The sequence below is a fragment of the Eupeodes corollae genome, chromosome 1 (assembly GCF_945859685.1).
Source record: "Eupeodes corollae chromosome 1, idEupCoro1.1, whole genome shotgun sequence".
Classification (NCBI taxonomy): Eukaryota; Metazoa; Arthropoda; class Insecta; order Diptera; family Syrphidae; genus Eupeodes; species Eupeodes corollae.
This window is the reverse complement of record NC_079147.1, coordinates 45,934,638-46,006,726: the sequence shown is the minus strand read 5'-3', so window position 1 is coordinate 46,006,726 and position 72,089 is coordinate 45,934,638. Positions and strand designations below refer to the sequence as shown.

The window sequence follows — 72,089 nt, the reverse complement described above, 5'->3', positions numbered from 1 at the left end:
AACCTGATGAGATTTAAAAATTATGCTGGAGATTCATTTGCAGGATCTGGTAAAACCAGATTGAAAAAAGGATTGTTTTTAAATTTCTAAATCAAGTAAGTCGAAACTCAGTAAAATGTGATTAATTCCAAGTTATTCGTTTTAAATCTTAATGTTAGCTTTTCAGATTTGATAGTCTTATGACAGTTCTGTCTGATGTAAACGGAGCTGAATTCACTTCTACATCAGAAATAGAGATATAATTATTTTCATCTAATCGATCTTATAGGTAAACCGTCTATATAAACGTCGACTCCCCTAAAATATTCTTCAGTAAAATCTTACAAATCTGAGTCCATCATCATTTTTGTAAACGTAAAATAAATATTAGACTAGCAGACTAGAAGTAAAGGTCATTATATTGTATGATCTATCATAGTATTTTTAAACAAAAGCATGTATGATATCTAAAATTTTAGTTAAATGTTAAAAGGATAACTCTTTATTTTTAACTTTTTATCCTGAAATAAAGTTCAAAATCCGGCTAATTGCAAAAATCTTCACCGATTTGGCAATGATGCACAGAGCCATACACACAGTTTGTTTCAAGCTTCATTTATAGAAGAGAGTACACATCATAGCTGTCTGTGTACATTGGGCTCTTACCACAATGATAGACACCAAAATGTACTCTTGTAATTATTATATGGAGCCATAGTGCATTCAGGCAGAAAATTAAATAATTGAATTACATTGCATTCCAACAGCAGCAGATGCAGCTGATTGCCTGATTTCCGATGTTTGGAATTTTCCATTCCGCATTCATCTGAATGCACCCAAAAATCTACCAATTTACATGCCGGCTGCTGGCTGGGTTGTTGGGGTTGCTCGGCTACACAATCCGACTGCCGCGCGCCACCGATGCCGTTGTCCTTGAATCTTCTTCTTCTTCAATCCAATTCCAATCGAAAAACCAAACCACCTAACCACCCACACATTCGATTGCATTGTGTGGTATCCAATATAAAATCATACAATAACTGTACAATTTACATATGTTCATTTTACCTAAAGACTATGAATATACAAAGCTTTGTACCTATAGCTACATGTAGAGAGATAAATTACGTAGATTTTATTTTATATTTCATTTCATCGTGTTCAATCTACTAAAAACAAAAACAATATTAAATCCACTAATTATTATGGATGTTTTCATTGCATGACAGATTTGATGGGGCGTGACGTTGCATATCAAGCCCGGGTTTGTAATTACTTATCATCGGGCAGTTGATTGTGAAGGTGGACCTGGGCGGTTTACAAGCCGTCTGCATATTGTAATTTTCCAGCCACCTTAATACAACTTATAGTATAGAGGTAATAATAAAGGTCTATAGCTTCGTTTATAGGAGATGTCATGAGACTCTCTAGGTGATGACTGGTGTGAGTTAATTTAAAGCCTATTATAGCTACTTGTATTATAGGAAAACTATACTGTAAACGAATTGCATTGTCATGGCTTTAAATTTGGAGATTGTTAAATGCTTTTGTGTGGAGTCTTTTGGAGTCTCACGACTTTTGATTAGGTACTATTTTAATTTAAATCTAATTTCATTATTGAATGACTACTTTTTACTGTCACGTTGCGTTAGATGGAATTCTTAAGGAGAAGGGTTGTTATTTTTATTGGAAAATTGTAATTGTTTTAAAATAAGTTAAAATAAGTTGCAATAAGTTCAGAAATACTATATACTAAATTACAAACATTTTCATCTGGGACGAATAGTTTTCGGTATCAGTTTTTAACCTTCTATCTACTGTTTTTGAAAGTGTTTCAGTATAATTTCATGCATTTATGTCATTATGAGAAACGCTCAATACTAGGCAATAATAAAAGGTCCAAAAGCAGGAAGCAACTAATAATATGCCATAAATGATTGTTCTCAAAAATGAATATATCAAATATCTAGTTATAAGGAGTCCGGGCGGATATGCTCCAACTAGCTGTAAATGGGACATGTAATCGTGGTGAAAAGCGTTAAACACTCTCCAGCTTCGTAACATCCTCCACACAAAAAATCATGTCATAATGTCTCTCCGTTGCGAAGTGAAGGACGGACAAACAAACAAACAAACAAACAAACTGACTTTCCCATTTATAATATTAGTATAAAGATAATTCTATTTTTATTTGTTGTTAACTATTTAATGTTTCGATGTTCTCTGTTTTTCGTCTTGATCGTTTTAATGCTAGAAAGAAACTCGGGGGTGGTGTATTAATCGCAGTGCGTCGCTCTATTATTGCATCAGCTCTCGATTTAAATGTGGTGTTAGACGAAAATTGCACTAATATTGATCAATTATTATGCGTGAGAGTGTCATTTGCTGGGTTAAAAGTTCTCATTCTACTCAGTTATATACCCCCCGGAAGTGCTTCTGCTGTCTACAAACAATATCTTGATAATATTGATAGGATTGCCAACTTGCCAGAAAATGAAAATGATTATATTTGTGTACTTGGTGATTTCATTTTACCCAACTTAAAGTGGACCATGGTTGATGAGAATAAATTAATGCCAGTTTTAATAAACTCTGAAATTGAACTCATGATGTGCGATTCTCTGTTTTCTTTAAATTTAAATCAAATAAATAATGTTTTCAATTCAATAAATAGGCTCTTAGACTTAGTTTTTGCTTCTGATGATATAAACATTAATATTGCTGAAACCCTTCCATTACTCAATAATTCTGTTCATCATACTGCAATAAATGTTTATATATCTACTTATAATTATGATATTTTAAGTAAATTTAATAACTCACAGTCGTATTATCGTAAATTTAATATAAATAATTTGAATTTAACTAAATCTCATCTTAGTAATATAAATTGGTTATCTGAGTTCAAAAATTTTAATTTATCTGAAAATTTTGGTAAATTAAAAAATATTATTAACGAAGCTTTGAATAATGTTGTGCCTTTAATTCGAAAAAAGTCAAACTTTAGTCCTAAATGGTATAATAGCAGGCTTAAGAAGTTAAAGAATGCAAAGAATTCTGTGCATAAACGTTTTAAGCAGTCAAATTCTATGGTTGACTAATACTTTTTTGTCGTCTTAGGAAAGAGTTTGTTTTCTTGTCTAAATTTTTGCATTGCAATTACGTACAATTAATGGGATCGAACTTGAAATCAAATCCAAAACAATTTTGGAATTATATCAACACAAAGCGCAGAAGTGTTGGATTTCCATCAACGATGCATTTCCATCAGAAATCGTCTTCAGACCCTAAAGAAATTGTAAATATGTTTGCTGACCACTTCGAATCTATTTATAATTCAACCAGTGCAGTTATGTTAGATAAATATTATTTTGAATCGCTTCCTTCGATATTTGATTCCTATAATTTCAAAATCAATAATGTTGGTGTACTTAAGTTGTTAAATGGACTTAAGCCTATAAAACAGCCCGACAAATTGGGATTTTTCCCCATTGTTTTAAGGCATTGTGCTGACGTTCTCTCTGTACCATTAACAGAATTGTTTAATCAGTCCCTATCAACGGGTACATTTCTTGATGAGTGGAAAATCTCGATTATAAATCCCATTTTTAAATCAGGGAAGAAAAATAATATTGGCAATTATAGACCTATAACTAACTATCTATAATCCCAGAGATATTGGATGTCTGGTTAAGGAAATTTTTGTCAATTTGGAAAGGACGTTCTACTATATCAAATTTGGTTGAATTTACAAATTTTTCGATAAATGCTTTGGAGAAAAATAAACAAATTCATGTAGTTTACACATATTTTTGTAAAGCATTTAGCAGAGTAAACTTAAAAATTCTTTTGAAGAAACTTGAGTGCTGTGGAATTTCTGAATCTTTGCTTGGTTGGTTTAAACCTTACTTGTATGGTCGTAAGCAAATGGTAGTTGTAGATGACATTTGTTCTTAGGAAATAATTGTTACCTCTGGTGTTCCTGAAGGGAGTCATTTGGGACCCCCTATGTTCCTACTCCTTGTGAATGATATGCCTGCCATTTTAAAATTTTGCAGATGTCTCATCTTTCCTGATGACATTAAGTTTTTTGCAATTATTTCTAATTCTGCTGATCGTTTGCTTATGGAAAATGATCTCAATAAATTTGTAGAGTGGTGCAAACTAAACGACTTAAAATTAAATCTTCAAAAATGCACTTGTATATCTTATAACCGTTGTTTATATCATATCGTTCCATTGTACTCACTAGACAATGTTATGTTAAAAATTATTCATGAATTTAACGATCTTGGTGTAATATTTGATGAAAAACTTACGTTTCAACTTCACAAGAATTCTATAATTTCAAAAGCAAATTCTTTGTTGGGATTCATGAAAAGAAATTCTTTAGAATTTACTGATCCATATACTTTAAAATCTCTCTATTCTAATATTGTTAGACCTTCTTTGGAATATGCGTGCGTTGTGTGGAATCCAACAACTCAATCTGAAATAACTAAGATTGAAAGAGTACAGAAAAACTTCTTGCGTTTTGCTTTGAGAAATTTTTTTGGAAATGTTGATATTGTTCACTTTTCTTATCGTTCAAACTGTCTTTTATTAGGAATGCAATCTCTTAAATCGCGTAGAGAAATGTATAGTATAATGTTTGTTCGGGATGTTTTGTGTAACTACATTGATTGCTCTAGCTTGCTTTTTAATATTAATATTTATGCTCCTTCAAGATCATTAAGATTGAGGCCCTTATTATTCGAAGTTTCACATAGAACTTATTATGGCTTGCGTGAACCTTTAAGTCATAGCTGTAAATTATTTAATAATGCTTACTATGTTCTAGATATAAGTTTGATAGATAGATAGATAGATTTTTTTATTTTCGTATTTGAATTACATTTGATAGGCTATCGCACAGTTTACATATACAGAGATTTGATATAAGATAGATACATTACATCTTTCTACTGAATCAGTATTTAAATTATTAAAATTAAGAATTGTATGATGATATAAATATTTGAAGGAAAGTACAAAAAAAACCTTCAATATGAAAAAAAAGTGTTCAGGTACAGTGTGTCTTAACATAGTTTTTTAAATTATACATATTTAAATGGGTTAGTATTTTGGGTTAGTATCAAAATTCATAAATAATATATAAATATACTTATGTTTATATTTTAGTATGAGTTAGTGACTTTATAATTGTAAATGTATTAATAAATAAATAAACAATTTGATTACTAAGCAATAAATTAAATAAATAAATAAATTAAATAAATAAATAAATAAATAAATAAATAAATAAATAAATAAATAAATAATAATAATAAAAAAAAAATTAAATAAATAAATATAATAATAAATAAATTAGTTATTTAATAAATAATTTAGTAAATACAAAACAAACAATCAAACTAATAGTTATTTAACTATTACTGCACAAAGAAATTGATGAATAAATAAACAAACTTATAAATAAATAAATATACATAATAAGTTAATTAATTGATTGTAATACATTAAAAACAGTTAGACAAATAATTGTGTAACTCACATAGAGGTAAATATATAATAAATAAACATTAAATCAATTAAGTAAATTATAAAGCATAATTTAATATCACAATGTGTTTAAGTAAATACATAAATAACATAATTTAAATATCTAGAAGAATCGAAACATAACAATAAGTAAAATAACAAGTTTTAACAGAAAATTATATTAGTTGGCAGAAAAGTGGTTAGGATATAAGTTGGTTGATCAATGGATTATCCGAAAAATCACATTTTAATACAAATGAATTATTCAGCTTTTCAATTCTATCACAAATTTTTTCAACATTTGCTCTTGCATGCAAGTCGGCTGTAGAATAATAACAAGGAAGATTAAGCATCATTTTAAGCAATTTATTTTGAGATATCTGCAGTTTTTGTATATGACACTTTGCACACTTCCCCCATATCTGGCAACCATACAAAAGAATTGCCTGAAAAACGACTTTATAAATTATAATTTTATTGTCGTTACTAAGACCTGACTTTCTATTGATAAAGGGATATAGAAGTTTTATCGCAATACCAACTTTCTTTAATGTTTTTTCGATATGTTCTCTGTAAATAAGTTTTTGGTCTAAGCAAACCCCTAGATACCTTACGCTCGTTTCCCAGTTTATGTTGACACCGTTAACATTTATCTGGTTGCTTGGAAGAAAACAAGACTTTCTTTTTCTACTAAAAAAGATAGCTTGTACCTTATCAGCATTTAGTTTTATTTTCCATTTAGAATAATACTGAGTTATAAGATCAATTGCATGGTTTAAATTTGTCTCTATATTGAGACCAAATTCATGCGATGAAAAAATACCAGTATCATCAGCAAAAATAGCTAATTGACATTCAGGATATAAGTTTGCTTAGAGATTGTTTTAAAAAATTATTATTAGCATATTTAACACACAAATTTAATACAACTTAAAGACTTTTATATATGCTATATATTTATATATTTTTATATTTAATTGTCAAATCTGTTGATGTATATCGTAGAGGAATAAATAAATAAATAAATAAAACTATCAAAATCAAATAGAGTGGCGCAACAGTCCGCTGTGAACCAGGGCCTAGTGACTTACAACTCTCAACCATTCCTGTGTGCGAGTACTGTTGTCGGGAATGGAAGGGACCTACAATTTAAGGCCGAATCCGAACGGCTAGTTTGAGAAAGCACTTTTTCATGACAAGAATTACTCTTGAAGGATTTGTCAATTCCTCGCAAGAGGCAGTACCCGCGAAAATTAATTTTTTAAATTAAGGTGGCACAGGCAGGAATTGAACCCAAGACCCCTTGCATGACAGTCCAACGCACTAACCATCATGCCACGGGTACTACTAAGACTATATTTCTGTATTAATCTATCTATTATCCAGTATTAGTCTTATAACTTCGTAGTGCTAGGTTGCGAAATTTGGTCACTTAATAGTGAAGTGAAGAAATGTAAGGGTACAGGTCTTGGAGTTTCTTATTCTATTAATCAAATTTCGAAATTACTTATTAACTTCCCATAGGAAGTTATTTTAATGGGTCCGATTTGTCAAATTGAAAATTTTGACATAAGGTCGCGAGTTAGAGCGAAATAAAAGAGTTTTAGAAAAATGTCTGTGCGTGAGTGTGTACGTACGTTCGCGGCGTTTTCTTCGTCGTCCATAGCTCAAGAACCAGAAGAGATATCGATTTCAAATAAATGTTGTTATACAGATAATAAGGCAGAACGATGCAAAAAGGGCTCTCAAGAAAATTGCGTTTGTTGTTTTTTTACCATAGCAGTTTTAAAAAAAGGTGAAATTTTTGGTTAACCCTAAATATCTTTAGAACCAAAACGCTAGAGACTTGAATTAAATTGTTTATGATATATTGTAACGTGATATCAAAGAAGTATATTTTTTTTGAAAAAAATCCATTTAAATTATAAATCAAAAAAAAACTGAAAAAAAAATTTGTCACCTCCAAAAAAAAAAATGCCTATAGGGTTAACCCCTTTAAAATAGATTTTCTGTCAGTTGAAAGTTTTTATACCTTGAACTTATGTCAATTGAAAGTTTTTAAACTTTGTTTTAAGTCAAAATAAGTCTTGGCTTTTGCAATATTAAAGTCAAAAAACAATCTTTAAGGTTTTAACTTAATTTATATTTTTGAATTACTTCTTTTATAAACTTCAAATAGAAAGTTATTGTAGCCATTTTCTAGAATTTTCAAGGTTCCTAGAAACTAAATCAAACAATTTTGGAGAGATGCCTGTGCGTTTGGACTCCCGTACGTCTTTCCGCATCAATACCTCAAGATCTATAGTAGAGATATCGACTTCAAACACAGAATGATTCAAAAATTACTTTTAAGAAAATTAAGGTGGTGATTTTTTTTAATAAAGCAATTAAAAAAAGAGTGAACATATGAAAAATTGAATTTTCATTTTTGATAAAAATAAAAAGCTCAACAAAAGTTGATTGATGAGTTGACTAAAAAATGTTTAAAAAATTAAAGACATTGACTACAACTAATATTTTCATGAAACAAATTTTGTTTTCTACATTCAGTAAATTTTCTATAAAATTCAAAAGTATATTTTTTATAAAAAATAAAATCTACAGTAAAAATAAAATTAATGTTTGCAAATGGGAAGTTGTCAGCTTATGTCACTACCCAGCTTCTTTTTTTTTAAAAGTTAGCAATATTTTGTATGCAAACAATCAATTTGAAGCTATTTTCTCAGAGTATTTTAGCTACAAATAATTTTGTTTTCAATAATTTTTAGCAGTTTTTACATTTTGTAAAGGGTTTTTTCAACAGGGACGCTACAAAAGTAGAGCGACAGGGACAGCAAACAACGCCATTTACTTCCCTCTCTTTTAACAGTACCCTTTTTTTCAAGGTTTGCCATTTCATGATATAAAGATATATGAACCAACAATGAGTCGAAATTATTAAAATTTACTACCGAAATTCGGAGTCAGTAGCCTCAACGCTAAGATCGCTCCGTCCAATTTATGGCCGTCATAATTGTCCACAGTAGAAATTTCCCCGTGCCAGTGAGACACAGAAGTGCCCGTAGTGTCGAGAATGTTGCTGCCGCTGAGGCTTCAGTTGCCGAAAGCCCAAATGTGTCTTTCACACGTCGTTGGGCATCTCTGTAACGTTGGTCGTGGCGAATTTTGGGAAAAGATCTTGGCCTACATCCTTACAAGATTAATTTGAGTCAAGAATTGAAGCCGCTTGACCACCAGAAGCGTCGTATGTTCGTCAACTGGGCAACAACCTGAAAATTATTCGCATTTTAGTCCAAAAATATATTTAGCGATGAGGCTCATTGAGTCATCATATCATCTCTAAAAAATTACGGCCACCTCGCTTGTGCGGATGGGCGCCATTAGGCTATTCCTTATGGGGCTACGTCAAGTCTATGTGTCTATGCTTACAAGTCAGCTACGATCTATGAACTTCGTTCGAATATCGAACGTGAAATTGCAGCAGTAGCAACCGTTGCTTGCCCATCGAAATTGAAATCTCATATAATGGCATCAATCGCTTGTCCACTTATAGACATAAGAGAAAAGAGGAAACCACAATTGTGGGCCTTAGAGCTTGACTCGCTCAGGAAAGAATGCAGGAAACTATTCAACCGAGCGAAAGCCACAAGACTAGCCTCTTACTGGGATTCCTTCAAAGAATCCCTAAGTTTTTACAAGAAGGCGCTAAGGAAGTCTAAGCGATCCTCTTGGTGATCCTTCTGTGGCACGATAGAAGAAACTTCTCAAGCCTCTTGCTTACGAAAAATTCTTTCAACTAATCCAGCGACGCAGAACTTACTTGCGAGACTTGCAACGTTTTTATACGTTCAACTGCTAATACAACATACCCACAAGGTCTGATCGCAAGGGAGAAGCTACAATGGGCTCTCAACAGCTTCAAACCATTTAAATCTGCAATACCAGATGGAGCTACAAAAGACTTCTAACATAATTGCACCAATCCTTCAGGCAATTTTTAACAGCTGTCTTTACCTGGTCCATGTTCCCTGAGCATGAAGAGCAGTTAAAGTGTTTTTATAACCAAAGCAAATAAATGCTCGCAAGTCAATCCTAATGATCTACGACCTATAAGTCTATCATCATTCTTTCTTAAGACCTTGGAAAGATTGATTGATATCTATTTCAGGGCAAGACTTCTATCTTCGTTTCAACATGCCTTCTGTAAAGGTAAATCGGTGGAAACAGCGTTACACACTTTAGTACGCACCGTTGGATATTTCCTTTATCATAAAAAGTTCACTATGGTTGCTTTCCTTGACATCTAAGGTGCCTTAAACATCGTGGACCAATCTTCAATCACATCTGCACTAACATCTCTAAATGTAGTGAGTTCGCTTCGGGAGTTAATTCATTTAATGCTTACTAGCAGAATAATTAACTTAAAACTAGGCAACTCTTCTAGTAGACGATTTGTTAGTAGAGGGACACCGCAAGGTGGTGTTCTATCCCCTCTCCTCTGGAACCTGGTGGTGAATGAAGTCCTAATCAGTATGGATGCGGAGGGTTTCAGAGTGATAGCCTTTGCGGACGACGTTGCTATAGTAGTTTCAGGAAAGCATCTTAACACTTGAAAAAAACTCTTACAAAATGCCTTAGATAGACTTTTACTTTGGGCTGATCGGTGTGGACTGGGCGTTAACCCACAAAACTGATGTAGTCTTATTTTCGAGGAGATACAAAATTCAATTTGCCAACCCTCCCCATATTAAAGAAATCCAATTAAAATTCTTAGACGAGGCTAAACACCTGGGTCTTGTGTTGGATAAAAAAACTAAATTGGAAACGCAACGTACAGGAAAGAGTCAAAAAAGCTACTGTAGCTTTTTTTTCTTGCAAAAAAGCTATCTGTAATAAATGGGGCTTACAACTCAGAACCAGGCATTAGCTATACACATCGGTAATCAGACCGATTTTAATATACGGTGTGGCGGTATGGTGGACTGCTTTAGAGAAAGGTATAAACAGGGATAAGTTAAATAAAGTCCAATATTCAGCTTGCCTATGTATAAGCGGATCACTTCGGAAAACCCCATCTGCGGCACTAAAAACATTACCCTACCTAACACCTCTTGACATATTTAGCAAACAAATAGCTGCAAGCTCTGCTATTCGCCTCAATGCTTCGTCGCAGTGGACTAACAACAACATTGGCCACTCCGTAATTCTAAGGTACTTAGAATCAATTCCAAAGCACACAGACTACACCATCCCCCAACTGCAATTCGACAGAAATTTCCAGATTTCTAAACCTCCCAGATCTTTTTGGAAGGATAGGACATTCCTGGAAGATGAGTCAATCCATTTCTATACAGATGGGTTAAAAACAGAAGAAGGGGTTGGTGGAGTTGTGTACTCTGAACGACTGAAATTAAGTCTCTCATTCCGCCTTCCCAATCATTGTAGCGTGTTCCAGGCGGAACTTTTGGCGATAAAGGAAGTCTTGTCCTGGCTTAAAGAAAATTCTTCTTTAAAGATCTAACCGATTTAAATCATATAAGCATAATTAGGAGCTTAGGAGGAAGCCTCAAGTTTCATGTGGTATCACAACGGGCAATTAAACTGGCCTAAGTGTGTCCGTTTCCATCTTGGACAGTCGCTACAACCTAACCTAGCCTATGGCATCAAACGAGCATTCACAGGAACAAAGAATTTCGTTGATATCCAAATCCGTTTTTATTTGCAAACGGTCTTATTAAAAACCCGATATTTGAAAAAAAGTCATAGTTTATGTGAAGATGGGATGCTGCATTTTTTGGAAAAAAATGATCACAAATTGAATACTTTTTAATTTTGAAAAGAGGCATTTTAAGAAGCTTAAACTCAGAAACAATTAAGAGAAAATATTTACGTACATACATTTTTTTGAAATCGTTCGATCGCATTTTTTAAAAATTACTCCTAGCAAAACAGTAACAAAATACAACATCTGATGATTTGCAGTTGGTTTGAAATGTAATTTCTAAACGGTTTTCCAATGAAGACTTAATAACTTGCCCAATCAGGGAACTTTAAATGGTTCATCGGCTTTAGTTCTTGAATCAGCTTGATGAAAAGGTACACCTTTTTTCTATGCCTTTGTAAACTATCAATTCGTGAAACCATAAAGACTTCAGATTATTCCCTGATGATTAAGATAACTTCGCTTCTATTCAAAGACCTGGGCAATCAAATCAAAAATAAAATCAAACACGAAAGTTCACTGCAATAAATAATTCTAATTAGGTACAAAAGAAAAACAAAAATCATAAAAATCAACAAAAATTTGAATTAAAAAAATAATAATAAAAGTTCACGATTTCCGGTTGCATAGTCCTTTGAATTTGAAAAGTTCCCCTCTTACATAGAACTCATATTCCGTCATTTTCCATTTTGTCCATTGAATTGATGTGTTCCAAGCTTAGATGATGAAATAATGCTAAAATAATATAAACAAAAGACACAATAACAACAAAATAAAAAAAAAGAAATTAAACAAAAATTCAACATGAATGAAGTTACTGTTCTAATTAATTGCATTCAACTAAACGTAATATGCCCGGAGTGTCTACATTTCGCTCGATTTGCTCCTTCATAACTGCATATAGTGCATATATGAATTATACTACTATCTACGGACCGTAAATACATAGAGGTAGATAGACTTTACCTTGGGATCAGCTTGCTTCCAGCATTTATGCAACCAAAATGCTCTCTCACACGTCGTATCCCCTTTGGGATAAAGACATCTCTTGCCCATATGCAAAGCTATGTCATGCATAGAATCTGGCAGCATATCGTGCAATTTTTCCAAATGAACTTCACCGTCAGCATGCAGGACATTCGTTTGGTCAAATACACAGTACATGTAGCATTTAAGGGCTTCATCCTCATGGACATCTCCGTCACTAAATTCTTTGATTGCCTCTGAAAAAACATGAATTCAGTTCAGAGCTTTAGCTTCAGCATAGGTACGATGTGTTGTATGGTGTATGATTGGGTATGTATGTTGGGTGCATATGGAATTCGTGTATGAGGAATACAGTTTTTAGTTAAATTTTTGGGATTGAAAAGGTTTAACATTTGCTTTTAATTATGAATTCAAACAATCACATTATGGTTATGTTCATTTCATTTATAGGTATGCTAAGTTTTATGTGTACGAACCTTCGGTAACTCCAGTTTTTTGAACGCAAACATCGTGTACAGGACGTAGAAGTTCTAATAATTCCGGTGGAGGATACTGCAATTAAAAAGGTATTATTAAACTATTTACATGTGGCATGTGGCTAACCTAACAGGAATTTCATAAATTATTAGAGCTCCGAGGAAAGTCAGGGTGAGAAAACTTGTAAAATTTAATAACTTAACTACACTTAAAAACTTGAAAAGCTATTCGAAGGAAAGTTTTACGTTTCATATTGTTTTTTGAAAATTGAAAATAAAATATATGCAAATAAAAGGCGAGACAACTACTCAGTCCGTATTTACCCCCTTTTAAAAACTGTGTGTGTGGCATGACAAATTTTTCCAGAAAATTATTACGTAAATAAAAATATTGATTGCCCAAATGTAAGTGACCTCCATTATGTTTAAATTTTAATACCGGATATGCCTGCTATGTAAATCTATATCCATATGAATAAACGCGTACCCAGACCTACCCTTCAGAAGGACATTATGATACTCGTAAAAAGGATCTCTTAATTGAAGTTCGTGTCAGTTTTTGTTGTATTGTATTTTGGTAGAAATCAAGAAGTAAATAAAAAAACAAAAACAAATACAATAAAATGGAATAAAATTGAAACAAAAATGAAAAACTTTACACCACAAATAACCGACATAGTCCTACTGGTGTTTGTTTGTTTGCTTTTATTTTATTGAAAATATAAACATACAGTCCAAATCTCTTGAATGTTCTCTTGATCATTTAGAGTTTATTTGTAAATCATGAAATTTAAAAGGATTTTGAATTCGGTGAAAAGCGAAAAATATAAAAAAAGAGGCTGGGATGCGACCCACACTGATTCCCATCCCGTTTTCCGATTTGTCTTGCTTAAAAGTTTGTCTATATGTACTCGTATCAATTTCTACCAAATTTTGTAGATTTTATTTTTTATGAAAAAAAGGACTGTTGGATTTTTATAAATAAATTACTGAATATCGAAAACAATACTTTTGTGAAATAAAATAAGTTTGAAGCCAATATTTTTAATTTTTGAAAAGATATTTGAGTCGAAAATTAATTTTTACCAACTTTTGTTAAATTTTGTTAAGGTTTTTAATTTTTTGTACAAAAACTGACAATTAAATTTTTTTTCAAAATTTTATTGAATGTTAACAACAATATTTTTTGAAAGACAAAAGTTGTTTAAGGCCAATATCTACTATTTTTGAAAACATATTTGAGTCGAAAATCAATTTTTAACAACTTTTATACATTTTATTTTAGGTTTTTATTTTTTGTAAAAAAAACTGTCAATTCGATTTTTTTTAAAATTGTATCGAATGTTTAAAACAATATTTCTTATAAAATAAAATAAGTTTGAAGCTATGACCTCAAATTTTTGAAAAGATATTTGACTCGAGAATCAATTTTTACCAACTTTTGTTAATTTTTTTTCGGTTATTAATTTTTTTTTTTTAAATGTCAATTCGATTTTTTTTTAATTGTACTGAATGTTGACAACAATATTTTTTTAAAAGATAAAAGTAAATTAAAGCCAATATCTTAAAGTTTTGAATTATTTTTGAGGTTTTTTATTTTTTGTAAAAAAACTGTTAATTCGATTTTTCTCAACATTTTTCAGAATGTTGAAATCAATATTTATTATAAGATAAAATAAGTTTGAAGCCTAAATTTCAAGTTGTTGAAAAGATATTTGAATCGATATTCAATTTTTACCAACTTTGAGTAATGATTTTTTATATTTTTATTTTTTATAGAAAAAACTGTCAATTCGAATTTTCTCAAAATTTTATCAGATGTCAAAAACATTATTCTCCATTGCACAAAATTGTTTTGGAGATGAAATCATATTTTAGTCATAAAATTTTGGAGGTGACAAATTTTTTTTTCAGTTTTTTTTATTTATAAAAAAAACCGTTAAATGGATTTTTTTCAAAAAATATACTTCTTTGATATAACGTTACAATATATTATATAAAATTTATTTCAAGTCTCTAGTGCTCGTAAGATATTTAGGGTTAACCAAAATGTGCACCTTTTTTCTAACTGCTATGGTAAAAAAACCAACCACGCAATTTTCTTAAGAGTCCTTTCTGCATCTTTCTATCTTAATATCTGTATAGCAAAATTTATTTGAAGTCGATATCTTTTCTGGTTCTTGAGCTATGGAAGACGAAAAAAACGTCGCGAACGTACGAACGTACGTAACGTACACACGCACGCACATCCATCTTTTTAAAAATCTTTTATTTCGATTTTATTGACCTTGAAACGTCGAGAAATGTCAAAATTTTCAATTTGACAAATCGGACCAATTGTAATAACTTCCTATGGGAAGTTAAAAAAGAATTTAGGGCTATGTTTATAAAAGATTTTTACTGCTACCAAAAATTCAAATTCTAAACACATAATTACACATTTGTATCAAATAAAGGTACATATAAACGTAGTAGTTAAATGAAATGTTTGTTAAAACAAAAAAAGAGGCTAAAATGCGACCTATGCTGATAAAATGCCATGTATCATATAAGTCAATATATTTCTCTCTTCTCAAGATACTTAAATCAAAGACCATTTTTTAAAACAGTTTAAGTTGTGTTTATAGTTTTTTTTATTAAAAATTTTGTAAATTTGATTATTCTTAAAATTTAACTAAAGGTTAGGTTAGATTAGTTTTAAGTGGCTGGTGATGGAAAAGATAAAACACTTATACCAATAATTAGCCCTTTTGTTATAACACAGTGATCTAAAAGTTTACCTTGCTCGTTGAAACAGTTTGAGCCAGCTATATGAAATGTTTATTCACCATGCATCTTCTGTTTGTAGGAGCCCCAAGTCGAAAAGCATACCTACCCATTAAGCAGTGTTCTGTAAGGACTCCTGTACGCTAATGTGCAATTTACCAACCGAAAAGAGTAGCTTTGGGCGTTTAGCAGCAATTATTGGCCAAATTAAATAAATTGACAAACAAAGGGTGGCAGACGTCTATCTTTGGTTCAATTTCTTTATGGTGTCATGCTTTTCCATAAGTTTACAACTAGCTGCTGATTTACTGATTTGTTGTACAGTAAAGTCGTTCTATTATATGCATGTTGAACTATTGGTGTGACAGCTTGACTATTTGGGAAGATGCGTTTATCGGGAGTCGATATCATGTCTTCTTTGAGCCAAGAGAGGGCTTCGTTGATGGCCAGAAGTTCTGCATGAAACACGCTACAATAATTGGGAAGACGAAATGAGAGTTATAGACTTAGTCTGTAGGAGGACACGCTTCCACCAACCGACATGATTTTGATCCATCTGTATATATGCTTGTTTTATACGTCAAAAATTAATTAATCTCTCAAGTAGACCTGGATGCGATGGATTCTAAACTACTAAGTTAGCTTAAAGTTAACAATAATTCTTTGAGTAATTATAAAATAAGTTTTATTATTCTCGGATATTGAGAACTATTTAGTTAGTTTTAATATCATTTTTTGATAATTTTTGTATTTTATTAAACAAATATCATTTGGATTTTGCTAACATTACTTTATGTTAACAACAATATTTTATAAATAAAAATATTATAAAATAAAACTATTTTGATGTCAACTCCTCAATTTATTTCCGATAGATTCAAGTGAAAAATCAGTTTTTACCACTTTTGCATCGTATTTTTTATAGAATTTTATTGTTAATAAAAAACTGTCGATTGAATCTTTTTTTAAATTTACTTAATGTAATAAAGAATTTCAATGAGACAATTTTTAACAAATATGTAGTATATTTTTTTAAAGGTATTACTTGTGAGAAAACCGTCACTTCCATTTTTATAAAAAAAATTATCAAAAACGTTATTCTTCGACGCATAAAAAAAATGTTGGTGACACTTTTTTTTGATTTTAAAAAACCGAACCGGAATGCGATCGTTGAAATCGACTTACACACAGTTATACTGACATCTCTCTAAAAACTTTTGAATTATATTCTAGGGACCTTGAAACGTCGAGAAACTAACCAATTTTCAAGTTTAAATAAAATGCACGACTGGGTCGCACGAACTTGCTCCTGTATGCAAAAAGTCTGTCTAAAAAAGTACTTATATAAGATTTTAAAATGTATCTGTAAAATAAGTTTGTCTTCAAAGATATAAATGCCATTTCATTTGTGAAAAAACCAGCAATTCATCCACACAACTCATCCTAGGACATTTCATCCCGCATGTGAAATATACTTGTAAGCGTACTTAACGAAAACAATTGTTTATGCATTCAACTATTTCGTTCAATTGGATAGCCTTATTTTAATTTCATATTAGAAGAACCAGGATGGAAAGTAAATTATCTGACGATAAGAAAGAGAAAGAACATGTATGTTTAAATTGTAAAGAGATCGCCTATTGGTTAAGTAGTTAGGCAGGTGTCTAAAACGAATAAAAAATAGTTTATTGGCGTGCTCAGCTTTATGCAGATAGATAGTTAAGGAAAGGACATGTTTATGATGATAATAAAGGAATGTTATTGGTAGGTAGATGGTAAATAAAGTTATTACGTTCAGTTTATTAATTTTGTTAAATTGTAAAAGAAACAAGCATACGAACAAGTACAAGAAATTGCCATTCATGTGTTGTTTACAGTCAGGCTCTTGTGCGTTTTGGATTTTAGTTATGAAGCGACACGTAAGCAGTAGTTGTAGAAGTTGTACGTAATACCTTTATAGGTAGGTATAATGTGTATACGTTGAAAAAGTGATTCTATTAGAAAATACATATATGTACTCTTTTTAACCCGTTTCTTTAACTTTTGCTAAGTATTTATTCTTTTATATAGGCGAAGGCAAGTAAATCATGTGCAAAACAACCTTATTCTTAAGGAATAATATTTTAAAATCATATATACAAAAGTACCAAGATATTAATTCTTGATTAAACATTATCAGTGGTGCTACACGGACGGCTATCGTTGGTATTAACAATAGTTATAGTTATAAAAATACATAAATATGTACCAAATGCATTAATTTGGATAAAAGATAGTTATTACAATTTTGTCAAAATAACGCGCTCTTTGGGCTTATGCACAGGATTCGATCTGGTGAGATGGGTGGGGGTTACATTTAATACAGTTAAAATAATTTAGAAAAAAAAACTTCGAAGATTGAAAATTTTACCTGAAAAATAAGGTTGTCTTCAAAAATATAGATTCCATTTTAGAAACCAAAAAACCCTTGATTTTTCAATAATTTTTTTTAAATTGTTGGAGCTGTTTTATTTTTAAATTCATTTTTTATATTAAAAAATTTTAAATTTTGTTTTAAAAATATTTTTGGTATGCAGTTGTTTAGTGATTGTAAATATACGCTCTTCATTTGAATTTCGTAAAAAAATGTTGAACCGTTTTTGAGATATAGAATTTTGAAAACAAAAACTTCAATATTTTTTTAAAAATCCAAACAATAAAAAGTTGCACTTTTGGTAATCAGATATTATTAAGGCAATATAAGAGGATATTTAAAAAAAATGTATTGAAATCAATTCATGTGTTGCTGGGAAAATTTAAAAATAAAATAACGGTTCTCTGAGCGGTACCATCCTGAGCAATACAAAAATATGCCTTTCTTATAAAAAGAAGCCAAGTTTAAAAAAAAATCTATAGGTTTGTTTTTGAGAAATTTCGAATTTTCGGTTTTTGACCAAAAAAATTGTATGAGGGCCACTGTTAGTACTGTAGTAAAAAAAATTAAAAACACGCCTAACGCGAATCTGCTCAAAACCCTTACTTCCAAGTTTGAACTGAATCGACCGAATAGTTTAGGCTGTAGGAGCGTGGAAAGACAGACAAAACAGACCGGACGGAATCGCGGGACCTACTTTTTTCAACCTCTCTACCATCATGTTTGATTAAAATCTTGATTTCGAAATTTTGAACGAATGCAAAACTTATAGTATAGTATAGTCGGAAGTAAAAAATTTAAGAAATACTATTTAAATTGGGAATGTTTAACGATAACTTTAGTTAAAAATCAATATCTTTATGATTGTTTTTTTTAAGTTTTCAATTCTTGTAAAAATATTGTCACTTCAATTTTTCTAAAATAAAATTACTAAATGTTAAAAAGGGTTTTCTTCAATGCAAATTATTGACTATATTTTAATATGACTCTGAAGTGTCTCTCTTGAATATTTTCAGTAATTGAAATTTTAAATCATTTGGAAAGTACATATTTTTGTTTGCTTTTTGGCAACTTACAAACAAAAGTTTAATTTTTTATGGCAATCGTATCGAACACTACTCGCAACTTCATTAAAAAATCTATCTTTACTCACACAACGACTGAAGCCATTCACAACGTCGTAAGAATGTCGAATGGGTGCTTGAACAACAGGCGCTGGATGTCGATTTTTCGAACAAAATTATCTTCAGCGACGAATCACATTTCTTATTCGTTGGGTTTACATCTTGATCCGGATTGGACCTTATTTCTTCGAAAACTACGATGATGTATAATGATAACCGACTTTTTTTCCTGCTTTTGAAGAATACTGGAGAATATGGGGTTCAACAAATCTGCCATATGCCACACAATTCGAGCGAGTAGTCTTTATTGCAAGACACTTTTCCTGGTTACGTAATTTCTCGTCGTAGCGATATCAACTGATCAACAAGATCATGTGATTCGAAACCGCTAAAATTTTGTTTGTGGGGCTACGTAAAAGACCGTGCCCTTATTCAGATAAATCTTTTATTATTGAGCACTTAAAAACCAACATTCGTCAAGTTGTGGAGATATCATCCAATATGTGTCAAAAAGTGGTTGAAAATTACATGAACATTTTACACATAAACACATTTTTGGAGAAATCAATAAAGTTATTAAGAAAACATTACAAATTATAAGAAATACTGACAAAAAACTTGCACTGATAATTTTGTAAATGTAAAAACTTTCAAATACAAACAACACATCTAAAGATCTTTAAAAAAGTACGCAATCAATTGAATTTAAACATAAATTATATTTTCTGTAAAATAAAATCAATTTGTTGTTATATTCAGCAATTTGTGTAACAAAAAAAAACAATTTTTACTGTGCAGGCTTTTATAAATTTTGGAAAATTTGATAAGTTGTAAAAAGCATAAAATTTAAAATATTTCGAATTCAACTGTTTATTTCAGATAGCTACCCATTTGAAGAATGACGTTCTTGACATCTGCTTTGAAAAATCCATCTGACAGTATTTTTTTTACCAAAAAATAATAAAACATATTAAAAATTATTAAAACTTGATGTTCGATTTTAATTTGTTGAGAAACAAAAACTTAATACTCATTATTGTTTCATTGAAATTAAATCTAAGTGAAACGGTTCCTTAGTCTTTTCGGTACTTTAATTTTATTTAGGAAAAAAATATACTTTTTGAGGAAAAACTGTAAAATACTGAATTCATTTTTTTAACTTTACTGTACTATAGTGTGTTTTCCCTCTTTTTGTATTTTTAAGACGTTTAAGCATTTTAAACCATATTTTAACTTTATTTATTTATACCTAAAATCTTGCAATTTGAATTTTAAAAGAGAGCATTTGAATATACTGTATGGTAGAAGCTCTAAGGATCCTTTTTTAATAATTTTATTTTAAAAGTTAAACATGTTTTTCTTTTAAAAACGCCGTTTTTCAAAATTCTGTAAAGAGAAATAAATTGCGAAAACTAATTACTTTTATTTTTAAGTAATCTGAAGTTTTAAACAGTAGAAATAAAGACCTTTTTAAACTAGAAAAACACGGATATCAGGCTTCTTGAGGCTATATCCTTTAAAAATGTTGTTTTATTTGTGGGACAAAAGAAAAGTATAATTTTGTTGACCAGTGAATTGGTATTTTTTTTAAAATGTTTTTGGATATTTGACAGGAAATGTTCCAAAAATTTGAATTTGTAACGGTTAAAAAACTTTTTTCCTTAAACTGGCCTAGTATTTTGTATGAGTATTGGCATACACACAACCATTCACTTACGAAGGAAATGAGAGAACAGTAATATCCTTGGTTCTTAAAACCAAAAAGGACTCAGAAACCGACTTTTGCTCTGTTCGAGATTAAGACCGATCCCACAACAAACTAAATTTATACGCGCTCTCTTTCTTCTAAAAGTTTTTCCACTAACGACTTTCCCCACCTTTAGTACCGATGTTTACAGACCCATCGGCCCGTCCAGGCAGGAGTCATTAGTGGTGTCCCAAAGCTCTGGTAACCTAAGGCTTGCTGGTTGCCATGCTTAGCTCGTCGATGGGGGGGATCTTGTTACTCGCTTAGGGACGAGGTTACTTTCTTCAAGCCTTAATCTGAGTTGGTATTCGATTATAAAATTTACCATCTTTTTAAGAAGAGGGACCCGAATTATAGCTACCGATATTTCAAAACTTCCTCTTTTTGCACGACATCTTCTTAGAGGAGGACATAGATGTTCATGTCCTCGGAGCTTATCATAACCCACCCTATAAAGTATTTCGAAGATACAAACCTCTGAAATACTCCTACGCCATTACGCGCTCCACTAATCGTTGTAACAGCCCTTTATTGAAAAGGGAAAGTTACAGACTCCCCCTAATATACTCTCAGAGACCTCATTCTACCCTTCACTTTCCGCACACCCACTTCCCTAATTTTCTTTTAAAACTCCATACTATTTTTTTTTTTTGTTTAAATCTTTTTTTTTTTTTTATAACCTCCTTTTCAGCACTATTTTCTAATATTATTTAACGGCCTTTAGTTTTCTTAACTCCCACTTAATTTCTTTAATTTCCCTAGGTCTTTCCTTTTTAGGTACTTTTATCTTCCTTTTTTTTTAACTTTCTTTCCTGCCTAATTTCTTATATCCTTTTTTTCCCTTTTTTTTTTTAGCACTTTTAGAATTATTATTAATTTTCACTGATGCACTAACTGTGACAACTGTGGCCGAAAAGAATTGTATCCCCCCGAAGTCCAAGAGATTCTCCCACGTTGGTGTCACTTGATGGCCCGAAGTGCGAAAGACTTCTTATTGAATAAATCCCTATTTGGGACAATTGATAAGGTCAAAACTGTGGTTGACGTAAAGTTGGTGAAGTTGAAGTTGTCTTCAGATTATTTGTGAGACGAATTTTTCTATCTGAATCTTTTGCACAGATCCAAATTCGTTTTCTCTGGTGAAGGACAAGCTGGTTCACTGCTCAGAATCCTAAAGGGATAACGAATAACTTATCGCTTTTGAACTCTGAATTTTTGACAAATTACCTTTTCTTTCTGAAATTCAGGTTTTGTGGTGGAAATTTAGTGCCTCTGCAGGACAAGACCGCGAGGTTTTTCTTTCACACCTCGGTCTAGGACTCAAATTCGAGTTCCTACACGAAATCAATTTTTAGGTTTTACTACAAAAATGTATCCTATTAAGTACGTACCTATTTTTTTTTTTTGATTTTTGGGGGATGATTTATTCTTTATGTCTTTTTCGTTTTTTTTTGGTTTTGGATTTGGTTTTAGTTTACTTTCTTTTTCTAGTTTACTCTTTTTTTCTTTTAATTTTATTTTACTTTGCTTTAATTTTTTTTTGTAACTAGCACACTGATCGATGGAAGAAAAACCTAACTCGGTTGACGTCTGGAGGGTAAAAGAATAGGTTAAGTGCACTTTTACACCACGAGAGCTTGCAATTCAAAATTTCTTTTACAGTGGTACATGAGGAATCTAAACGAATCCGGATACCAATGGTAATTTGGTACGGGACGGCTCGGAACATTGGTTTTTTTTTCTCAAACGTCAAACTCACTGAAACTTTATACCATTGACATAATGGTTTTAAGCTTCATGCGCAAGTTTGCGTTGTGTTCAAAAGAGCCACATGAATATGATTTTTGACGAAAGTCATTATTCTTATTGGAATATTTGTACTATAGTTTTGTTTTATTTATTTTTTTTTATTGGATTATATGAGATGTTATATTCGTGTCTTATAAGAAATAAACAATTTATTTTGTATAAAAAAAATTGTCACTAAGTTGGAAAAATTTTCTGTTTTGGTTTTATTTACTTAATGGTAAAGTAAATAAGCGGTTGGTCGTAAGGCAATTTAAGAGACCGTTTCCTACAAAGCATATCCTTTTGATGACAGGCTTCCTGTTGTGAAAAGGATATGAAGAGAAACAAATAAATATTTGTACATATGTTCTATCAAAAGAGTCTCATGTTCAGCTGAGGAAGCCGGGCTAAGTAAAAACTTTAAAAAAAAAATTATGAGGATTTGGTTTATTTTCTTAGATCTTTTGAATGTACTACCGTTTTATGACCTTTTGAGTCTAAAACCTCATACAAATTATTTCCAATTATCTTACAAACGGTGACTTTAACAAATTTGGGGCTGAGCTTCGCATTGAGATGTTTGGTTGCATCACTCAAGACGAAATTACGTTTATAGAGTACGTCTCCTACTTTATATGAAATCACCCTACTCCGCAGGTTATACGTTTTTTCATAAGAATCGTGTGACCGCTCTAAGGCTGCTTTCAGATACGTATGTAAAACGTTCATTCTAGCAACTTTAGGGAGCCAATCTATTTCTGAGTGGTTTAGTCCGCCAAGCTTACGTAAAAGTCTATAATCAGACCCGTGTTCGATAATACGATGACCGAACAAAGCTTCGTACGGGGACATGCCGATAGCTGAATGTATTGTCGAGCGTAAAGCGCTTCCAATCGAAGATAGGTTCAAGTCCCAATTAGTCTGTCCAGGGTCTACGTAAGCGCGTATTGCCGCGAGGATTGAGCGATTTACTGGCTCGCTCGCGTTCGCCTGCGGTGAATATACCGCAGTTCGGTAATGCGTTATTCCAAATATTTTAGTCATTTTAGAAAATTCCTTCCCTATAAATTGGCTACCATTATCAGAAAGGATACTTTCAGGAACTCCGAAAATTAAGAATACATCTTCTTGCAAAAATTTTATAACTGATGGTGCGTTAGCTTTTCGGATTGGTTTAATTAACACGAATTTTGTCAGCTGGTCAAGTACGATAAATATTTGAGTATTTCCTGCTTTTGACCGCGGGTAAGGACCCAAGAAATCTATATATAGGTGTTGAAATGGTCGATCGACGGAAAAAGATTTCCCCATTTCAGCTCTAAGAGTTATATTAGGTGCTTTAGTTGTTTTACACACTTCGCAATTTTCAATGAACTGTCTGACGTGAGATGCCATGTTTGGCCAGAAAAATTGTTGTCGCAACTTGTAGAGAGTCTTAGTAATACCGCCGTGTGAAGCTCTGGGTGGGCAATGAGCCAACGAGATCAAACGGTTGGTCAGCGCCGCTGGAACCCATATCTTCCAGACTAAATCGTCTCGAAGTGGATTGCCTGTGCAATGTCTGACCTTCTTGTATACGAAACCGTCCGAAACTTGAAGGTCAGGTAGCTGGTCTTTGTTTTGTCCGATATGATCGATAATTTGAAGATACTCGTCCGACTTGAAACTCGGATCTTCCAAATTAATATGAAGAACATCGGCGTTCGTTGACATAGACTCCGGTGGACATACTGCTGAATGCAGTGTCTCTACCTCATAAACTCGGGAAAGAGCATCTGGCACTACATTCAGAGTACCCTTCCGGTGTTCGATGCCAAAATCGAACCCTTGCAGTTTGAGACTCCAGCGTGCTAACCTCCCCGTTGGATCTCGCAGACTCATCAACCACTTCAGGCTAGAATGATCTGTAACTACTGTAAATCTATAGCCTTCTACATACGGACGGAATTTTTGAATCCCTTTCACGGCTGCCAAACATTCTCGTTCAGTAACTGAGTAGTTACGCTGAGCCGAATTTAGCTTTTGTGAGAAATAATAAATCGGTCGTTCGTTTCCGCTTTCGTCCTTCTGACATAACACGCATCCTATCCCTGATGCTGACGCATCACACAAAATGATAAATTCTTTTGAAAAATCTGGGTTTGTGAGAACCAGATCAGACGTAAGAGCAGTTTTAATCGCTTCAAAAGCCGTTTCTGCTTCTTTATCGAAGTTAAACTTTTTACCTTTTTTTAAAGTGTCTGTCAAAGGAGCAGCGAGAGTCGAAAAGTTGTTCACAAATCTACGGTACCACCCTGCCATACCGAGAAATCTTCGAACTTGTTTTATCGTTTTAGGCACTGGAAACTCGAGAATTGCCGAAACTTTGGCCGGGTCAGGTTTTAAACAACCTTGACCGACTACATACCCTAGGTACTGGAGTTCCTTGAAGCAGAACTTTGATTTTTCGACGTTTATCGTCAAGCCAGCTTCAAGTAACCTTTTCCCAATAACTTCTAAAATTCTGATGTGCTCTTCAAAGTTCTTCGATATGACAAGTAAATCGTCAAGATAAACGAAGACTTGGTCACGTAATTCTGTAGGAACTACTAAGTTCATTAGATAAGTCAGAGTTTGCGCAGCGTTGGAAAGACCGAAAGGCATTACTTTAAATTGATACAATGGTCTTCCTGGAACGGTAAAAGCCGTCTTCTCCCTAGAACTTTGCTCCAGCGGTATCTGCCAGTACGCATCTTTCAAATCCACACTTGAGATAAAGTGTGTTTCTGAAAGACGGGCTAACAATCCCTCTATATGAGCAATCGGACTCGCATTTTTCTTTGTTACTAGGTTCACCTTCCGAAAGTCCAAGCACAGCCGGTTTTTCCCAGGTTTTCGTACTAAAACGACGGGAGAACTCCATGCACTGGAACTTTCTTCGATGACACCCAAAGAAAGCATGCGATCCAATTCCTCATACACCAGGGCTTGTATCGCTGGAGATATGGGATAATGTCGTTGCTTTATAGGTGTTGCATCTCCCGTATCAATAAAGTGTTCTACTAAGTTGGTCTTTCCTAGGCCTTTTGTGGTAAAAGACGGAAAACGTGCGATAGTCTCGCGGAGTCTATCATGCTCTTGATCGTTTAGATCAATCTTGGTCGCCATGTCTAATTTATTTACTATTCCAGTGTTAAGTGAGATTTCAGAAATTATGTTAGGAGCTATCTGGAAAAGTCTCCAGAAGTCTACACCTAGATATAGTTGCTGGGTCAGAGATGGAACGATAAACAAATCCATGACACCGACTTTGCCTTTGTAATGGATTTGGGCCGTAACCATACCAACAATCGACTGTCTCTGTCCGTCCGCGGTGGAAATAAATGACGTGAACTTTCTAAAAGAAATTTGATTTTCTTTTAGAAATTCCAGAGAACCTACACCAAGGCAACTCAGACTTGCTCCTGAGTCAAGTAAGCCACGGATCTTTGTACCAAATATTTCTACGGTGACATAAGGTCGGGGATCGTCTTCAGAACAATCTAATGTTGTGGCTGCGACTATGCGATGTAATTCTTTCTTTTTTTTCATTTTGTCTCTCAATTTTCTCACTTTGTCCGAAGCTGAGGAGAAGGTAACGATCCTTTTCCTTGCCTCGTAATAATCTTTGATACGTTCGTGAATTGACTTTCTTGGTATAATAGGTTTGACGGTATCATTTTCTTTAAAATTATTACGACACTTTTCTATGTAAATTTTTTCTTCAGGGGAATGTCGTAGAAGGATTATTTTGTTCAAATTAGGTTCTAATATCCCGGATTTTCGGACTTCGGGCACTTCCCCCCGGTCACAGGGTTGCCCGATATCCGGTTTTCCGAACATTTGTCGCATTTGGGAGTGATAACATTTTCTCGTCCGCAACGAAAACAAAACAAATTCCGTTTAGGACTTTCGCATTCTCTAAAAGAATGTCCCTCAACTTTGCAATTCCAACACTTCAGTGTGTTGGCTTCCCTATGGTAGGCCTCAACTACTGGTGTTGGATAGCTAAAATTATCTGTGTTCGTATCTATCTCGTTAATTTGTCGCCGTGGTTGTTGAAATTGGGCACTGGAGGTATACTTAGTTTTGGCAGGTTCACTTCCATTCAAAAACTTTTCAATAGTCCTGCACACATAGACCATCTCTGGTAAACTATGTGTACTAAAGGTCACTAAAAGCTCCCCAATTCTGCGACGCACATTTAGTTTTATTAGTTCAATTATTTCTTTAACACCTTTAGGTATTCGTAATCTCGAATTGATTTGTATTAAATCATCGTAAAAGCTGTCGAAAGTCTCTTGTGGCAATTGTTTGCGATCTGACATTTTTCTGTATAATTCCGAGTCCGTCTCAAGACTTCGGTATTGTTCAATTAAAGCTAATCGCAAAGTTGCCCAATTACTAGTTGGATTACTCTTTATAAAGGTCCAAAACCATGTCATTGCACTATCACTTACGAAATGATGAAAATTTTGAACAACCTCTGACCAATTTACGTTATAACTATCTTTAACTCGTTCGAGTCGAAACAAAAAATCATCGACTGTCATGTTCTTGCCATTAAATTTAATTCCCCACTTGTGATAGGGTGGGAATCGTAATGTCGAAGTTGCCGAAGGTGTTGGGTTGACTTGACTGGCAGACGGAGGAGACACGTTTAAATTTAAGTTGCTTAATTGAGCTAGAAAGTTATCCACGTTCGAACCACGGGCCATATCTACAGGATGAACGCCTGGTTCATTTGTCGGGTTAATATTATCGGAAGGATTATTTAAGTTGGGTCGTTGTGAAATACAATCAGTCACTCTTTCAATAGGGGTGTTCATGTTAAGCAAAGTTCGAGCATTCTGTGGATTTGAAGTCACAGCTGGTGTGATATTAGAAAGAGTTTCCCTCACTATTGATCTGACTTGTCGTAATAACTCAGCTTGGGTTCGTTCTAATTCTTCCCTTATAAAGCGTTGATCTTCTGTGCGATTAAGTCCCACCGTCGCGGTAACAACTTCCTTGACGTATGCTTCGAAATGTTCACCCTCTTTGGAGTTGTCATTGTCCCTATGGCTTGAAGTTCGTGGACGACTAGTTTGACCAACCCCATCGCAATAATTTTGATCTACGGTTTCACTATTGACTGACCCTGTCGCTACAGGTTCGGTAACAATTTGTTCGACATCGATCGGGTTATCGTCAGTCAAAAGTGCACGTTGCTTACTATTACATCGAGTATTTTGTGAACTTTGACTGTTCTTTGGGCGACCCATTATATTGAATGAGTTGTAGGCTTTACTAATACTCAATTAGTTCCCAAAATTCTTATCTGTATCTAATTATAATTTTATTCTTTTAAGCCTATACCTATACCTTAACATAAATGTATATACTCTTGTTTCCTATACTTAACACACTCTTTTACTGAAGAATACTAATCACTTGCTACTTATCTATTTAAACATACACAATTCTTAGCGTTTACCAGTAACCTAATTTCAATAAAAAAAATGTTATTCTAAAAACTCTATAAAAAAAATATCAAAAATCAGTATATATTATAAATTTCTTTTCATCTACGGATCTCAGGAAGTGAATGTGAAGTGTGAAAGGGTCTGGAAAGGTCCTGAAAGACTAAGAAATTCAAGGTCCTATCAATTCCCTTCTACAAAAAAAAACGAAAATAATTTATTATTTTTAAACTCCAAAAAGATGCCTCGTTAAAATGTACTGTCAAAAAAAAAACTGATCTACCTCATAACGTAACGACTGGCAACGGCCAAGATAAATGTTCTTAGCCATCCGGATAACGCGTTGAGTTTTCTCTAAATTTTTTTTTGAAAAACTATTTACTATATAATCAAATGTTAAGTTATCCATGAGATTCGAATATAAAATACTCGTAATATGTTTCCCTTTAAAAATCAGGTTTTCAACTTTAGCAACGGTCGTAGATCCGAAATAGAAAATTTTCAATCTACCGGACAAAAGTCTTAAACCCATTTCAAGAAAGAAAAACTACTAACAAACTGAATTCTTAAAACTTACGCTTCAATGCTCTCAACTACTCAAAAAATAATTATCCATTTAAGTATGGACACCGAAAGACGCAAGCTTAATTGTGTATTGCATAATAGCATATCACGTTGCAACGTCAGGAGTCAATAATTTTCAAATTAACACCTCGGACAACGGTGACTACTTATCACGCAAGGTAATAATTCACAAGAAAGCAAAACTTTAAATCTAAAAAAAAACTCACTGATAATTTCAGTTTTTAAAAATAAATCGATCGCTAAATTCGGGCCCCACGTTGGGCGCCATCTGTAACGGTTAAAAAACTTTTTTCCTTAAACTGGCCTAGTATTTTGTATGAGTATTGGCATACACACAACCATTCACTTACGAAGGAAATGAGAGAACAGTAATATCCTTGGTTCTTAAAACCAAAAAGGACTCAGAAACCGACTTTTGCTCTGTTCGAGATTAAGACCGATCCCACAACAAACTAAATTTATACGCGCTCTCTTTCTTCTAAAAGTTTTTCCACTAACGACTTTCCCCACCTTTAGTACCGATGTTTACAGACCCATCGGCCCGTCCAGGCAGGAGTCATTAGTGGTGTCCCAAAGCTCTGGTAACCTAAGGCTTGCTGGTTGCCATGCTTAGCTCGTCGATGGGGGGGATCTTGTTACTCGCTTAGGGACGAGGTTACTTTCTTCAAGCCTTAATCTGAGTTGGTATTCGATTATAAAATTTACCATCTTTTTAAGAAGAGGGACCCGAATTATAGCTACCGATATTTCAAAACTTCCTCTTTTTGCACGACATCTTCTTAGAGGAGGACATAGATGTTCATGTCCTCGGAGCTTATCATAACCCACCCTATAAAGTATTTCGAAGATACAAACCTCTGAAATACTCCTACGCCATTACGCGCTCCACTAATCGTTGTAACAGCCCTTTATTGAAAAGGGAAAGTTACAGACTCCCCCTAATATACTCTCAGAGACCTCATTCTACCCTTCACTTTCCGCACACCCACTTCCCTAATTTTCTTTTAAAACTCCATACTATTTTTTTTTTTTGTTTAAATCTTTTTTTTTTTTTTATAACCTCCTTTTCAGCACTATTTTCTAATATTATTTAACGGCCTTTAGTTTTCTTAACTCCCACTTAATTTCTTTAATTTCCCTAGGTCTTTCCTTTTTAGGTACTTTTATCTTCCTTTTTTTTTAACTTTCTTTCCTGCCTAATTTCTTATATCCTTTTTTTCCCTTTTTTTTTTTTAGCACTTTTAGAATTATTATTAATTTTCACTGATGCACTAACTGTGACAACTGTGGCCGAAAAGAATTGTATCCCCCCGAAGTCCAAGAGATTCTCCCACGTTGGTGTCACTTGATGGCCCGAAGTGCGAAAGACTTCTTATTGAATAAATCCCTATTTGGGACAATTGATAAGGTCAAAACTGTGGTTGACGTAAAGTTGGTGAAGTTGAAGTTGTCTTCAGATTATTTGTGAGACGAATTTTTCTATCTGAATCTTTTGCACAGATCCAAATTCGTTTTCTCTGGTGAAGGACAAGCTGGTTCACTGCTCAGAATCCTAAAGGGATAACGAATAACTTATCGCTTTTGAACTCTGAATTTTTGACAAATTACCTTTTCTTTCTGAAATTCAGGTTTTGTGGTGGAAATTTAGTGCCTCTGCAGGACAAGACCGCGAGGTTTTTCTTTCACACCTCGGTCTAGGACTCAAATTCGAGTTCCTACACGAAATCAATTTTTAGGTTTTACTACAAAAATGTATCCTATTAAGTACGTACCTATTTTTTTTTTTTGATTTTTGGGGGATGATTTATTCTTTATGTCTTTTTCGTTTTTTTTTGGTTTTGGATTTGGTTTTAGTTTACTTTCTTTTTCTAGTTTACTCTTTTTTTCTTTTAATTTTATTTTACTTTGCTTTAATTTTTTTTTGTAACTAGCACACTGATCGATGGAAGAAAAACCTAACTCGGTTGACGTCTGGAGGGTAAAAGAATAGGTTAAGTGCACTTTTACACCACGAGAGCTTGCAATTCAAAATTTCTTTTACAGTGGTACATGAGGAATCTAAACGAATCCGGATACCAATGGTAATTTGGTACGGGACGGCTCGGAACATTGGTTTTTTTTTCTCAAACGTCAAACTCACTGAAACTTTATACCATTGACATAATGGTTTTAAGCTTCATGCGCAAGTTTGCGTTGTGTTCAAAAGAGCCACATGAATATGATTTTTGACGAAAGTCATTATTCTTACTGGAATATTTGTACTATAGTTTTGTTTTATTTATTTTTTTTTATTGGATTATATGAGATGTTATATTCGTGTCTTATAAGAAATAAACAATTTATTTTGTATAAAAAAAATTGTCACTAAGTTGGAAAAATTTTCTGTTTTGGTTTTATTTACTTAATGGTAAAGTAAATAAGCGGTTGGTCGTAAGGCAATTTAAGAGACCGTTTCCTACAAATTTAATATATAAAGTCACTTGATTCCGAGTGTACCATTCTGTATACCTTATGTGTATGTATGTTATCGTAAAAAATTGAATACCAAACTTAAAATTTTCCACTAGACTGACAGTAAAAATATTAAACAAAAAACAATAAAATAAAAACGAAAAAAAATTTAAAAAGAAAACAAGCAACAAAATAATAATAATAAAAAATCAATAACTGAAAATCATACCGTTTCATCTCGTCGTGGTTCAACTTTTTGGCAAAGGACATTCGCCCCACAAAGGACACCAATGACAAAAAGCACTAAAAAATATTTCATCCTGGATGCTGCTGTTTGTATATATTTGAGAGCTATCCTATATGTATGTCGCCTTCTTTGTACGTTTTTATTTTATAGACAGATATGTAAGTTGGTAGGTAGGTAGGTAGGTACCGCTCTGCCTCTACGCTGTATATATAGGCAGGTTGGATTAACTTTTCAGGTAACTCCAGCCCACACAAAGAACCACACACAGTAAACAAGAAAACAACAACAAATGATGACAACGACAAAAAAAGGACCAAGCGCTTGACGTTGTTGGTGGGCACAGGGTTAAAAAATTGTAAAATTTTCGAGTCAGTTAAAGGTGCGCGATAACTTTACCAATTGAAGTATCAAATAAAACTTGCCTATCGATTTTTGCCGGATCATATTTTATACCTTTAATTTATTTTAATTTTATTTTTTCGATTGGGGATGGGGGTGACAGTGGTGGGTGCAAATATATGTTTGAAGGGAACAGTGGGTGAATGTACGTCACCCGCCACCGCCGCAGCCAACACCACTACCGCGCCGCCTTACTTGAGTCGCATAACATAATGAAACTCTTACACCGTCACCGACCGCCACTGCCATCGCCGCCGACACTGTCAATCATCCCTTTGGACTGCCATAATGAAAAGTGTGTTCGGCAGCGATGTGGCGTTAAAAAACAATACTTAATTGAAAATAGCCATGAAATGTCGTGCCCCTAACAATCTGCTACGGATGCGGCAGGCGGGAAGGACGCTCCAACTTCCACCACCTCCACCACATTAAAGCAACCATTCAATATATGTATGTACATATAGCTCGCTGGGTGTAATTAAAAGCAGGTAATCCAACGAATGCTTCTCATTTACACTCTCAAACTTTAGTGTTGAGTGGCCGACCGAGCTGAGGGTAATTACCGGGGACGGCCAAGTGCCAATTTGTCAATCACTATAAAGAAATAATGATAAGTGAAGCCTTGAGCGGAGTGGAGCTGAGCAGTGCGGAGCGCTGCCTCTGGCTCTACGTAGTGCTGGTTCACTGGGGGAATGGGACTGCGAGGTGGGTGGGTCCGCTTTGGGACTGGGATTGTACCTCAAGTTGACATTAATTACAGAACTCTCTGTGATTTGTTTCGTGCGATGTTGTTTTTTTTTGTTTTATTGTTCTGTTCTGTTTTTAGGGCGGAATTTTTATTGTTTAATGTTGATGCTATTTTTTATTCAACTTTGATTATCAGAGGAGGCATCATTCCATTCTTGGTTTTGATGGGTGTTGTAGAAAAAAATCCAATAACATTACTTTTAGTGAATTTTCTTAGCCCATAATGTTAATTAAGAGATTTATTAGGAAAAACTGCCCAAGGCGGGTTTGAGATTTTGTTTGATGTCTAAATATTGAAGTGTTGGGAGGTTGACTCTGATGGCTGCGTTGTACTTATGCTTGAGGTTTATTGAATAGTATAATAATCAAGTTATTAATTAGTGTTGATTGTAAATAAAGCTTACGGATTGAGTACAAACACATTTTCAAAGGTAAATACGCCTATAGTGCCCACACCTGTGTTTATAATATCATGATTATTAAAGGATGCAGTTTCTTTTTGTAACCTAGGATTCCATTAACAAAAATTAAACATATATTGGTATAGAAAAGAAATACAGCTTTTTTGCAACTTTAAGTCCGAACGTTTCCGATTTTAAATATTTAGTGTAGTTTAAATGTATGTTTTTCCATAAACTGTGAATGTAAAACTTTATGGAGACATTAAATATAAAGAGCATGGCAAGAAATATGACAGACATTTTGAAGTCAGATTTGCTAAAATGGTCTCTATTTTCAGATTGTATGGAATTATATGTGTATGCAAATAAATAAATAGAAGATTTGTTTCATTATAAAGTTTGGACTTTGATATTAACCCTAAAACAGACCATAATACCAAAGATTCGCAAAATACAATTCGTTTAAGATGTATGTACCTAATATTGAAAAACTCTCTCACAAATTTTGTGCGGTATAACTAAACTGAAAATAAATTAATTTGGCTCGGAAAGAAATAGGCCCTAGTGTATTTGAACGTTGCGTGTAACGTGAGGATAAGAGTGCATCTACATTTTTTCGCTGAATTTGAATGGCTAATTTGAAAAAGCACTTTTCATGACAAGAATTATTCATGGCAGTACCAGTAAAACTAACTTTAATACGATAAGACTTCAGGAAATGTAAGCATAAGAACTTACTTTTACTTATCTCTTCAGAAAAATATACAACGTTCGTCTTCTTGGCCGATTTATGGCACCAAAGCGTGAATTTATATAACCACAGACAAATTCTCAAGCAATAGAGCCATAATTGTTAGTGTTTTTTGAATTGTCAGAGGCCAAATTGCCCAATTCATGGTCTTCAATCACCTGCCAAAAAATATGTGTTATCATTTGACCATAAAGCTCTAAATTAGACATTTATTTTTTTGTAAAGAAGCTAATAACATTGGCTTAGTACTTTAAAAATAAATAAATTTGGTGGCGCAACAGTCCGTTTGAGAACTAGGGCCTAGTGACTAACAACTCTCAACCATTCCTGTTTATTTATTTATTTCTTTATTTCATTATTCTTATCTTACAAACTTTGTGCTTATATAATAATATAACAAATTCAAAAATATAGAAAGAATAACTAGTGACATTTGTATTTGAAAATAAAATAGTGTTAATGTCACATCATTGAAAATTACCTTCAAAATGTGGGGTGTACAACAATTTATTACCAATTTAAAATACAAAATTAAATAAAAGGCAAAGAATTTTATTAATGAGCAGAATGCTTAGAACAAAAAAGGAAAAATGTATTAAATCTATACTTGATAATGTGCATAAGAATATACATAAATGAAAAACATAATTAAGTGATATACAGCAGCAGAGTTTTGATTTCACGGTGATTGAAATCTAGAAGCCAACTTTTTATTCTATTTAAGAAAATAGTTAGAGATCTAATAAACCGAAAGTTCATAGGTAGACGATTGAACAATTTAAATGATACAACGGAGAAAAAGTTTCTGAAATGTGTAGTTCGAAATGATGGTGTGAGAACAGAATTAACCGAATTGCTACGCAAATACCTAGTGCCAGAAATTGGACTCTGCATATAACCACCTCTCAAGAAAAATATTTTTAAGACTTTGAAATAATATAAGTGTTTTAGTGGCAGAATTCCCAATGTCCTAAACAGAACCATAGAATGAGCCAAACGATTTGCTCTGAGTATTTTTCTTATAGCGCACTTTTGTAAAACAAGGAGTGGTTGGAGAATTGTATCGTAAGCACCCCCCCAACAACTCAATCCATACTGTAATCTTGATTGAAATATTCCATAATAAACCATTCTAAGTGTTTTACTGTCACAGAAATTTCTGAGTCGAAAAAAACTACGAATACAATAACGTAAATATTTTTTTAGATTTGAAACATGTTCGAGCCATCTCATATTATTATCAATAGTTATACCCAAGTATTTAAACTCTGATACTATTTCAATTTTAAAGCAATTAATGTCACAAGTTGCATGTTCATTAAACATTTTATCAGGTGCATCAGAAGTACACAAACAACTCAACAAGTTTTGCCTGATACAGTTGTTGGCATGAAAATAAATTTCGCCACCAGAGCTTTCCGGACTACTATGGCTGAAGAACATTAGTTTTGTTTTCCTGCTCACAAATAATTTGTGTTCAGAAAACCAAATTCGAAGAAGATGAACATCGTGATTGATTTCAGCACTAAGGTTTAAAGCACTATCTGAACGGTAAGCAATCCCAAGATCATCAGCAAAGGCTGTAACCTTACCTTTAAACAGTTGATTAAAAAGAGAGTTAATGTAAATTAGGAACAATATAGGCCCCAGGACTGAACCTTGGGGCACACCTTGATTTATAATCTTTGAGTTACTAAGTATATCTCCGACTTTAACTTTTTGATTTCTATCCTTTAGGTAAGACTTAAACCAATCATAAATAAAACCCCGGAAACCTACGCAATACAATTTTTCTAATAGGACACTATGGTTTACCATGTCAAACGCCTTAGTTATGTCCACAAAGAGGCCAGCACCGATTTTTTTGTCATCCAACGCCTTATATATGGAAGAACAGAATTCCAAAAGGGCATCTTCAGTAGAAAGCCCCTCTCTAAACCCAAACTGAGCTGGACTTAAAAACTTTATTTTTGTTAGGTAGCCCATTACCCTACACTTAATTGCTTTTTCAAAAATTTTAGAAATTGAAGACAATAGCGAAATAGGTCTATAATTATTTTTGTCAGATTTACTACCCTTTTTGAAAAGAGGTATTACATAAGCACACTTTAATTTGTCAGGAAAATTACCAGTGAGAATACTCAAGTTAAAAATGTGTGCTAGTATATCTACAATATTTAGTGCTATTTTTTTAAGTGTAAGATTTGAGATACCATCACAACCGCAGGAATGGGAATTATCCAACGAATTTATAATTTTATAAAGTTCAAGGCCAGAAATCTGTTCAAAGAAAAAACTTACATTACTCATACTGTCTGCCATTAGTTGAGTCCTTGTACAATGCCTACAATGTTGGAGATACTCATTCTCATGGGATATTTGACCGACCGTAGAAAAGAAATCATTGAATACATTCGATATAATTGTAGGATCATCAATAACAACACTTTCATTTCTAAGAATTATAGATTTAGGAGAACTTTGAGACTTGCCATCAATGATACTACTTATTGCTTTCCATTCTTTTCTAGGATCACCGAGAGCTCCGTGTACTTTGGAGTAATAGTATCTTTCTCTAGCCAACCTTATATCTTTATTAACTGTTTTACTTAATATTTTGAAACGTCTTTTAAGTTGATGATTAAGTGGATGTTTACTACATTTTTTTCCTAATTGATTTTTTAATCTAATTTTCTTTAGTAAATTGCGATCAATCCAAGGCTTGAGCTTTACTTCAGACTTTGTCAGTACAAAATTATGGCTAAACTTTCGTATGTGCTTAAGTAATAATGACAAAAATAGATCATACGCTATAGAAGCATTATCTTCTTCATAGATTTCTTTCCAATTTTCAAAACGTAATGCATTGTTAAGTAAGTCAAATCTAATTTTAGTAACACAAGGTGACAAATTATACTTCCCAGTGTTTTGAGTTATTAGTTTTTCGATCAAGATACCTGTCATGCAATGATCGGTTATGTCAAGATTAAGGTTAATTCCAGCACACTGGTCTAAAGAAATTTTTGTAAAACGACCAAGAACATGGTCAAGACAGGAGTTGGAGATTGGTCTTGTGATTCCATTTACGAATGAATTAAGACCATGCTCAGCTGTTAAGGCAAGATAACAGTCAGATGTAGTTCCTGGATTCAAAATGTCGATATTAAAGTCACCCAATATTATTAAATTACCCGCTTTTTCATTGCTTAAGAACATTGAGAATTCATCCAAAAACACTTGAATATCATGAGCGTGTAGTCTATAAACACACAAAAATTTAAAATTTTCATTGCGGATTTTGCAAAACAATTCAATCACATCTGCACTCACAAAATTAACACAATTTATTTTATAATCTTCATAATTCAAAGAATCACGAACAAAAACTCCCACTCCACCTGCAGCATATGTTTCATTTGTGTTGGCACACAAATTGTAACCAGGAATATAATAATCATCTATTTCACATTCAAAAATCCAAATCTCAGACAAAAATATAAAATCTGGTAATCTAACAAGAGCATCCAGATAACACACCAATAAATCAAAGTTCTGCCTTAAACTACGTATGTTCTGATGCACAACAAAAAATGAATTGCCTTCATTGGTATTACAATTAAAAACTCTATCGCTAATGCTTATTATAGTTTTAGAGGTTGGATTGTTGCTTAAAAGATCAAAATAATTATTCAAATCAAACATAGTTTAAATGAAAAATTTTAAACGAAAGACATTTAGTCTTCCAGCTTTGTGAAATCATCAAAACATCTTATGACAACAACCCTACCTTTATCAATCTTTCTCATTAAAATTTGCGAGTTTTGAAACCATAAATACTTATATTTTTTCTCATCTTTCTTTTTTTTTGCCTCCATAAACAGATGACGGTTGTAGCCAGTAAGACAGTCGTTGATGTAAATATTGTCTTCGGTTCCCTCACTAAATAAGGAAGAGTTTAATTTCTTCTTAGCAGCTCTCTTACACTTCATCACCTTCTGTTTTGCTTCTAGAGAAGAGAATTGAACGCAAATAATATCGTTGAACTCTTTTTTGTTTTTTCTGGATTTTTCGGAAGCTGGGCCAGTGTTTGCATTGTTCAACCAGATTCTTTTCACATAGCAATTTTGGACATCAGTAGAAGGTACAGATATATCCAGAGCATCAGTGAATATTTTCTGCACACACTCTCCAACATTTTGGTTGTTGACATCAGGTACTCCTACGATCTCAACGAAATTTTCAACGATCTTCTGCTCTCTCCAGTTGATTGTGTTTTCAAGAGATATGATTTTCGATTGAAGCTCTTTATTTTTCTCTTCCAGCTGATTGATTGTGCTGAGAAAATCGCAGTTAATTTTTTTTATGCATATAATTTCTTCGTAAAGCATTTGCAGCGTAACTGATGTGCCGGTTGAACCACATTTTTTTTGCGATGATGACGTATCGATTTCTACATTTTGTTGGGCTATTTTAGAATTTTTTGTAGCCGGTTTGTTGGATTTGGTCTTAAGTTCTGAAGACTTTGATGTTGTAATGATTTTCGTCGAAGAGCATTACACTTATCACAACGATAACTTGAGTTCTGAGCTTTCATCTGCTCCAGTTCAGACAAATCAAGATTAACACATGAGCAATGAAAAACTGATTTACAATCACCACAAGTGACTTTAGATTTATGGTTAACTATTTTTTTATTGCACTGCGAGCACAGCATTTTATATGCTAAAGAAAATTGACGTTTATTAACAAAAAGTTTGCACCCCACAAGACTCAGAGTTTGCACGTCCGTTCTCTGTCACAGCCAGACTCCTGTGTACGAGTACTGTTTGCAAATTTGAGAAAGCACTTTTCATGACAAGAATTACTCTTGGAGAATTTGTCAATTCCTCCCAAGAGGCAGTACCCGTGAACAAAAACAAAACTTTAGGTGGCATAGGATTAGGACTTTGGCTAACACTTTTTGTCCACTTTTTTACCTACATCGTCTGGTGTTCCCCAAGGATCGATAATGGATCCTTAACTCTTCTGTATTTATGCCAATGAACTTCCAAGTTTGATCAAAAGCTGTTTCTATCATCTGTATGCGCGTCGGTCTTAATTTGTGCTCTTCTGATAGGCTTATCATCGAAAATGTCTTTGAAATCCCTTAAAATAGATGAAAATTGATTACTTTGGTCTATAGTTGTTCCCTGCAGAGCGTCGGAAGAATCGATGGTCCCAGCTTGCTGTATTTCTGTTGAATTGTCGACAAGTTTTCGACGGTGTAAGTCAACAGATAAATCATAAAACTTGACAAAATCCGCGCCAATTATTGGAACTCTTACGTCAGCTATAGTTAAATATCAAGACAATTTCCTTCGAAGACCAAGCGATTAGACAAGTCCTTCTTGCCCATATGATTCCATCTGGGATCCATTATCCGCGTAAAGTTGCATATTGCTGTCATTTGTACCGTATCTACGTGTGCCTCTCGTTGATTGAATGATGGAGACGTCCGCACCGGTGTCAATAAGGAAGTTGTGTCGTATATGAACAGACGAGCGGATTTAGCGTCAAGCTCATTTGCCATTAGAAATGTCATCCATCTTTGCAGGTAATTTTTCGATAGGGGATTCATCGACATTTCGTGACCTGTTGCTCTGTGATGTACTGGTTGCGGCTACTGATATCACATTCGTCGTTTCCAGTTTCGTACGCCAAGTTAGTTGAGGTCTTCACCCACCTGAGTGCGCCACCTGATTCGCGGTCTTGCTCTACTTTTCCATCCTCACTGAGCAAAACCGGAATGACTTTAAACAAGCCACAAGAAACTGCAAGGTCATATTCGAAAAACCAAATTCTTTAATGGCCTTAAATTATTGCAAAAATATCCCAAAGGTAGTAAAAATATCTCGTCATATGTAAACACCGTAGGAAACTCCACATTTTCTCCGGTAAGCTCAATTTGCTTGCAGACAAGTTTAATGTTCATTGGACGCTACCAGAGAGTTTCATGAGTTCTTTCCCTGTCCTTGAGGGCGTGTACGATTTTCTGGGGCAATTCTTACACACCCGTTTAGTACTTAGCAAACCATTGTGTAAGCCTCTTCACCTTTCATATATTCCAGATCTTTTTCGGAGCAGATAGAATAACAGCTCTAGTCCAGCCTATCCATTAAAAAACCGAATCCCCCTCTAACTATCGTCCGAAACACAACTTAAGAAACATCCAAAATAACGAAAGCTTCTTAACGACAACCAGTGTAGCTTTTGTAGCATAGGTAAAACGAAGTTTTGATGGTTTATCTAGCCAAGCATTGGAATAAATCTTTTCATAGTTTTGGAGAAAATAAGATTATTCCATTTGATATTTCAGAAACATTGGAAAGATTTTAGTTAAGACAAAGCTCTTTCTTGGAAAACGAGTGCTCTTGGTATTGACGAAACTTTTCTTCGTTGGATTATAAACTAGATTTTAACCTTTCAAGCACAAGTTTTACTGGAACTTTCAGGTTCTGATGTGCGGGCGGTTCCGTTTTGTCTCCGTTAAAATAAATAAAATAAATTAGGTGGCGCAACAGTCTGTAGAGAACAAGGGCCTAGTGACTTACAACTCTCAACCATTCCTGTGTGCGAGTAATTGTAGGGATGGATGGAGGGGACCTAAAGTTTATATGCCGAATCCGAACGGCTAATTTGAGAAAGCACTTTTTCAAGATCAGAATTACTCTTGGAGAATTTGTCAATTCCTAGCAAAAGGCAGTAAGTGTGGATAAAACTTTAGATGGCATAGACAGGGTTTGAACCCAAGTCCTCTCGCATAACAGTTCAACGCACAACCATCATGCCATGGGTACTACCCGTCTCCGCTACTTTTCCTTATATTCATTACCGATATCTTGTTTGCCGGTTCTAATTCATTAAAATATTTCGCTGACGATAGTTCCCTCTGTTCTAGGTTCGCATCTTTCGAATGAGGATTTATGATTGCATTTTATGTAAAGCTAATTAAATTTAGCTTTTAACAGTATGTATTGTCAAATTGGGAACTATTAACCGAAATTTGCCAAAAAAGCTGCTAGGTGTTTAAGATTTCTCCGACTAAGGTGGTGGAAGGAATTGTTCTTTCAAAACTTGAATATGACTTGCATATTTGGGTAGGTGTCACTAAAACAAGCTTAAGTCTTTTGGATAGAATCCAAGCAAGAGCTTTAAAAATGATAAGTGGTAGGACTACATACAACCGAAACATTAACATCATTTTTGCCAGCAATATTCTATCTAACTAGCCAGTTGCATTATATGTCCCTCAAACAACTCAGCCAGTTCATACTTGAACTTCCAGGAATGCTCCTTGATGTTCATTGCGGACTTATTGTCAAGTACGAACATTTCTTTTTTAATCGCACATCAAGAATGTGGAATGCTTTACGGAATTTAGACTTCTCATCCAATTTTGATATTCAAACATTTAACAGCAATGTGCATCTGCATCTCCTCTAAAATCGGTCCTTATTTTCTACTAAGCCTTACAAATGTTAAGGTCATTAATAACCCCTTGAGTGTTTGTAAATTATATTTCAACAGTTGTCCTTGAGCGACATTCACGGTTTCGATTCTTCACATCAATAAATTATCCAAATCATTTTTCTATAAAATTTTGAGATTATCAATGAGTTATCAAGGATGTTTGTGTATTTCGTTTTCCGCAGTTTTCAACTGTCAAATATCAAATGATGGCCTACTAAAAATGGAATCCCTTACTAAGAACCCTTTTTAATCAAGAATAACCTTTTATGTAATCGTCAAAAACTCAGAAATCTTTAAAGGAGCTCCGTACCATTTCTCAAGACAGTTTTTTCTCTGTTTCGGTGCTCTATTTTGAACTATTATGAACGGGAAGAAAAACAAACAGTTCATTTTGATTAAACCTTCAAATTTTGTTCTACAAAAGTATGACGAAATATTCAAAGAAAATAAAATGCAAACAAAGGGCGACTCATTTTTGTCTAGAATACACTTTTCGTCTTCTCTACACAACGCAATTTTACGCAAACATAAAATATTTGCATACCCATAGTCATTCATTTGTGTTGGGAAGAAAAACTTATTTTTCTCTAAGCGCTTATCAATATAACGCGGAAACATTCCTTAACTGAAAAGCGACGAAATGAAGAAAAAAATAAGCAAATAAATCCCTAAAGGATATGCGAGAAGTATGAGCGCCAAACATAAATTGTATACAAGATCACATTTTTAAACATTAAAATAAAACATCCTTCGGGAGAAATTCTTTTTGAAAGCATTTTATTCCCTCGGTCTCGGAGGATGGATTTTGTTGTTGTTGTTTTTTTTTTGAAGCTCTAAAGCCTTAGTGCTCTTTTACCTTAAACCGCCTCTTGATAGCCCTCGAACTCAAAACAACTTACGACTATCTCGGCATCACTCCTTGATGGGATGTTATTGCATCCTTTGCTCTCGCTAGCTGGCTGGCGCTGGCTGTATTCAGATTGCCCTTTTGTATGTCAAATGTCTCGAATTGTTTTGTTGTTGTCCTTGTCGTTGTTGTTGTTGTTTGAAAAGTTTTTTTTTTGCCGCTGCGTCCTTTCCACCACCTTTCAACATCATGCTTTGACTCTTTTGAAGGGCTTTTATTTGAACAATTTAATGGCTTCTTTTATTTAATTAAGTGTATGAGCCATCAGACTTTTGTTGCGCCACTTTTTGCTGAGCAAAGTACGATGACGAAAACGACAACGACGACGAGAACGTCGACGACGTTTCCTCTTCATGTTGGCATTATAAAAAGAGTTTAAAAATATATATATAAATATATATGTAATAAGGTTTATACCTACCTAAATACATATATATGTATAAATATTCCAGAGGAATCTCTGAGTGAAAATAAAGCCCTCCGGGAAGGCAGGATGCCTGCGAGACAATAAAACAAACTTTAAATTGTTAATGGAGATGTAATTTAATTAGGAGTTTTACTTGAATTTTGCTCATTTAAATTTTCAAGCGAAGTGATTTTTTCAACACAATCAAAAAATGTTTTATAATCTCAGTTTTTTTGTTTAGCTATTTTTACTTAAATATTGACATGGAATCTTTTGTTTATACTTTCGAAAAACAATGAACTCTCTAATTTATCCTTAGGCGGACATTACCATCAGACGGGATAGGTATCAAATATCCAAGGTTTATAACTACTTCATCAACTTGGACAGACAAGGTCCTTTGTACTAGAAGCGTTAAAATTATTGAATATATTTTCACTGAAAAGACATGTCATAAGAAAAAGACATGTTAAAGGATTTTAAAGTTATTTTTGCATTGTTTTTGCAAAGAAGACGCAACAAGTAACTTTAAAACTAAAGGGATATAATAAGAAGGATATAATATCTTGTATTTTTCTTATTTTATATAGTTTTGTGGTGTAAAGCCAAATGAACCGTTTTATAGATGAAAGATAAGACTATTACTGAATTTTAATGAAAATGACAAAATAACATAACAAAATGTTTCCTGAAAGTTTGGGCTGTCAGTGGTATTGAGACAAATAAAATGCACGACTGATTTTCATGTGATAAAAGATCTATAGTTAAGAATTAGAGTTTTTTGACATTGCCAAATAGGAAAAAGTAAATCCTACTTAAACACTAATAAATCGTTTATCTATTTCCTGTCATGAACATACATTTATATTTTAAAATAGAAAACATAGAGGATTTCTATTTTTTATTTTTTGTTGTTATGTAAAAACACAATTTCAGAATTTAAGAGTTTGTACATACTTTTACTTGCGACATACAGGAACTATATGACAAGTCTTGCATTCGTGCAAAATTTCAAGTTCCCGCGATTCCGTCCGTCTGTCCAGTCTGTCTGTCCACACTCCTACAGCCTAGACCATTGGGTCGATTGAGCAGATTTGGGTTAGGCATTTTTTTCCTTTATTTTTAAGATCAAAACTAACAATTTTTTAGTCAAAAAACGATAATTCGAATTTTCTCAAACACAAACCAATAGTTTTTTTTTTATATATAAAATTGATTTTTTTTTTCAAAATTCGGTATCCCAAAAACTGTTCAACATTTTTTACGAATTTCAAATGTAGAGCGTATATTTACAACCACTAAACAAATCCATACCCTTGGCAAGATGGTTAGTGCGTTGGACTGTCATGCGAGAGGTCTTGGGTTCGATCCCTGCCTGTTACACCTAAAGTTTCTTTCACGGGTCTGCCTATTGCGAGGAATTGACAAATTCTCCAAGAATAATTCTTGTCATGAAAAGTGCTTTCTCAATCTAGCCGTTCGGATTCAGCATATAAACTGTAGGTCCCTCCATTCCTGCAATTACTCGCACACAGAAATGGTTGAGAGTTGTTAGTCCCTAGGCCCTGGTTTTTTACGGACTGTTGCGCCACCTAATTTATTTTTTTTAAACAACTCCATACCAAAAATATTTTTGGAACAAATTTTAAAAATCTTATACCTAAGAAATTTATTTAATTTTTTTTTTGAAAAATCAAGACTTTTTTGCATGGCATTTAAATTTCTGAAGAAAAACTTATTTTCCAGGTAAAATTTGTAATCTTAAATAAGTTTTTTTGTTTAAATTATAAACTTCCCATAGGAAGTTATTGTAAAGGGTCCGATTTGTCAAATAGAAAATTTTGAAATTTTGCGACGTTTCTAAGCCCCAAAAGCTGAAATAAATGATTTTTAGAAAGAAGTCTGTGCTTGCGTGTGTACGTACATTCGCGCCGGTCTTTTCGTCGTCCATAGCTCAAGAACCAGAGGAGATATTGACTTCAAATAAATTATTTTATACAGATAATAATGCAGAAAGATGCAGAAAGGCCCTAGAGAAAATTGCGTGGGTGGTTTTTTTACCATACCAGTTTAAAAAAAATGGAACATTTTGGTTAACCCTAAATATCTCACAACCCAATGACGCTAGAGACTTGAATTAGATTTAACATTATAAATTGTAAGGTGATACCAAAGAGGTATATTTTTGGGAAAAAATCCAATTAACGTTTTTTTTTATAGACACCTCGAACATTTTTCAGAATAAAATTGATTTTATCTCCAAAACAATTTTATGCAACGAAAAATATTTTTTTAACATTTGGTTAAATTTTGAGAAATATCAAACTGACAATTTTATTTTATAAAAAATAAAAACCAAAAAAACATTACTCAAATTTGGTAAAAACGAATTTCGACTCAAATATCTTTTCAAAAACTTTAGATACTTACTTTATCTTATCTTATAAGAAATATTCTTTTCAACATGCGGTAAAATATTAAGTAAAATCGAATTGACAGTTTTATTATAAAAAACTAAAAACCTAAACAAAATTTAACAAAAGTTGGTAAAAATTGATTTTGGACTTAAATATCTTTTCAAAACTTTGAGATATTGGCTTTAAAATACTTTTGTCTTTAATAAAAATTTTATTGTCAACATTCTGAATCGAATTATAATTTTTTTTACACAAAATAAAAACTTAACAAAAAAACAATACTACAACTTGGTAAAAATTTATTTACGACTCAAATACATTTTAAAAATAAATAATATTGTCTTCACGCTCTTTTTATTTCACAGAAAATATTGTTTTTGACTCTATGGGACGACTCTTCTTTCGCACTCTTTCAGTTACTAGCGTACTTAAAAATCTTGACATTCACAAATCCACTGCCCGGATAGTATCTCCCCAATTGTTCTGAATAGGCGTTCTTCAACGCTGGCAAAACCACTGCGTAAGCTTTTCCATCTGTCCTATTCTACAGATCTCTTTCCGAGTGGATGAAAAACTGCATTTGTTCAGCCTGTCCCTAAAAAAGGCGAATCATCCTCCCCCTCTAACTATCGTCCAATAGCACTCAAGTCCCTTCTTTCCAAGGTCATGGAAAAGCTGATCAATTTTGAGTTTAAGAAATATCTTGAAAAACGAAAGGTTCTTAATGACCGACGTATGGCTTTCGTTGCAATAGGTCCACTGGTGATCTCATGGTTTATCTCGTCGAACAGTGGAACAAATCTTTACATCGTTTTGGAGAAAGTAATATTATTGCACTTGATATTTCAAAAGCATTTGATAGAGTTTGGCATTAAGCTCTCTTATCGAAAATGCGTGCATTTCGTATTGATGAACCCCTTCTTCGATGGGTTAGAAATTACCTTTCGGACCGTTCAATTCAAAAAGAATTTGAACGGTTTCAAATCTGATATTCACAAAATAAATGCTGGTGTGCCCTTGGGTTCCGTTTTGTCTCCGATGCTCTTCCCCATTTTTATAAATGATCTTTTGTCTGAAACTTTTAATCCGCTAAATTGTTTCGCGGATGACAGTACGCCCAGCTTTTTGTATTCGTTTTTAGATTCTCATCCCTCTTCTTCGGATATGGACTACCAACGGCAACGCAAGATAATCTCATTTAATTCTGATCTTGACAGCATTGTTCATTGGGGAATCAAAAACCGTGTAGAATTTAATGCTTCGAAAAGTCAATGCTGTCTACTGTCGCAAAAACGTAACCCTCCCCCATTGCCACTATCCATGAGTGGTACTTGCATCGAGGAGACTGAACAGCTATCAGTCCTAGGTATGTGCATTACAAACCACTTGTTGTGGAGGATCTGACATCCCCAAAAATGCTGCTAGTTGTTTAGGTTCTCTCCGACGATGGAAGAAGTTTCTTAACCCTTCTGATCTGGCTATAATTTATAAAGTCTATATTCTTCCAAAACTTGAGTACGATTCCGATATTTGGGCAGGTGCTCCTATAACCCACTTCAGTCTCTTGGACAGAATTTAAAAGAAAGCTATAAAAATGATAGGTGACCGTTGTCAAACTGAAACTTTTGCATCTCTCGAGCACCGTACGTCGTAAGGTTTCATGTATCTCATTATTCTATCGCTACTTCCATAAGCAATGCTTTAATGAAATAGCCAGTAGCATTCATCCCCTCAAACAATTCAACCGTAATACTCGTTCTTTTAGGAATGCCCATCATTTTACCCTTGAGCCCAATTTCGGTCATACTGTAAAGTACAGAGATTCTTTTTTTAGTCGCACTACACGAATGTGGAATGCTTTACCAGACTCAATATTTCCCACTCATTACAATGTTCAGGCATTCAAAACCAATGTGCATCGGTATCTCCTTTCAAATCCTATCCTCCCTTCATAATTACTCGCACTGTGTTTAATCATTATAAGGGTATTCATGTCTCCTTGAGTGCGCGTACAATATAAAAAAAATCAGTATTTTTTTTATAAGAATACAACAGTCTGTTTATTCATAAAAAAAATCTACAAGAAATAGTACGCAAATTTGGTAAAAATTGATGTTCGGTTCTTGATATCTCTCAAATTAATTTCATTCATCCAATTTGTAAAATTTTAAGAAATGCAACTAAAATTGTTAAAAATTTGTTTTGGACTAAAAATATATTTAACAATATGAAAAATATTGTTGGTATTTTTAAAATTTATAAGAATAATTATACTATCAACTTTTTTAACCCAACTCGAAAATTTACCAAGACCAATCTACAGACGGGATGGGAAGTTATCAGTGTGGGTCGCATACCAGCTTTTTTTAAACAAATTTGATCTAGGTATAACGTGCATGGTCGTCCTTTTAAGTCTACTATGAAACTTTTTGTAGCCGAAAATGGCTCAGTAAACGAATCGCAAGACCTGTCAATAAATTGCATCTGTTCCTGAAAATGTACAGCAGAATCCGAGGCAGATAAGCCCGCGTCGCTCACAAGAACTCGACATATCGCAGACCACGTAATGCCAAACTTTGCGTCGCAAGTCGCGACGTGATTTAAGAGTGATCCCGAATACAAAATCGCTAATTGGTTTTTGAATGAATAAGCAAAGCTTCCAGATTTGGGACGACACCAATCCACCAATCCCACGCCGAGATTTCTAGCAGTTTCTATATATTCAAACAAAACAAAATTGAGGGAACGTAAACATGAAATGTTGTCAAAGTTCTTCATTGTTATTAGAGGAGTCAAGCTCCATGAGTCCAAGAGGACAACAGAAGTAAAGTTGAAAGACGTCGACGTGACAAATTGCATTCTAACAAAAGGCCCACCTGTTACGGCAAGACCAAGGCGCCTCCCACCAGAAAAACTAGCTGCGGTAAAGCAAGAATTCGAAGAACTTATGGCACTGGGGATATGCAGGCCCTTAAAAAAGTTTCTACTTGGCGGCCATGTGGCGATTACAGGCTTCTCACCTCAGCAACTGTACCTGACAAATATCTGGTGCCTCATATTCAGGACTTTTCCAACATTGTGCATGGCCGAAGTGTATTCAGCACAATCGACCTGAAGAAGGCAACCCAGGCTTTCCAGAGGCTTTTCGATGAGGTACTTCGTGGTCTGGATTTTGCCGTGGCTTATATAGACGACATCTTGGTAGCTTCTGAAACATTGTCAGAACACGAGCCCCATTTTCAAACGACTTCAAGACAATGGCTTGAGCATCAATCTATCCAAGTGCGTGCTCGGCAGATCGGAAGTCCAGTTCCTCAGCCATTTTGTTCTCACCGAAGAAATAACACCTTTCCCGTCCAAAGTAGCTGCTATACAGGACCACAAGAAGCCAGAGTAGATAAAAACTTAACTGTAGACGTTACAGAAAGCAGATAAAACATCGCCTAGAAATGCACGTCGATTAGATTTCATTAGCCAGTTTTTAACTGATATACGCCAAGTGGCTGGAAAAGAAAGCATAGTCCCTGTCATGCTGTGTAGGGTCACATCAGTGGAAGCCAAAAACAACATCGACTTAAGCCAGCTTGAAGCAAACCAAAAGATCGATTCGGAATTGCAAACGTTGCTGAAGAATAACAAAACTTCACTAGTCACTCAAAGATGCTGCATCATAAAATACTGTTATTTGTGACGTGTCAAGTACGTACTTGAGACCTTTCGTTACTAAACCTTTTCGAAATATTATCTTAGATAAAATACATGGTTTGACACACTCGGGTACTCGAGCGACTATAAAGCTGGTTCAACAACGATTTGTTTGGCCGAAAATGCTTCAAGACTGCAGAAAATTTGTCAAAGAATGCGTTGCATGTCAAAGGGCGAATATTCAACGATACAACCGTACGGACAAACCCACAGAGCGTTTTGATCACCTCCATATAGATCTTGTGGGCCCTTTGACACCTTAAAATGGTTCTACATATGTACCTGCTAACGATCATCGACAGCGGAAGCATTGCTCTTTAAAAAAGGCGTTTAAAGCTTAAATGACAGTCCACTAGTCGTATGATCTACCTCTGATATTGCTCGGCCTTCAAGCGGCCTGCAAAGAAGATTTTAATGCAACACCTGCCGAGATGTTATATGCGACTTCGTCCGCCAACTCTCCGCCTCTCTGAAGAAGTTTCAATTTGGAGACAATGTCCACCATGAACTATCAAAAACATTTTTCGTCCAACCATACAATGGACCGTTAAAGGTTCAAGAACGTTACCAAAAGTATTTCAAAGTAAACATCAACGGAACTGTGCAAAAAGTTTCAATCGATCGCCTGAAAGCAGCCTTCATAGCAGTTCTCCACCCATTCAAATTTCAAGACCATATAGAACTCCAGCTGGTAGATGGTCAAGCTGCGAACTGTACGCCCTCTCAAACTTGAGGGGGAGTAGTTTAGCAAAATTGATTCCAAATTTGTTTCCTTGTTGTAGTAAACATTAAAAAAAAAGTGCAATAAAAAGGAACTTTAATTGGAAACTAACTTGCGTTCTGAAATTCTTTACTTTACGTCATAAAAGATAAATTGTACAATATAAGCTCAAACAACTTAGTTGCAATAGGCAGAAGGAAAGTGGTTTTAATGAGTAGGAATTTTACACCCTTTTTAACACTCAATTAGGTAATTAAAGTCTTATTTAAAGACTGCAACCCTAATAGTTGTCGAACTTCATATTCTCCTAGACAATCCATTACTTCCTCAAAATCAAACTTAAAAACCTAATTTTAAAAATGGTGATGATTGCAAAAACCTCCCACCATTCGGATTATAAGTTGCGTGAAGCACCTTTTTTTTGTTTAATAAATAGCAATCAATTCAAATATCGTATAGAACATAGAAATAAAACTCAATCTTGTAGAAGAATTAAAATAAATTTAGGACATTATTCAACATTTAATTTCATTAGTTTTTCCTTGTATACCTCTATAAAAGCTTTAATATATGATATATCAAGGATCGCACGCCTGATTCGTTTAGCGTAATCAATGTGCATGAATCAGTGTGTGGTTATGCGAAAGCGAACGGCAGTGGGTATTGGCGTTTGTGTTGGTGTTGGCATTGGCGGGTGGTAGATATGGTGAGAGTGGCATGTTTTAGTACAAATCTTATCACCTTAAGTGTGAATCAATCTTCCAATAGCAGAGGTAATTAATTATACCAAACCAACCACCCTCATTGTATACGCCAACAAAATGTAACACATCCATATGGATGATGTCATTGATTTATGGACGCGTTCTTCCTGCGTCGTAGTCGTTGGCGTCGTCGTCGTTCCTGTCGCTCACAGTGTGGGTTATGGAATAATGAATAATAACACTTCAGACGGACCTACCCGAAATGATGGTACATGATGCGGCCACAATTTAAAGGTCGGTGATAGAATTCGAGTTAGTGTGTGATGGGAAAAGTGGAACGGCGCGGCACGGTGCGACAGTGTGGAGGAGTTCGAAAGAGGAAACGGATGACTAAAAAAAGAATGATGGATACTCTTGTTTTCACTCTCCTCGAGCATAGATCTTCCTGCCCATCCCTTCAGCAACACAGTTCCCACCCACATATAAGTAGAATACCTACGCCACATACTTCCGAAAGAATCCTGCTGTTTTTGGAAGGGTGCGCTCGTCGTATAAAACCTCCAAACGGATATCCCATCCCCATTTTCAACCCCACCCCCTGCAACTCGAAGCAGTACAAGGATAATAATTTATAATTTATTTACCAGACAGGCTAAATGATATGCCATAATCTCATTCCTGAAAATAATTCTTTTTTTTGTTGTTGTTGTTGTTGTTTTTGTACGGTACAGTGATATATAATGCTTCTGAATGTTCACAGCTATAAAGAGGCATAACGTGAAAGTATCATAAGAGTGTAAGACAGGAAGACGCACCAGCAACGACGACTAAGACGACACCGACGACTACGACGACGATGATGACGACGTGCGTCATTAGAATACAATTTAAGTGAATCCAGACGCACGAACACGAACGTGACGTGGTCGACTGTGCAAAGCTCTTGTAATGCGATAAATTCATGACCTCAGAAGTGATTGCTTATCACTGTGAGTTTTTGTCGCGTTGTTGATTGTTTGTCTTATGATATTTGTCTTGTGTGATAATCTTTCATAAGACAAATGAAAAATAAAAGGCGAGAAAGGAAATTCCTTTATATCTATGTAGGTACGTCCCACATGTTAAGTATATATTATGATGGTGATGGATGTGGCTCCATAAAGTCCTTGCAAAATCCTTACTTCTGGCTTGAATATGTGCCTGTAAATACTTTCTCTTATATTTTCCTAGGAGAGGAATGAGTGTTTTTGTGACGAAAATTTAAACAAATTAAACACATGACTAAATCATATATATATATGTTTTTCTGCCTTCAAGGATGTTTTGAAATTGCATTGAAAAGGCTTAAATTTCAAATTTGTTAGGTATTTTTTCAAATTACAAAAGCTCAGATCAAAAAAAACAATTGGGTTGCTCAACAGTCCGTAGAGTTATTTTAAACTCTCAACCATTCCTGTGTACGAGTATTATTGATAGGGGACCTACAGTTTTAAGTCGCATTCTAACGGCTTATTTGAGAAAGCACTTTTCATGACAAGAATTACTCTTGGAGAAGAGGCATTACCCGTGAAAAAAAACGTTAGCTGGCATAGGCACAGGGCAGATTAAGAGGTCCAGAGGCCTCAGGGCAATAAAGAAGTGGTGGCCCCCTCGCCCGAACTAATTTTCAAAATAAAGTAAACCATTTTTTTCACTCAAGTTTTTCAATAAATAATTTATCTTGAAACCAAGTAGATTAATTTAATATTAAACAAACACATATAGGTAAATATAAACGGAAAAAATAATTATCTAAAATTTAATTTTAGGGTTAACGAACGGAACATTTTGAGCTTTTTTCGACGAAAAATCGTTGATGATTTCGTTGAAATCTAGTTATCACTTACAATGCTAAGGAAAGAAAGCTTCGATAGACGGTTTTGTCCCATCGTGGTTCGAAAAATATTTTATTTAAGTTTCATTTTTATCAAAACAAAATACATTCTCAATGCAATTTTGAGGTTTGGGACTGTAGCCCTGAAATTTTGAGTTTCGAGAATTTGGTAGTTAAATAGTTCCGGCGATTGATCTGTTCCATAGTTCTTTTCCTCTTTGTATAAGTCAATCAAAGACACAAATTGAACCAACTCATTACCAAGACTAGGCTCTAAATAATCAGGATACACTTTCACCAATGCCTCTGTTGCAGCTTGCAAATTTTCAGCATCCATCTTCTCGATGGGCCTGAGCATTGGTTATTTTTTTGGCTGCTTCCTCGTATTTATCAAAATCATTTCGTTTATATTCCACGAATGATTTGAATGATTCTAGTGGACGCATTGCCAATTCAAGAATCATTTTCGGGTCTTGCAACGTCTTGTTTGTAGCGTTGAATTGCTCCAAGACATCGTTCCAAAATGTTGCAAACAAAGCGGTTTCGAGACCACTCTTCTTCTGTAAAAGGTGTGTTGCTTAATTCCTCACGATGTCTTTTTGCTCGTTATCATAAGATATGCTGGCTAGAGCTTCTTCGATTTCCGAATAGCCGTTGAGTAAGGTTTTCATAGCTTCAGCTCCACAAGACCAACGAGTGTCGCTACTGTTTTTTAGGACTTAAAGCTGTCCGCTTTTCTTCTCGGATAATTTCGCAATCAGAATTCGGTACCGCTCTGTTTTTTAGGACTAAAAGCTGTCCGCTTCTCTTCTCGGATAATTTCGCAATCAGAATTCGGTACCGCTCTGTACTGGCTATGAAAAACGTTGCGAGCAAGTACCACCCCACTCTGCCACTAAGCGATTGGGGCACTCCCTCAAGATGGGTAGTTAATTGGAAGTGCTTCCTATCAGGGCCATTTGAGATCTTAATATTTCACTGAATGCCTGATTGAAGTGATTAATATAAATCAATGATTTCTGTTATTTAAGATTAATATAATTAAATAATTATGTACGTACAAAGTACTGTAGGCTGTAGGTAAAGGTAAGAGAGCGAAAAAATTCATATCAAAGGAAAAGATGTTTACTATTGTTTATTGGTTGGATTTGAAACAAAAATTTTCCGAAGTCTCTATTGTGGGCCCCCCGATTGTGGAGGCCCCAGGGCTTATGCCCCGGTTGCTCTCCCCTCAATCTAGCCCTACATAGGCATGGATCGAACCCAAGACCACAGATATGACACTAAAATTTTAAATTAGCACTTGATTAATTTGGACTCACTGTTTATGAAACGGATTTTTATACATGTAGATTCCATTTTATTTTTATCTTATACATTTTCTGAAAGTGTTTTTGGAAAATATTTTATAGAAACTGATTCCAAGCTTATTTTTTGACAAGGAGCTAGTAAATAATTAAAATTCAAACAAAATCATTTCCGAGGATGAAAAATAAGAACCTAATTTTTTTGTTTAAGTCGTTTTGCAATATTAAATATAATGTCCGCCTAAAACCATGTATAACCTACTAAATTATAACTTTTCTAATTATAAAACTTGACATTTTTGTTTGACAGTTTATTTCTCTTCACACTGTATGACCCTCAAAATTTATAACAACACATTAAACTTTATTAGGGTGTTACTATTTCAAATTTCGAAATTCAAAAGTAAGAAGATTTTTGTTAGGAAACAAGTTGGGCATATTAACATATTCAAGTGTTTCCAAAAGGCCATGTGCTTTATTTTTTACTTTCTGTCAAGATATTTATTAACTTCCCTTGTTAAGTTATTTTAATGGGTCCGATTTGTCAAATTAAAAATTTTGACAATTCTCGACGTTTCAAGGTCCCTAAAATGTTCGTACGTCTGTATACATTCGCCAAGTTTTATTCATCGTCCATAGCTCAAGAACCAGAAGAGATATCGACTCCAAATAAATTTTGTTATACAGATAATAAAGCAGAAAGGGCTCTCAAGAAAATTGAGTCGTTGGTTTTTTTACCATCAATATCAGTTAAAAAAAATTGAAAATTTTTGTTTATCCTACGATCTTACGAACCAAAAACGCTAGAGACTTTAATTAAATTTTAATATATTGTAATGTGATATTTTTTGAAAAAATCCGATTATCGGTTAAACTGAAAAAAATGTGCCACCTCAAAAACTTTACGAATACAAAAAGATTATATCTCCAAAATTATTTTGTGCAACCAAAAATGAGGTTTTTAACATCTGGTAAAATGTAAAAAAAAAATATTGACAGTCTTTGTATAAAAAATTAAAAACCTAAGAAACATTACTCAATGTTGGTAAAAATTGAATTTCGACTCAAATATCTTTTCAAAAATTTGAGATTAAGGTTTCCAACTAATTTTACCTTATAAAAAATATTTTTTTTTTAACATTCGGAAAAAAATTTGATTAAAATCGAATTCACAGTTTTTTTTTACAAAAAATAAAAACTTAAAAGAAAATTTAACAATAGTTGATAAAAATTAATTTTCGATTCAAAAATCAATTCAAAACTTTGAGGTTATGGCTTCCAACTTATTCCTACTTTTCAACATTCTGAAAAATGTTGAGAAAAATTGAATTGAAACTTTTTGTTACAAAAAATAAAAACCTAAACAAAAAAAACAATAAAAGTTGGTGAAAATTGATTTTTGGCACAAATATCTTTCATAAATCTAAGATATTTACTTTAAACTATTTTTATCTTTTAAAAATATTGTTGTCAACATTCAGTTAAATTTTGAGATAAATCTAATTGACAGTTTTTTTTTTACAAAATTTTAAAATGTAACAAAAAATTAAAAATATTGTCTTCAATCTTTTTTTATTTCACAGAAATATCAAATTTTTTTCATTCATACAATTTGTAAAAATTCAGGAAATGATTCTAAAATTGGTAAACGATTGTTTTCAACTAAAATTCTATTAAACTTTTGTTTAGAGTTTCAAACTATAATATTTCTTGATTTGAAAAATATTGTTGGTAATTTTAAAATTGTCAAAAATAATTCAACTGACAACTTTTTTAACCCAACACGTAAACCTACAAACCTACAAAAGTGTTAATCAGAAATCGAGGTAGTCAATGTTCACAAGAACTGGGCCTTTTGCAGACCAAAATATGGTGATTTTTTTTCGTGATTTGGGGCTGCAAAAATATAATTCCAACATCATCAAGCATCCGTTTGTTAGCTAATTGGATTTTGGAATGGTCATATTGTATGAAAATCTTTAAAGATCTTTTTGTAATAAAATATAATCATAAAAAGTTTTTATAAACGCACCGAAAGGAAATCTTAAAGAAACAAACCTATGTTGTCAATAATTTTTATGGATAGGAGTTGAATTATCAAAAGTATTTTTGTAAGTTTCCGCTTAAATTTTTGGAAAAATCTAAATGATTGAAACTACTTTTTTTAGAAGTTAGAAAAAAGCAAAACCAGGGTAATAACCGAAGGAAACGATTTCGGTTACATGTTCATTCTCTCTTAACAGTCTTTGCGGGAATTTCGATGAGCCATAAGTTATATTGTCTATGTCTATATTGTCACAAATTAAATCTTTCAAAGTTCTCTTCATCAAAACAATAATTTGAGGAACCCCTGGTTTGATAAAATAATGTTGGAAAGTAAATGCAGTTAAACAACAGACACACAAAGCGGTGCTGCAAAGAAGGACGAGAGCTGCTCACAAGCTATATGAGCAGGAGAGAATATATTAAATTAAAACGAGGAGGCCAAAAAATCGTGAGGTCGAAGATGTTGACAAGCAGAAATGTCAATAAACCTTGAACCGAAGGCTGCAAAGAAGAAAGCGGAAACACCATAGTAGAACCGCAGTCTGTGTTGTTCTGCAAGCTGTATAACGGCAACGATGAACCAAATTCCGCTGTCAGGCAGGATGATCCATTGAATATATACCTCAAAAGCGAACAATAACGTCTTCTGGCTTAGACAAAGTAAATATTGCAGTTTCTTACCTGAAGTCTAATAAAACCGCTCGACAAGATGTTTGAATGCCTAGCTTCTCAAAGTATTTGAAAAATTTGGTTAGGAGCATTTCTGTAGATATGGTCGGAAAAAAGCATGCTTGATGAATGGAATTTCTATTTTATATCCCATACTGAAAAAAGAAGAAAGGAGACCCTTTAAACTACACCAGTTACAGAGGTATTAGTCGTCTTTACATCATACACAAAATATACCCTGTCATCAAGTGTGAACATCTAAAGCTCACCGTCACAAACCCGTTAGGTCTTTATCAGTGTAGCTTTAGATCGGGAAAGTCCACATCCATGTATAGTTTTAGTATCCCTCGTCCGTTTGTGTAGGATGACGAGGGAGAATTCAAGCTGCTCCAAAACTATTAGAAACAACTTAACCGTACCTTCCAATGTCAAAAAAGGCGTTTGACAAGAAAATGCGTTTTCGTGTGATTTCCTTAACATCATCTTTGAAAAACCAGTGCTCCCACATGAACTCAATTGCAATCTTTCGAAAGTCCAAATACAAAAAATGCCGATAACATTGATATTATTGGAAGAACTCAGTGACGTAGAGCGCATGGGAACCAATGCTCCAGACCAAAAAGTCTTAGGATCCATGCCCACAAGACAGTGCATTACAGGGAGGCCGCGTATTAGTGGGCACTCAGGAAGGTAACCTCACTCGTCTTATAGTGCCCAAGAGAAGACAGCTAGCTAGAGACCGAGCTAGATGGGGTGACTTCCTGGACACGTAAAAAATACCTTTAGTTGCGAAGCACCAACAAGCCTCGGATACAGACGGATTCACTGTTGACAACCCACGCAAACGAAATAAGGACAACGAACTTCGGATATGTACGTGTAATGTTAGGCCCTTTAACAGAATACGTGCAGCCGAACAATTAACGGAAGCCCTATACTGCTGCAAGGCAGATATAACCGCCATCCAAGAAGTGCAATGGGATGGACCGGGCAAACGCAAACTAAAAAACTGCGATATATACTACGGCGACTGCTACCGAGAACAAAGACTGCGTCTATTTGGGTGTGTATTTGTTGTCGGAACTAGGCTCAGGCAAAAAGTCTTGATTTTCAACAGTGTGAGCGAGCGCATCACGACAATCTGCATCAAGGCTAAATTCGCCAACATAAGAATAATATGCGCGCATGCCCCAACAGAGGAGAAAGATGAAGACACCAAAGGCATATTCCTCAAGCTCTTGGACAAGACATATGAGCAGTGCCCTGGCTATGACATTAAAATTGTCTTAGGAGATTTTAATGCCAAGCTAGGAAGAGAAGACATCTTTATTGGCAGTTCACACATCTCAATATCCACAAGGGGACATGGAAATCTCCTGATCAATCAACCGTCAACCAGATTGACCACATTGCGATCGACGCACGACACTTCTCCAGTATCCAGGATATCCGAACATTCCGAGAGGCCAACATTGACTCGGACCACTACCTCGTTGTAGTATTGTACGGCTACGGATATCCCGATCCAAGCTAAAACAATTAAGTACTGTGAGAAGATTTCGACGTTAGACCGCTACAATCGCAAGAGACTGCCATGTCCTTTTCCGATCGATTCTCTTATAACCTCTTAAGGAGTCCCATGCTTCCTGCATTAAGCATTGAAAACAAGTGGCAACATTGCCTTGCAGCCATCAGAGATGCCGCCTCTGAAGTGCTAGGTTTCACAAGGCCGCGTATGACAGCATCTATAAGGAAGAGCTCTACAGAGCAATGTCTAGTTTTGGCATCCCTGTCAAACTTATCCGTTTGTGCAGAATGACGATGGAGGATGCGCGCTGCTCTATCAAGGTCGGAAAAGATCTTACCGATGCATTTGATGTCAAAAAAGGTTTAAAACAAGGCGATGCACTGTAATGCGACTTCTTCAACATCGTTATGGAAAGAATTGTGCAAAACTCAACCGTCAACACTAGAGGCACAATCTTCCAAAGGTCCATCCAATTACTCGGATACGCAGGTGATATTGACATAATTGGAAGATCAAAGCGATGTCAGTGGAGCGTTTTTGAGCATTGCGACGGAAGCGAAGAAGATGGATTTTGTGGTCAATGAGAGCAAGACCAAGTGTATTCTGTCATCAAAAAAGGACACTAAACAACGACGTCTTGGAAAAAGCGTCACTTAGAAGGCAATTGAGAAGTAAAGTCCTCTCTCGAGAATCTAGAATCACCATCTATAAGACACTCATCATCCCGGTTCTCATTTATGGCGCTGAGGCCTGGATCCTGTCAAAGAAAGATGAGAGCGTCTTAGGATGCTTCGAGAGAAAAATTCTTCGGGTGATTTTTGGTCCCATACGCATAGATGAGGAATGGAGGAGAAGATATAACGACGAACTGTACGGGCTGTACAGCGACACTGACCTAGTTAGCAGAATTAAAGTCCAACGGCTTAGATGGCTAGGTCTTGTAGAGTGACTGAACATAACGCTCCAGCCCGAAAGGCCTTCGAATCCAATCCCGAGGGACGGCGCAGTAGAGGAAAACCGCGTCTCAGGTGGCTTACCCAGGTGGGAGAGGACCTCAACCAACTTGGTGTGCGAAATTGGAGACAGCTAGCTAGGGACCGAGCTGGCTGGAGACGCATGTTGGTTGTTGGCCCAGGTCCGTTCCGGACTGTAGCGCCACCTTAAGTAAGTAAGTAAGATGCGGCATGACTGAGATTCTATGCCGTCAATGTACCACATTATCTCATGTTTCAGCTCTTGAATTATGACTGGCTAATCGGCGTACACCTTTTCTTTCAAAATAACCCCAAAGAAAGGAGTTCAACTATGTTTCAAATCATATGATCCTGGTGGCTAGTTTTATTTTATTTCATTTAACCATCCTTTACTACAACGATTACGGTAATTCATTGAAACAAACTGTTCATGACATCTAATTTGACAGCTGAAAAACATGGCTACCATCAACTGTCAAAGTTCAGAAATCACTCCTTACCAATTGAAGTTTTCAAACACGTTTCTTTTAGACAAAACCAAAATCATCTGTCAATTATGTTTTTATCTGTGTCTATTTTGCTGTCTGCAATGTCTAACATCTTGTCAGTTGGTTTCAGTCAAACTCAGGAAATGTGTGGTTATGAGAAATTTGTTTTCATTCATTGGATGCTGGTGGGGAGTTGAAATTATATTTGCGGCCAATTTGTTGTTGCTGCTGCTAATAGTGTAGCTACCTTTTGATATCCTCATTTTCTCTATTTCTATACACACTTGGCATTCCTGTTTTCATTTAGAAATCCTTTTGTTCAACCATTTTGAAGCAAATTAAATTGATACCATTTTTATTTCAATTCAAAAAGCTGGACTTGCTGAAGAATCTTTTTTGGGTACAGACATTAGACATCCTTTAACCGAGGCAAAAATATTTCCTAGAATTTTTGATACTCTAGGTTATATGATGAAGGTGTGTATATGTATGTTTATCATTTTGTGCATGAATTATGAGTCCCATCAACAGCCGAAGGACACGAAAGAAGGAGGAGAGAAGAGGTCGTTTGAATATTTAACAATAGCATAAAACAATATTCCTTTCAATGCTTGAATGTGTATCTTTCCCTCAATACCTACCCCACATACATACATATATTTATTTGCCTTGCCTTGACTTGACTTTCCATGCCTTTCAACAAAAATTTCATTCATGAATATTTTCACCGCAACAGTAGTTATAGTATAGGTTTAGGTTATATTATAGGAGGTTCGTACCTCTCTCTTATTCAACATCCTTTGTTTACAAAGTCATTTTTCGTTCTTCCCAGAAAATCAAAATCATATAGCCCAAGCAAAAGGCAACCAAAAACAGCAACAGAAACAGCAAGGCAGCAGCAAGACTGAAAAGAAAAAGGTACTCAAACATGTAATTTGCATTCCAACTGCAGGGCACACAGTTCACTCCTTCCATTTTGACCACTGCTGCTCAATTTGTTTGTATAGACCGTAAAAGGAGCATCCTGATGGAGCTATGTTATAGAGTTGGCCATAGAGTTAGAGATGGGGAAGCTTTTAAGCGCTTGCTAACATCCCCTTGGAAGACAATCCTTTTGTTTCGTTTTTCTTAACACAACGACTACGAGCGTCGTCGTCGACGACGACGCTATTGCTATCCCCTGCCGCCACCGAGCTATATTCTACCGCACTCTGCCGTCATCCACTCTACAAGCTATACACAATCATTGGGCTTGAGCACATTTTGCTACAACCAAAGATTTGGATTTCAAAGCAGATTTCCGCAAAAAAAATGTCCTGTTTGGTAAGTCGGTTTTCATGTCCTTTTTTTTTGTTTTTGTTTTCTTCTTTTTTCATGGCAGAAACATTCCTCTATTTTTTGTTGTTGCCTTTTTCTTTGCTTTTTTCTGTCAAAGAAAATTTAAGGGGTCGTTTATAACTTCTATATTCGTGCTTGGGTGTTGGATGTTGGTGTCCTGGTTTTTGTCCTTGCGAATGGCTGAACGGTGGGAAATAAAATTAAATAAACAAAAATAAACCAAAACTCATAACCGAACTAAAATTTTTATTGGTATTTGGAATTTGAAATCCTTGTTTTTATTATAGGAGTGTGCTCTTGTTTGTTTATTTCCAAAGAAAGATGTAAAAATGATGCGTGTATTTGATTTTCACATACTTCATACTTCTTCAGGAGTTAGGACTTACACGTGTGGTGAGATGGAGTCCTTTTGCTGCTAAGCTTGGTAAACGAAAATATTGGGTCGTCCTGCCGTTTTTTTTCCAATAGCTCCAAAAGCATTGAATCTCCACTCCAGCTTCAGGCGATGGCGGCGAACCGAACTGCAAAAAAGGAAGAAGGATGATTTTGTGTTTTTTTTTCTTTGTATTTCTTAAATTTTTGATTTATTTTTATTTGCTTTACGAATTTGTTTTTATTCCTCCCTTCCTTGCGCTCTGCTTTCAGTGTTCATGTTCTGTTCATATTGTGTACCTTCAGACTTACAAGCATACATATGCGATGGTTGGAGGCTCTGAAATTTATTTGGGCTTTGAGTTTTATTTTTTAAGGTGTTTGCTTAATTTTTTTTTGTATAGCTCGAGGAGAAATGAAAGGATGTTTTGTATACAATATCACAGACGCACATACATACGAGTACATATTTATTTACAGACATGTATGTTTTTTGTTTGGAAAATTTGTTGCTCTGTTTTCGAAAGAATTTTAATATTTTGTCACATTATAAGTATTAAAGTTATTTTGGCAATGGCGCCCAAACAAATTTATTTCATTTTATGAGTTCATGGTTCGCAGGACTTTATTATTAATTTTTGTACTTTTTCTCTTTAGCTATAACGCTAAAAACAGTAAAGCATAGGTAGGTAAGGTTCTTTTGTATAGTTTGGTATGGGGAGGAAATATTTTGTAGCCCTGTTAATCATCCATATAAGTTTATACACATTTATGTATGTGCGTAGGAGGAAGTAAATAACAAAAATATAGTCTTGGTTGATTTGTTGAGCTAATAAAAGTAATAAAAATTCAAAAGCCTACCCCAAACTCTTGAAATGGGTTCTAATAATAGAGTTATTTTGGTTATGGTTGGGCCGGTAATTTAAATCATGAAAATGTTTAGGGTGTTGGTTAACCTTGATAATAGTTAGTGGTTTTTGAACTTAATGATGGAATATAACAATGTTTTTTGTTTGTTTAAATCTTATAACTTAGTTATATTGTGAGTTTGCTGTGAAGTCCTATTCTGCTATTTACGTGGATCGTATATTCGATTCACCCTTTCGATTCCCTTTCGCACTGGCTTTGCATTCTGCTACCCATCGGGTGAAGTACATTATCCCAAACCAATTTGACATTCACGTAAACAGCTGTTCATGTGACAATCTTGAGAATGTTGGATAAATTGTTTTTGATTCATATAACAATTAAGTTTAATCAATCCACCTAAACAGAATTAATTGTTAAATTTGTGTAATTTTTGGAAATGGACAGCATTGGACTTTACATTCAAATTGTAACCAGATGACGGCAGAAGAAAAAGTAGAAGCAAATTTTTGGTTTTCCTTTCAGATATGCAATCATTAGCAATGGATTACCTACGTAGACACAGGTTATCCCGGAAGATGTCACGAGATGTCTTAGTATGGAACAATTCGGAAGCAAGTTTTGAAAACATTTTCAATAATGGAGATAGAAATATAAAACTTTTAGGTACATTTTGTATAGTTCAAAATATGTTTGCAGTGGACTTTCGGAGAACCTTTTGTCAAGAAAAGGAACGTCTCACATTAGTCTCGTAATTCACTAATATTGGTGTATTGAAGAGTAGATTTCGTTGCTTGGATTTATCCAGAGTTTTACAGTATTCACCTTAAAAAGCTGCACAAATTTAATAATTAACGTCTGCTGTGCTCTACAAAATGTATGTATACATATTCAAGTATCTTTGGATGAAGAGTTACCTTACGATAATGAAGAAAACCAAGATGATATGACAAATGATACAGAAGGAAGTGTTGTCGCACAGCCCTGTAGTACTATTTTGATGCAATTAGCTTGAGAAACGAAATAATGACATCTCTTTAATGTGAACTAGGAACGCCTGCCAAAAAAGTCCTTTCTAACTGAAAAAAAGCTATGGCTAGAACCATTTTTTGATTTATGTAAATATGAAATAAATATTTATATTACATATGTTTAGTAAAAATAATTAATTGCCTTCCCCAAATTCTGCTGAATTTCAATTTGAGATGTCATAAGCTCATATTATGCAATGGACAATTCGTACGGTGTCATTTGTTCTTTTTTTTCGGCACTTTTTCCAAATCTTCAATAGCTGTGGATTAAATTTGAAAAGGGCACATGTCGAATATTTTGTTAAATACGTTTTTTTATACCAATGTGACGTAAATGCTTGTCTACACCGATTAATATCGAAAACAGCAGATCTCTGGTATTAATTCTGCTATAAACGCCATCGCCTGTACATAAACAATTTTATCAAATATTGCATCAGTCATTGTTTTGCCGGCAGTTACGTAAAGTAAGTTATAAAGTATCTAATAACATATTGTTATTACATTAAAAATAAATCAATTAAGCGTTTTTCGAAGGTTAATTAACATCAAAATATAACTAAATACTCACTTTTAAATTGTATGCACTTATTTTGAAAAATAACCAGTTTTTTTCAATTCCTAAGCATTTTAAATTTTCAGAGATGTGCCCTTTTCGGAATTGCATATTCTTGTATAAACGCAAAAAACGTTTGGTCATACCAAGATCATTCTCGTGAAGTAATATCTTCCGCAATTTGTCGACGCTTCGACTTTTCTTTTGGTTCTGTCATGTTTGTTGTTTGTGGACATACCGCCTCCTTTAAACCAACCAATACAGTAACTTCCTCTTCTTCTTCTGAAAGTTTGTAGATTTTGTTTTGTCCACCCCCTATGGCGCATTGTTCCTTTTTATTGTGCGATAGTTTTTTTTTTAAAATGGGTTTTGTAGTCGTTTCAAACCTGGAAAACTTGACGTTCAAAAAAATGATATTTTGTAGGACTCGTCCTAAAATCTACCTATTTCCACTCCCCCCGTAGATAGCAGAATAGGGCGGTATGTCCGAGGGTCAACCATTACTAGATAAACGTCTCTTAAAAATTAAAAATGTATTGAATTTAATATAAACAATTTAATTTCTTTAGTGATTCCAAAGTATTAAAATAAAGGTAAACTCTGGTGTATACCTACTATCTTCTTCGACCTTGAATATTTTGGTATCGTATTGATTCTTTTTTTTATAAAAAAGCAAATTATGTTTTAAAAAAGTTTGATAGCTTAATTATAAACATAATATTTTGATCGAATCAAGAAAAAAAAATTAGGAAAAACTGGTTTGGTCATCCTTAACAAATCGTGTAGTTGGTGATTGCCTATTGGCTTTGGCCAGCAATGCAACTTTCTTGCCGTGTTGAAGTTCTAGCTTTACCTCCTCTTGGTGGCCCCCGGGTAATGATTTGTGTATCCCAATATACATAAGTTAGCTAACATTGCAAGACCGATTTTCCCTGACTCTTCGGGATAGGTTATGCAGATTAGCACTCTTCGTAACTGAACTTCATTATGCTATGGAAACCGAAATAACAGCTCGGATACTTAATGATAACTCATTGACGACTTTTGGCTATTGTACCAAGACAAAGATTGGTTTCTGGAATGTATAAGAATGCTTTTGGACGCAGGATGTCCGCACAATGCCATATTCCTGCAATTAGAGAGAGAATTTATGCGGTACAAGATAGACAGGGTTAAGTGAAGTGCAATGGTTGGGATCAAGCAAATACAAGTCGTCACGTAACACTTTTCTGCTCTAGTTGGATTACTCCTTACAAATACGGCAATCAGAAACCTTATTTCGTGAGAGTCCCTCTGGGAAAGGCTTATCAAAGCTAGGTTTCAGAGTAGAGTACGACTGGTCACCATTATACAGTGTTACGCCCCGACGACGGAGCTCACATCTGATAAAGAGAAAGAATGATTTTACAGTCAACTAGGGTCCGCCAGCAACAGCACTCCTAGCGGAGATATTATTTTATTTATGGGAGACCTCAATGCTAAGGTTGAAGTAACGACGACGGGATACAGCATGTGATGTACGTTTACGGAGTCGGCAATTGCAATGATAATGGTAAGAGGTTCATTGACTTCTGCAACGCCAATGGCCTCGTGATTGGTGGCACTGTGTTTGAACACAAACTGTGTCATAAAATTGAAAATATTGGAATACTGTGAAAAATGTTATCATTTCAGGTGTTGACAGAATAGTCGGTCGGAAAGAAGGAAGCAACAAGCAACACTTAGCTTTCAGAAGAATCTTGGGCAAGGATCAACGAACGCAAACAGTTAAGAACTTGAATCACTGTTAAACAAGGGGAAGAAAGACATGAGCTGGAGTCCTCGTACTATATGAAAAAGAGAGATATTCACAGCAGTGTGTGCCGTGATATCAACGCATTTCGCGCAAGTAGCCGAAGATAATGGCAAACAGGTGCGACAACAGGACCGTTTACAGAATAACCAAATAGCTGACCGGTGCACACAGCTAAAAGCAACATCTGGTGAAAGAAGAAGACAGTATTGTGATAAGTTCGGTGGATAAGCATGTCAAAAGGTGGAAAGAACACTTTTCCTTGGTTTTAAGCCAAGTGTTTGCAAACAACGTGCAGCTGATGCCTTCCCAAGCACCTGAATAAACTAATCCCCGAAAGCACTTAAAAACAACAAAGCAGACCAACTGAACCACCGAAAGCTTCCCCGATGAGTGGAAGAAGAGATTTATCGTCAATTTCAAAAAATAAGGATATCTAACAAAATGCGAAAACTGGAGAGGAATTTGCGTTCTACTTTCCGTTGCCAAAATAATAGCAAAAGTCATACTGGAGCTCATCAGAGAACCGCTTGAGGCCAAACTCGATGCCGAACAAGTAGGATTCCACTCTGAATCCTTACACGGACGATGCTTCCTTACTCTGGCGTAGGATCATGGATCTCCATAAAATGACAAAAAATGTGGAGAGAGAAGCTGAAGTTGTGGTACTAAATATTATAATGAAAAAAAAATGATCAACCTCGGAACCCGACCATAATCCCAAATAAATAATTCCTCGCAACCGGTGGAAAAAGTGGAAAGCTTTCAATACCTTGGTAGTATCGTTTCCATCGAAGGCGGAACCGAACAAGACATCATCTGCCGCATCCGCAAAGCAAAAGTGGCGTTCGGTATGTTGTCGAATAGTTGGACAAATAACTTTATTAGCTTAAGAACAAAGCTATGACTGTTTCGCACAAATATCGGGTTTGTGCTTCTTTATGGGTGGAAGGTTACTTTAGCTTTTACAAGAAAGCTACAAACCTTCGAAAATAGATTAGAGTAACATTCTTAGGTTTCTCTGGCCAAACCGTATATAAAATGAGGTCCTTCATAGAAGGACAGGCCAGGAACCTATAGACTCTATAATACAAAGGCGTAAGTGGAAATGAATTGGACACACGCTTCGAAAAGGTAACGACTGCGTTGCAGGCCAAGCAATGCAGTCGAATCCACTTACACATGAAGGAAGAAGAGCTGGACGACCGAGAAGCACATGGCCCAGTACAGTCGAGGCGGAATCAGAGTCACTAGGTAAAAGTTGGAGAGAGCTGAAACTCATCTCCGTAAACCGTACACGATGGTGCGTAGGCGTGGAGGCTCTATGCCCTTAAGGGGTTCCCAATATACTTATCATGTCGGAGGACCTTAGTAAGTATGTAAGTAAGTTTCAAAATAATCAAATATAATCGTTTGAGCTTTGTTCACCTTTTCGCATAAAGATTTTCGATTTTTTCATTTTAATTATTTATATTACTATTTCCAGTCTTACCCGTGGCATGATGGTTAGTGCGTTGGACTGTCATACAAGGGGTCTTGGGTTCAATCAATGCCTGTGCCTCCTTAATTTAAAAAAAAAAATAAATTTTCGCGGGTACTCCTCTTGCGAGGAATTGACAAATCCTTCAAGAGTAATTCTTGTCATGAAAAAAAGCTTTCTCAAATTAGCCGTTCGGATTCGGCCTAAAATTGTAGGTCCAGGAATGGTTGAGAGTTGTAAGTCACTAGGCCCTGGTTCACGGACTGCTGCGCCACCCAATTTTGTTTTAAGTATTACTATTTCCACTTTGCTAGAAAATTCTAATGCTAAAAATATTGTTCAACATTTTATTTTTATAACCGAAACTAGGGCTCTGCTCAAAATATGTCTCTCTTTTATATGTAATATTATTCATATCACAGCTTACATTTTTTTTTTTGAAAGCAACAATCAGATAGTATTTCATCGACCAAGTATATGTAATTTTCGTACACACAAATATTAAATATAAAATACATAGAAACTACTGCTTATGTGTTGATTGTGAATGTAATTTATCATAAATCACCTTATATCTGATTTCCTTATTCTGATTCCGGTCCATCAATACTTACAACGAAAGTACATATATACCGGATGCCGAAAGATACAATCTTAAAACGTATATTGACACCATTTGTCATTGCCATGGAATTTTGTTGTACTTTTGCTACTTTTTTTTATGAAATTATATTTTGACAAAACCACAGGATATCGTAACTTTTTTTTCAATTTGTAATGCATGAAGCTTTGTCGTAAAACTGCACTTTATTCAAGAAAATAAATCCAAAAATTGGTGAGAATGTTATCAACCAAAATTGGTCCCCATTGTTCACTCACTTTCCTGACGGCTTCTTGTTTTGAGAGTATTGAAATATATCGAAACATCAATTATAATGTTAATCTGACCTTAATGAGAAATAATACCTTTAAAACCTGAAAGCTTTTAGGAGCATTTATACATTTTGTATAAATTAATATGAGTTCAGAATGTAATTTGAAGTGATTTCTATTTTTTCATCTATTCAATAAAACATTTTTGTTTTTTTTAATTACTCCAATTCATATTTCTAGGAAAATTTGTTACTACGTTCAATTCCATGGAAACAGTTATTGACAATATACATACTTGCATTTATACCTAGAAAAAAAATTCGAACATTTTCTTTGAAAACAAAAACCAAAAAAAAAGAAACATTCCACTTTAAGTGATTATGTTTTAAACATTTTCCATTTCCCATTAAATCAACAATTATAAAATTTTGTATTGTGTTTTTGACTTACTGCAACCAAAATCTTTAATATGTTTAAGTCATTTGTCCTTGGAAATGAATATAAGTCTGTAGAATATAAAACAATCATTTTGCAAAATGTCGATGATACATAAGTTAAGATTCGAAGAATTAAAGACGTCTTACGTAAATTATTTTGAAATATTTAAATTTCAATCCAAACTTCTTATTTACTCTTCTTATAACTTTTGAGTAATTTTTCAAAGACTTTGTCCATCAAGCCACCGCTAGCGCTAAAATGAAATGAAGAATATCTTTTGCAAATCGCTGCTTCCTTGGACTTAGAAGGTAATTGAGTAGTAAAGTTCTATCTCAAACATTTAAAATCAGCATCTATACGACGCTCATCATCCCGGTTCTCACTTACGGCGCTAAGGCCTGAACCCTGTCAAAGAAAGATAAGAACGAGAGTAGAGGAGATGATCGACGAACGTACGAGTCCATCGAGTTTGTTTCCTGGGGCATGTATAGAGCAAATGGACATTAACGTCTCAGCCCGGAAGGTATTCCAATCCAATCCAGGTGGGAATCTGCTCATCTAGCGGTATTAAATTAAAAGCGGCTACTAGTTTTACTTTTTGATCATTTTTTTCGCAAGATTAATTATAAATATGTGAGTAATAACAAAAGTTATTAATTGTTAATTTATTTTTTACAGGGCTTTGAAAGTACTCGATTTTTGCAGTTTAATAGACCCTTCTTAGCAAACGATTTTCGCTCAGAAAAAAGCTTATTCTTGATTTGTTTTTGGTTATATTTATAACTAATATATAACAATATGCAATTAAAATAAAATTTTGTATATAGTTACTTAGCTAAGTTTGTAATGAACGGAATTCTGAAACTACGTGTTTTATTCACTTAGGTAAGCACATCAGGAACAATTAAATTACACTGAAAAAAGTGTAGTCCCTTTTTATTTATATTTATTAATAAAGAACATAAAATACATAAATTAAAATAAACATTATTTATATATTTTTGAAGAAAAACTGCTTGAAAACAAGATTTTTGTATTACATATGTAGATGCATTTAAAGGCTCTAGGACTTCATGCTCGAAAGCATTTTATTTCCTTTTCAGAATGCGCCTTAAACTGGCAATAAAAGCCTGTTTAGAAGATCGTTATTAATAGCCTACTTAGAAGATCCGTAATTGCGTACAGCAGCGAAGTTTTTCTCGTAAATAGCTCATGATATTTTCTATTTTCTTTTTTTCTAGCTTCATGGTCTTCCTCCAAAAATTGGTCAATCGGCAGAATGCATGAAGCTACCACTTGTGTGCCATGAATCAATATTTTATGCAAGCTAACTTTCATATAGTACCACCCAAACTTTTCTAAATATAAATCTTTGGTCTTGTTAGCACATTATTCGAAAGCATACAAACTGATTGAAAACCTAGAAGCTAGAGCTTCTAAAATAATGCCGAACCCTTTTATATTCATCTCGAAAGAATCTTCTTGCATTTTGCCTTCGTTTGCTTAGCAAGTCTTTTTCTTGGACTTGCCAAACTTTTACATCATGTCTGTATGCAATATAAAGCATACACTCTATGAAACGAACCCAGATTTTCAGATTTTCTTGATATTATGCTGAGATTATTGATTTCGGAGGGCTTTGCACCGCATATGTAGCATGTTTGAGATAATGAAGTTACAGGCGATAAGGCAGTGAAAATCTTTCTCGTGAATTTCAACAGGTGATAATATGTTAATTTGCTCTACTACTAGATCATTTTCCTGTTTTATCAAATCCGTTGATTCCTTTACAAAAACAAGTTTAATAGTACGACAGTACCTTGTTGAAGAGGGGGCTGCATTTTGCCAAATAATGGTCTTAAGTGCTTCCTGATAAAAGTGACTTTGAATTTTAACCATTGAAATGCTAAAAATATGTTCGTCAAAACACTCTTTAGATGAGTATTTATGTTTGAAAGATTTTTGTTGAGCTCCGTCACACTTAAATTCTTTAAGTCCTGTTTCAAATTTCTCACAATTTAATGCATCTTTTTGAGCCAAACATAAACGCCTAAACCAAGCTCTTTTTTTGACTCCCTAATTTTGTCATATGAGGGCAATAGATTTTTAAAGACTTTATTAATTTTTTTGACGAATGATTTTGATGAGTGGATAACTGGGTATCCACAATCAAATCCGAGGCTTCATCGGGAAATAAAAATACATCAGAGGGCACTGTTTCAAGCGATATTTTTAAATTCGTACCTTAAGTTAAACAAAAGTAAATAAAAGGTGACAATAATATTGATAAATTGGGGAACTAACTGCTTTTTTTTTTACTACAAAGGCAGTATCTCTTTTTAAAATTATTCTTAATTTTTTTCGTAGGCTATCCCGATTTCTTCATAGCTATAGGAATCGAACAGACTTTGTACTCTTTTCCTTTTTATTTTTTCACAGCACTTTTCAAAATTCTTTTTTAGTCTCCCTATACTTTTTTAATATTTGAAGACGATTATGGAATTTTATCTAAAAATACCTACTTGTGGAAGAGTAAGGGTTTGATTAAGCCATCATTATTCAATGAGTTTTTTTCGCAGCTTTTAGTGCCTCTTCGGAAAATTTTTTTTGACTAAACTGAGTCAAGACAAATTACAAAACGTCCTCAAACCGCTTAATTTTGCTCTTCGAAAACCAAATCCCAAAAACGTGTTTTTTGTAATTTCGCAAGACATTCAAGAATATCATGTACCAAAAATGTACTCTTACATTTGATAAATGAACTTTTACCTACACGAAAGACCACGTTTAGGTCGCACACAACTTATAACAAAATCGCAAAACATTATGTTAATTAAACTTATGATAAATTAAATTATTTTAACTATTAAATTCTTTACGATTCATGTTTATACGCTTTGTACTATTGAAATGAAAATGTTAAAGTTATAGTAAAAACATATTTTCAATAAAAATGTCTTTAAAAGTCAAAAATCGAGAAAAAAGAAAGTAAACCTTTAAAATAATATTTATTTTTCGAAATTTTAAGTTCTACATAAAAAAGCTTATAAACATTCATAGTACAGAATTTAATGATCTACAAGATGATGTTAGTATTTTTTTGGGAAAAATGACCTTGTCGAAAATATAACTTTAAACTCTTAACACCCTTTTATTGAAGATGGCCCCAGAGAGGGGAGGGTTTGGTGAGTTCAGCTAAAAAAATCGAAAATTATACTGACACTAAACTCCCCTACACATAAGCTAACAAAATCTTGCCATTGTAATAAAATTACTATTATTTTGACGTTAATTTTTTGCTAAAGGACAGTTTGAAAATGAAAACAAAATGTATGCGCAGCAACTTAAAGTGGTTAATTATAGTAGACATATCAGGTTTAAAAATGCATGTAGTCTCACTGAATAATTTGTTTGTCAAATTGAATAAAATTATGCTTTTTTTGTACTTTACCCACCAACAAATATATTTAAGCACCATATAAATTAAAATTTTACTAACTTTTCAATGCTCCAATATCCTGTTCGCGAAATAAAATAAAAAATTCATTTTAAATTGAACCACGCACTCACAAAAAAATAAAGAGCTAAACCACCTTAACTCGCCAATTGCCACCAAAAATATGACTAATTGCAACTTTGACATCAATTATCTTTGTTTTATATACTTATTTACCACCGAATAACAGTTTTTTCTTAATCATTATTAGAATGTTTAGGCTCCAAGTTAAGTTTTTACATTAGTTTGTGCATATGGTTTTTTTAATTTAATTCCGCTAGATTTGCAAATTATCACACTGCGCGCAGTAGAGGAAGACATCGTCCAATAAAATGAAAAACATCCTTGAGCTCTTTTAAGTTGCACATATTACATAAAACCGGAAAGTCCTCGCGGTGAGGAATGTAGTTTAGATTATGGAGTTCTCCTCTTAGCCGGAACATGCAGGAAACTTGTTCGATAATATATTTGTCGTGGAAGTAGTTTCTTTCCCGGAGATCGTAGTCTAGAAGTTTTGCGTTTTTGAAAGACGAAGTTTTTCCACTTGTTTATATTTCCGACCTCCCCACGATTGCACCGCATAAATCATAAGCATAAATGATTCCGATACAGCTTCGTAGGCCCTGAATTTACTTCAATGTTTCCCTATTATTAAAGCATTGCTTTATTGCTACCTTTATAGCTGATTTTGCCTTAACAAGATTGCCAGTGAGATGTTTGTCCATGCTCTGGTTCTAAGTAAAGCAGACTCCTAGATATAAGTATTCTTTCACCAATATATTGGTGCTCACTTTTTCCATGGGTTTTAACCTTTTACAATATTTAGCAAGCTTAAATTAGCTGAAGGGACTTTAGTTCATACGCGAGGAAGACCTCAATCAACTGGCTATAGACGCATGTTGGTAACGCCACCTTAAGTAACTAAGTTCTCATAGCGGACAGGAAATCAAAAAAGAGGCTGGGATGCGACCCAAAATCCAATCCACTT

General features: G+C 34.3%; 1 protein-coding gene across 1 annotated transcript; it reads right to left on the bottom strand.

Moving 5' to 3' along the window:
* Positions 1-11,757: 11,757 nt before the first annotated feature.
* On the bottom strand, positions 11,758-31,731 carry LOC129938355 (general odorant-binding protein 83a-like). The gene is made up of 4 exons (XM_056045852.1): positions 31,289-31,731; positions 12,706-12,781; positions 12,209-12,465; positions 11,758-11,977 (listed from the first exon to the last, which is right to left on the bottom strand). Exons 1-4 carry the CDS (start codon positions 31,376-31,378, stop codon positions 11,960-11,962), a joined length of 441 nt encoding a protein of 146 aa, XP_055901827.1. The 5' UTR covers positions 31,379-31,731; the 3' UTR covers positions 11,758-11,959.
* Positions 31,732-72,089: the final 40,358 nt, after the last annotated feature.

Excerpts from the sequence above, each read along its gene's own strand:
- LOC129938355 (XM_056045852.1), bottom strand. The coding sequence starts at position 31,378 with ATGAAATATTTTTTAGTGCTTTTTGTCATTGGTGTCCTTTGTGGGGCG. Across the intron at positions 12,782-31,288 it reads AACCACGACGAGATGAAACG|TATCCTCCACCGGAATTATT; the intron begins GTATGATTTTCA and ends TTTTAATTGCAG. Across the intron at positions 12,466-12,705 it reads AAAAACTGGAGTTACCGAAG|AGGCAATCAAAGAATTTAGT; the intron begins GTTCGTACACAT and ends ATGTTTTTTCAG.